This window comes from Watersipora subatra, chromosome 5 (assembly GCF_963576615.1).
Source record: "Watersipora subatra chromosome 5, tzWatSuba1.1, whole genome shotgun sequence".
In the NCBI taxonomy this organism is placed as follows: Eukaryota; Metazoa; Bryozoa; class Gymnolaemata; order Cheilostomatida; family Watersiporidae; genus Watersipora; species Watersipora subatra.
Window position 1 is genome coordinate 3,749,517 of NC_088712.1, and position 72,089 is coordinate 3,821,605.

The following is a 72,089-nucleotide window of genomic DNA, read 5'->3' on the forward strand; positions in this document are numbered from 1 at the left end:
CTACTTGTTGTTGTATAACAACAAATTATTTCATTAAACACAGTAAAAAAATCGCCATAAAAATACTAAACTATGAAGAAACACTCATTTCAAAGTAAAAATGATGTCGTCACACCATAACACTCCAGTTACCATGTGAGTCAGCGTTATCTTAATTTCTACCCTTGAACTTTGCTAAATAGCTCTACTGTAACGTTATTGGAACATGCATTCAAAAGTGGAACAGATATCCAACCATACTGTTTCAATTACATTGCAAGCCAATGTTATATAGATGTTCATTCCAGGTACATTGCAAGCGGCTGGCTTACAAATAACTACAATCAAAAACTCTAACATAACATTCCTGTAACATTGCTGCAATGGTTATTTGAAGCTAAAATAATGTTACAGTTACATTGCTTGCTGATGTTATATAAATGTTTACATACAAACATTGCAGAGTAAAATTTCTAGCACATTGCTGAAACATTCATGTGAATCTCAAATTGATGTAACCCCATAATGTTTCAGTTGCATTGCAAGCCAATGGTATACGGATACTTACACTGAAACATTCAAAAGTAATACTTCTGTAACATTGATGGATAATTTATTTGAAGTTAAAATTGATGTCACACCATAACATTGCAGTTACATTGAATTGCGACGTTATATAGATGTATACGCTCAAGCATTCCAAAGTAACATTATCAGTACATTGCTGGGACGTTTGCCAACAAAGTTTTCAACCAAAGTTATGATAATGTTAGCAAAGTTTATTTGTATAACATTCTACAGAGTTTAGCACAAAATTCTCAAATATATTCTAACGACAATGTCTGAACATATGGAACAAACTAATACAATGATAATCATCAAATAAGTATTGTACAACATTTTAAAAGCATTGGTTTGAAACTGTATTTCAGGCATAACTGACAAATCATCCTAGAAATTTTCTGTTTTTAGTTAGGTGACAGAACAATATTCACTCGTCCTAACATGTCACTTTTCACATTTATTGCCTTCCTACTTTGTTGATTGGATATCTCTGGCAGGAAAGCTATCCCACTGAATTGTAGGTCGCAAGTTTACCTAGCGCTTGGAATATATGAAGGGCCTTTTATATTCATATGAAATTTTTGAGATTGGGCGTTACAACATTAACCACTCAACAACAAACATGAAAAGAAGTACAATTCTCTCCAAAAAGGAAATTCGACAATTTAGGATTCGTAGACCATGCTGGATCCAAAAGCACTATCCTGACGGTCTTTAATACGAAGGGGTGTTCACAATGATCCGCAACTGTTACAAGTACAGACAATGCTACTAATAAGCAAAAACCAGCTGCCGTTGAACTATACAATATGTAACCTTAGGAAGCTGAAGCCAAAAATCCAGCTGTCCAGTCATCGACAGCCTAATTTATGGCACTAGAATAACAGTTTTTGAAGATGGCCACTAGTTAGGTTAAACCAGTAATCTCACTCACAGTTGGGTTAAGGGGAAATTACCCAAAGACATGCCATTCACCTACATTGGCATATAAAGCCAGTGTCGCCAAATTCCTGGCTAAACAGCCGAGTCAGTATTGAAACTAATTTGGGGTAATAAAAAAGGCTGCCTGCTGGACCTCTACTACCAAAGGCCATATGAGTAAAGTTACCTTGAACAAATTCTCAACCAGTTAAGCAACCCTTTTTAAGAACAAAAAGATTTATAAACAATATAGTTCTGATGACCCACCTAAAATAGAGTTTCTACATACTTGAAGCGTTGATGAGAGTCCCGGGTGACCTCTTTCGCTTAAAAATAGGCAATTGACAAAGTTCACATCATGTACTCTAGCACTTTGCAACGTTTGCCTGATTTTTTGCGTGGCATCACACAATTCCAAGGAACAAAGTTGTGCAACACAGATAAACACAAAAGACCAATGTGGAACCTTGGCACACAAAACATTCTGGCCCAACGGAATATGTCATATGTCATATGTATTTATGCAAATTAAATCTACCCGGCAAGGCTCAGAAAAAACTATTTGAAATAAAATAGACTCGTATTTAACATATTGTAATGTTTGCCATTCTAACTTTCAAACTACATATCATGTGAAATTATTTTTGTGTAATTGAAATAAATTGGGAAGAAAAAATCAAAAAACAGCTGCAAATGTTTCAAACTTTGTCAAACAACAGTAACTTTTAAACGTCATGCTGTGACGAAAATTTGTTGTGCCAGTCCAATAAATTAGCAATGAAATATAGGAAAACATAAAAACACAACTATAAATTATGAGGTTTAGATGTAAATGTGAAACAATTAGTAAGCAATAGCTGAATTAAAGTTGTTTTACTATAATTTCAATAAAATATGATTTGGCAATAATACAACTAATACAAACAGAAAAAAAATAGAAACTGGTATGTTAAGAACAAAGAACATGTTGAACTACAAGTTTTGCAAAGAACTGTAAACATAAAAACCTACGGCTCCACCCATAGCTGTCCAGCAGAACTTTGAATACAAGGATACTGGCACAAATTTAAATAGTGAAATACCGTACTGTCTTTGTCTAATCAAACAAAGAAACTATGTTGAGGCTCTGGTTGAGGAGATAATACTAGTGACCATGTAAAAAAATAGGCCTTGACCGTGAATATAGCAATTAAACCTTACGAAAAAACGAAAACAGAAGTTAAAGAAAACACGAAAAAAACATGGTGTTTCATAGAGTAAAGAGAATAATTTAAATTTTAATTAACACCTCATTTGGCGTGAGCATACATTAGACAGTATATTATAGTGCTTTTGAACCATATGCGTTGTATGGCTCAGAGGAATAGCCTGTGGATTTACAACTTGCAGTTGCAATCTCTCTGAATTCAATTCCAGCTAAAAACAGAATTTTAAGTTGCAAGATTTCAATAGCTACATCGACTGACAGACCAATGACGAACTTTGTTAAATGTATAAATATGTATGTATATAAATATATATATACATATATGTATATATATATATATATATATATATATATGTGTGCGTGTCTGTGCGTGCTTGCGTGTGTAAAGTATGTAACATATTGTGTGTGCATGTGCCTGCATGCGCATGCGTACAGGTACAATGAATATATATATTTATAAATATATGTATATATACATATATATATATACATATATATATATAAAATTTATTCATGTAAAACCTTAGATAAAAAACAACTTCATTACTATTAGTTTCATGTCTGTTACGCAGACAATCATCAGATAAAATTGTTTTGGTCCAACTGAGTTATATATGTAAGAGAGGTGTAATTACTATAACGACTGATAGCTATGTAATTGCATTCGTAGTGTGTATTTAGCAGAATGTCGGTATGTGGAAGCTAGCTCGTTACGCTAGCTGCTGCATTAAAGTTTGGTCCCAAACGCAAGTTATTTGAAATAAAACGTGTTTTAGAGAAGGAACAATGTATTCCGCCACCTCCTGCTGAGATCAAGTCTCGTGAAATAAATTTCAACAGTGCAGAAGTTCCAAAGAGGAAAAGAGTGAAAAAGCAATCAGAAAGGAAGAGCACTACAGGACCAGCATTGTCAAATTTTGTTCTAACTGACAAGCGAGAACCTGTTGTTTGCAAGGTGCAACCAACATCTTGTGTCCCGATGCAACCAAAATCTGAGATGAAATCTTCAACTTTAAATGCACCAAAATTTCATATAACAGATGAACGACTATTAAAAGTCAAACTTGGTATGCCTGTTCATTAAATAAAACAATTAGGTGGCAAGTAAATAGTTTTCATTCGCATGTTCCTACTTACAAGAATATTGTGTTAAAGTTAGGCAGTTAAGACTATCAATACACAGTTGGCATATGGCAGCAAGTATTCACAAAGCTTGGTTACTACCATCTGTCTTTGATTAGATTGTAATAACCTGTTGCTACATAACACCTGGAATCGTTTCTATAGTTCTTGAATGCACACAAGTTTTGGAACAATTTTTTGTGTTAATGGAATGCATTCACATTCTTGAACAGATGAATATGTTATAGAAGGAGCAGAAACATGTCGAATCATGCTAGCATTTCAACCTTTGTGTCTAGTCATTCTTTTTTTGAATGACCTGTATGTTTGACTGCAGGCTTTGGTGCTCCAGCTTTTGCTCTCCAATACCTTAGCTCGTGAGCACTCACATTGGGAAATCGATTTCCAACTTATTATTATTTTTGAGATACATGTACATGATATCAAATTACTACACTTCATAGTTTTATGTTTGGAGCATTTGTTGTTTTGGGTATTTGTTGACTTTTAAATAGGTTTGCTTATTCTCAACTTCTAAATGCTGCCATGGTACTTCACAAGTATAGCCAAAAATTTAAGCAGGTTGATGTCGATTCTGTCAACGAGTTCACCTAACTTTTTCTGTTTCAACAAAAGTTGATGGCCTAGTCGGTCGCCATCACAAGTTATGCATGAGTACTGTAGTAATGTTAGACCACTTATAAGCGTAAACTTGTTAATAATGTGTAAAAAAAATTTGACATGCATGTAAACCTTTTAATACTATTCCGGATAAAAAAAACTAAATTATAGATACAGCTACCGTTTATCTGGTTATTTACCTTGGTAACTTTAACTTGAAAACTGACAAATTGTCAAAAGTTTTCAACATTCTTTTCTATTGCTATTACTTTTGATCTTTTTCCGCGTGCCAAAGTCAGTTTTCAGTAGCAAATCAGGCTCCTGACTAACTTACTCAAAAAATAAAGGTTTTGTGATGGTTGATCAAACCGAGTATTACTTAACGTAGGCCTGTTTTTGCATATTAAATATGCCGAAGTGAGTTGGTTTTTTGTAATTCTTACATCATGAGAGAATTTCCCAATTCTGCTGAATATTGTAGCTAAAGTAGTAAACATCCTAAACTTTGAGAATTTAGGGAGAAAGGACATGGTACAATGTTGGTTTATCAAACAATAAGTCAACAGCTTCAGATTAGGATGAAGTGGTCTAGCATCGAAATTGTTGCATGTTTTTGTTCGTAAAGCACTAGTTTAAAAATCGCGAGATGTGAGTTCTATAATATAGTAACCAGACATCAGCGTTTGAGCGTTGGTAAATATGGTTAGTCCAATTTGATTTTTTTACTCTGCGCCATTTTCACAATTTGCCAAATTCTTTCATTACAAATGGAGAGATTATTTACATACTGAAATTAAACACTGAAAGCCAGCAATGCAGCATCATGTATGCTTGGAAATACTCAAAGTTTGATTGCACAAAACTCACATGCATATTTTCTTACTACTAACTTTTTTGACGGATAATGAAATATGAATAACAACACAGCAAATTTTTGGCCTGCTTTTGTTGTATTATAAGAACAAAACATTTTCAAAAGGTTTTTTTAAGACCACTTTCTATTATAAAAATTTTTTAAATAAGCTCTGAAAACTTACCTAAGAACATTACAAATTTTACACAATTTACAGAGCAATATTTTATGCAATACCTTATATCTCTTCAAAACACCAACCTATGCTGCGCAAATTTTTAAAGAAAGGTAGACAACTGTTTATAAGAATAATTGGTCTATGCATAACCGACAAAACTGTTTTAATAAAGACTTAGGTAATATTTAAATTTTTCTAAGAAGCCAACTGTGGCTAAACATTCCTATTGCTCATTTTTATTTAAATTTCTGTAGTCTATCTAGCAAGCTTATTATTCTATTTTTTTTAAACTTTTAAGGTTTGACCACAAATAATTCTGATATTTTTTCCTTTAATTCTAAGCCTGATCAACCTTGACTTTATAGTTTGTTGCCTAGTTATTGTTCATTGTTTGAGTTTTGGTATTTTTTGTTCACTAAAATTAGTTTTCTGTGTGCGGTATGAGTTTGCAGTACATTTCTGGCTTTTAAAACTTAATGAAGTCTTATGTCTTAAGATATTGCTAAAGTACCTGAAATGCTTCTAGCTGATCTTAAAATTAAAACTAACTGACGATAGAACATTAGTTTTTTTTGCGCTTTAATACTTTCACTTTATGCTAAGTCACAAACTGAGTTTTTTTGCCGAGCGTTTTTAGTACCGCTCCAAAGTGTCAAGCTCATTGAACAACTAGTTTATGCTTAATGCTAAGATAGTGAGGGTTTGAAACCAAACGAGAAAAAAAGAAAGGCTATTGATAACCTGTTAGTTTTTAATGACCAGATAAAACTCTTAGCAATGGAAATCAAAAGGAAACAAAACCATGAAATCTATTCTTCTTACAATCAAATCCTCTGTACTGAAACCATTGTTATTTTCATTCCTAAAGATTATGCACACTATATTGTGTTCGAAACATGTTTAAAGTGATGTCTCTTTTGAATACTGCAAAAACATACCAAGTTTAAAAGCGCGTGAAAAAAACCTATTTACTATTCAACGAGCTTGAAGATAAAAAAAATCATATCAAAAGAAACTTTGCTTTTCTAGACATTTCTTCAAAACATGATAAAAATAATGAATTTTTTAAATACTTCAAAACATAAGACATTTGAAAGCGCAGAAAAAAGCTATTTACTTTATTTGATTTCTGTTTTCACATAAACTTCTACAAGGTTGAAGCTTCAAACTGAAAATTATAATAAAAGTAATTTCGCTTTGCAAAGATAACACCTAAAAATGATTATTGACTTTTTTTGATAAACGTTGTACATGAACCAACAAGCTGTTCTTCACCATACTGAGATCAGCTTATTTTTTTTGAACAGACACATCTGGTTTCCATTTGTACTGTGATTATGAATATGAGAATAATTTTTTTCATAGCTAAGTTTTGGGTAGTTGTTACTAAAGCTTAGAGAAAGCAAAAATTCACTACCTAGAAAATTTACACACCAACTAAAGTTTGTTAATGTAAAAACGTATGAGTATAGACAGTGAAGTTAGAGGTGACTCAAGAGATTATATTTTTTGAAAAACATGAAATGTAAAAAAACATTTTTTACAGTAAACAATAACTATAGATCTAAATTATCGATTTAAAAATATACCAAAACAATTTCATTTGCATAATATTTGAAGACTTATGTAAGTTTCTTTCTTTCCCCTTTGTCATTTTTTACAAACTGTTATAGTTTTTGGTCATCAAGTTGCACCCACTGTGTGTCTTTTGCACTATTCAGTCTCTCTGGTTCCTGATTGGCCTGCATGATCTATCTCAAATTAGGGTTCTTCAGTTGTCTCTGTTTGAGGTTTGACCTTATTGATGCTCATAATGTGCAGACTGGTTTTTTTTCTTGTTGGGTAGAATAAATCTGCAAGTTTACTAGCAAAATTATCATCCATAACATAGATAACTCATTCGCACCCAGGCGCGAGTTAACTCGCGTTGGCAATTTATCACCTCCTTGCATCGTATTTTTCAAACTATGAAAGAATATTTTGAATAAGCCAGAAAGAAAATTTCTGCTTAATCAGACATACTTTAAAATATGCCTCCATGACGTGTCTGGCAAATCTTGTAACCAAATTAGTACACCCATCTCAATATCTTCCAAAACCGGATACCATCTTGCCGACTTGAAAATGTATCATTCATAATAATTTTTTTTCAACTCCAGAAGTAAATATGCAGATTCAGAAGTGTTAAGACATTGAAAGACTGCATAAATCAAGTTAAACATTATTTTTAATGTTTCAAAGTTTTTATTAACTCTTAATTTTGCCAACTTGAAACATTATGCTCGAATAAAAGTGCACTCTTCAAGCTGCCAGCCGTAGTCAGACTAACGTTATATTTCACTTTTGATAGAATCATGTTGATTCTTAGAGCTTTTTATGAAGTCTGAAAAGTCAAGAACAGAATTATTGAACATACTTTTTATTATTTGAAACATGTTTATGACAGTTCATTTGAGTTATAAAGGCATGTAGATTAGCTATGTTTTTGTTTGAATGATGATACTCATGAGGAAAAGTTCGAAGTTAGAGTTTCATGAATTTTATGTTCATGACTAGCTGCATATGTATAAATAATATTCATAACTATGTATTGTCTGTAATAAATGAGTAATTTCAGTAAAAATTTGTATATTTTGCAATTTTTATGGCACAAATCTAATTTTGTTTCAGCGAATAACAATATTTTCAAAACTGGAAATTTCCTGAAACTACCTTCTTTGAGGCACCAATCTACATAAAACGATTCTGAGAGGTTGATATGAATGTAATATAATTTGAAATAGGAGATTTTGTTGGTTCTTGTAAATTTTGAATGAGTAAATTATCTCTAATCTGTTTCCTGTAGTAGTAATTTGAAATACTGCAACTTTCTGAAAAAAGTACCGGTAACTGGGGTTAATCGCCTAGAAATTAGTCAGGTGCGAATGAACTAAGAAGTTCTATGTCTTTTTATCTTTTTATTATTTTTTTGCAGCTGCTCATTTCAATGATGATAGTTTAGTGATGGTGTTTATGGTTGAATGTGGACTTGCAACAAAATTCACATTATTGTTTTTTGCTATCATAAGATTCATCATTTCTTACTCTGCTGTGTTGTAAGGGCAAAATAGGTGGAACTGTAATTAAGTGTCTTGAAAGCTCAAGAACGAACAGTTAATCACTGTCATCATGAAAGCGCTGTAATTTGGAATCAGTTTGTTTCTTTGGCATATTCAAGCAATTTGGTTATTGTTTTGACATGCAAGGTTATCACATGAATTGAAAGGCCAATAAAAGGCTCAATATAAAACTTATTGTAGCATTAGTGTATGACAAACACTTCGGGCTTTACCAAAAAGCCTGTATCAAATGTAAATGCTCGCTAATTTGCAGCTTTCTTTCAGTTTGGTCTAATCATCTAGTCGTAATCTGATCATTTGACCCATAATTCCTGCCAAATAGCGCGAATAATTTCTGCAGCATTTCGCGACTATCAAAGGTTACCAACAGGCTCATCATGTTTATTAAATGATGACCTGCACTCCATCAAGTTGAGGTTAAAAATTAAACGAGTTTTCACACTGGGATATCAGTGCTCAAAATGACAGCATTACAATGATGATGAAATAAACGCGCAAGTACAATAGATATGGTTTTATTAAATGTGAGGAGTATATTTGTGAAAGTATTTCAACAAATAGGGTTGCATGAAAGTGTAAACAGAAGCCATCTTGTTCATCTACATCCCATTTTGAGCTGTTTTGAAAAGGGATTCTAATTTATGGTGTTTTGCAATCAACTGTTCATTTTTGGGTTGTTAAAAGCTTGTAAGCACATTTCTACGTATTTCACTTCTACAACACAGCAGAGTATGACATGGCAAATCAATTAATACCAAATGACTGCTATGGGAACTTTGCTGTAAGTCAACCTGTATAGTTATATTATTGAGGTTGTCAAGGAAGTTTTAAATGTGAATTTTAAAGCAAGTGGTTTTTAATGTTGATGGGCCTTGAGATTTATTTTTGTGTTAAATATTGTGTACAAACATTTTTAATTAAGGTTTTATTATAACTGTTTTTGTTGAATTTAAAAAAACAGTCTCCAAAACTTTGCAACTTACAAAAAAAAGGAAAAAACAGCTTACTGGTTTTTTTTAACATCTGCACTGTAATGATTAATATTTCAGTTTCATCCAAATTAAACATAAAATTTAAAATATTTTAAAATGTGTAAGTTTTTTATAAGCTTCTATGGGCTATTTAAACTTCTAACAAAATACTGTCAAACCGATCCAGTTAAAAAGGTAAATCCAGTTTTTCACATTTAAGAATGTCAGATCATTTCTGAAATCGACGCAAATGACGAAGCTCCATCACATTTCTAACTTTGCTGGTCGAGCCATTTCCAACTTGGTGTAGGGTATTGTGTAAATATTCGAGGCTTCCAAGTGATAAGCCTGTAACAGGGAATGAATTTCATAGAAAGCCAGGGCTTTGGAAAGCCAGAGCTTTGAAAAGCGTTTCAAAGCTTGCCTTTTTTGTGGGGCTAGCTTTAAAAAGCTAGCTTTTCACAGTGAAGCCAAGAGACCAACAGGTCTCGCCATATAAGCAGGTATTAAACAGATTATTGGAAGAAGCCTCAGTGGGAGAGCAAGTGAGCTGATCATCTGTATTGCCATGTTACTACTACCAAGCTATCTTCGCTGTGGTGATGGAACTTAAGAGTCCGTCGAGTAGCAGCTAGGCTGCCAATTTGGTTTGCCTACGAGTTGTCAGTAAAATACTAATGTGGGTCCGATGACAGCAATATGCTGTGAGCGAGTATCGCCGTGCTGGTGAAGGCTGGTGGCAAAAGGGATGTTGCTGTGTCATCGTAGCAGCTTGGTGCTGCACAGCAACATCCTTGTTGTATTACTGACACATAGAAACATAAATGTAAAAATTTAACCCGCATAGGGTTTATATGCTCCAAGATATTAGAAATTACCCATAAATCTTTGTATTTTATTAAATTCATGGTGCACATGATTGGTTGGTCAGAAAAAAATTTGTGTGAATTAATGCAGGTTTTGTGTTAATTTCAATAATTAATTTTTGCCGTTATTATAGTTTAGCTTCTAAATGTCCACAAACATATGTTTGTGTCCACAAGCATCCACAGTTCAATCAATCTATATTGAATATTTTAAATTTGATTAAAAAAGTTGGTAAACTATTTTAATAAAAGTATTTTAGTTTATACGATTTTGTAGTATAGACACAGGAATAAATTTAACGCTTCATTATGTTTTTAGGTCAACCTTCAAAAGCATCTACTATTGATGAAACCTACTGTAAGTATAATTTTTTAAATAAACACCATAAAACATGAAAATGGTACCAATTATGAATTGATGAAAAACTAGTTACTCAACTTAGAAGCTCCTTGGGTGCAAGACCATACAACTTGTACGCCTGAATATTTGAACGAAACAAAATTAAGCTGCCAGATTAGAAGAAATTTGAAGAAGCCATTTTAGTCAAAGATATAATTATATATATATTATATATTATATTATATATATTTTATATATATATTATATATATATATATTTATATATATATATATTATATATCTTAGACTAAAAACGGCTCAACACTTAGTTGAGCAACACTTAGTTTAAGATATATATATATATATATATATTTATAAATACGAGGGCGATTCGATAAGTAAAGATAATCTTACAATAAATCAAGTTGTAGTTGAGTTAGATACATTTTTTTTCAACATAATTGCCAGACAAGTCAACACATTTCTGCCATCTTGGTACCAGCTTATTGATACCATCTGCATAAAATTATGCAGATTGCCTTTGTAACCATTGGCTCACAGTAGCTTTGACCTCATCGTGAGTCTCCATATGAATCCCTCTGGTATAGGACTTTAGAGCACCAAAGAGCTGATAGTCAGAATGTGCAAGATCAGGGCTGTAAGGTGGGTGGCCCAACAGTTCCCAACATAGTTGGTTTATGGTCTCAATGGTTCGAGTGGCAGTGTAGAGCCTTGCATTGTCTTGGTGGAGAATGACGCCACGAGATTGCATGCCTCTTCTCTTGTTCTTAATGTTCTTCTTGACATGCTGTAGCAGTTGGCAGTAATTTCCACTGTTTACTGTGGTTCCCTGCTCAAGAAAGCCTACTGCAATGGAGCCTCTCACATCCCAAAACACTGTCAACATGACTTTCTTGACACTTATCTACGCTCTGAACTTTTTTGTGACAGGAGATGATGTGTGTTTCCACCTCAATGACTGCTGCTTTGACTCTGGCACATAGTGTGCCACCCAGGTCTCATCACAAGTCACACATCTGTTTAAAATGGAATCACCTTCTTTTTTAACCCTGTCCAGATTAATGCTAGACATTTCCAATCGCTTCGCTTTGTTGGCATCGCTGAGAACTTTTGGTACCCATTTGCAGCACACCTTTGTGTACCCAAGATCTTCATGAAGAATGGAATGCACTGTTCCAATGGAGTTGCTCAATGATTCAGCAATTTCCTCTACCTTTATCCTCCTGTCTGCTATGACAAACTTGTTCACAGCTTCCAAATTGGATGGTGTGGCTCCCTCTTTTGGCCTGCCTGACTTTGGTTCATCCTCAATAGAGGTCCTTTCTTCCTTAAAACTGCTAGCCCATTTGAAAACTCTGTTTTGGTTTAAACAACTGTCACCATATTGAGCTTGTGTTCTCCTATAAATGTCACTTGGTCTGACTCTTTCACTTAACAAGATCTTATTACAGCTCTCTGTTTAACATGTGTGCAAAATTCAAGAGGGGCAGCCATTCTGAAATGGTCTCCAAAATATTTATAGCCTTGAAATTATTGAAAGCGATTACAGTGTGAAGACAACACCTAAAAGAACATAACTCCAAAAAATTATGCATGTATCAAAATAATATTCTAACTTAAAAGGATATTATCTTTGCTTATCGAATCGCCCTCGTATATATATTATGTATTATACATTTATATATTATATAATATGTAATATATTAAACCAAGTGTCGCTGACGCTGATAATGCAGTAAGTTGAACTTAAAGCACGCTTTTTGAGAAGATCCTAATTTTAAAAGTTAATTTAAGGTTTTTGTGCAACCAGTTTTTGAATATTAACAAATTTATTTTTACTAGGTAAACAACAGGAATTTTATGTTACATTGGTAAAATTCAACATAATCTGTTCCAAAATTTATTTGTTAGCTTTTTATTTGGTTATTTTCAAGCAATTGTCAAAATAAAATTCAGCTTAACTCTGCATTTTCAGGTGGAAAACAATGCGTTGCTTTCCTAAAAACCTCATTCTCACTAGTGCTTTGAATTATTTTAACTTTTTTGTATAGAAAAATGTAACTTCACCAATGTAACTTCAATAAACAGCATTTGGCTAAGACAGGTTTACGGTAGAAAAATGTTTTGAAGAATTTTATGTTACAGCTAGACATCATTTATGTGCCAATAACTACTCGGAAGACTAAACCATCTATTGAAGGATAAAAACCATTAGGATTTTAACATTTTGGTTTATATAAGAATTTCATTTGCTATGCATGAGTTTTTTATAACTTTTTTAAAAGTAAATTTTGGCTGGCTTGATCAAATAAAAAATACTGTTGTGTGTTTTGTGAATTTAAATGTGTGCAAACATATTTGCAATATGTCATCATGAATGAATCAACAAGCGTCACAGTTTGGGCAATTTCCTGCAGAAACGCGTCTAAACACTGGTTTTGAAAAATTAATTTACGAAATAAACTGATATTATTCAAAATTTGGTAATCGAATGCATGAAACCTAAAGTAAAGAAATTTATGGAAAAAAAATTGACATGAAAAGTTTAAACTAAAATGACTAAAAAACAACAAAAAATATTTATGTTTTGTATTAATTAAAGTGAATATGCAAATTATCAACTTTTTTCATTTTGGAAGTCCATCTGCATTTAAAAACACTTAAGAGTTTTTGTTACAAATAATATTGTGCCTGTATAAGTCGAGCAAAAGTCTAGAATGATACCAACTTTTCTTTCTGTAAGACTGTGTGTAAAACAGTGCTATTACACAGACACTGAGTCCGTGGCTAAATGCTGGTGAAATGCTCAGCTGATGATAGATGCACAACAATTTCATGATAAAGGCTCCATTTTCGCCATCAGTTATGTGTACTGAAAAATAGAAATCAACTTGTTGTTAAAAAAACAATATCTCTCAGCCATCAGATCAAAACTAGAACTAAACTTCACAGGTAAATTTGCAGTTTAAAAACCATTTAAAAGTTTTGAGTGAATGGATCAGTAGCTAATCTAAATACAAATTGTTAAATTTTTAAATAATTTTGTTTGCAGCTAAAATCGAAAAGTTGTACCGCTATTTTTGAAGACACCCTAAAGGACCGAACATAGCAAAAAATTTAAAATTCTCCATATTACATTTTTGCAGATGCTAATCTTGAAACCTGTCTTGCATACTGTAACAATGATAAAATCAAAAGAGACACATGATAACAACATTTCCAAACGGAGCTCCACTCACTTATAAAGACACCTCTTTCTTTGAAGTTGAGAGAACCAACACAGATAACATAACAGTATATTTTGATGCTTGCCTATCCTTTCAGGAATTAACTTTTCTTTACTTCCAAAAGCACATAACAAATACATTTTGAAAAAAAGGTACTTTTGCATTGTTTTATGCAAAGTGCGTAAAAACACTAAGCCGCCATGATAATGTCAATCTAGCAACCACAAGCTTTTAGCTGGCCAGTTTAATATTCATGACGATGGAAGTGAGAACCATAGCAATAAATTGCAAGAAGATGCAATGGAATACCTAATTAATATAATTGCAGAGTATGATTAGATATATGTTTTAGCAGTAGTTAGAGCGTTGCCAAATGGGACTATGTTCTATAACTAGAAAAATCGAGAAAATTAAATCATCCAAAGAAAGTTTGATATTTTGTCATTCAGATGCCAGCTCAGTCTGATTCAATTTTACTTGTAACTAGGCTTGCACACATTGATGCAAACACAAACAGCATTATTGACACTGGTTAATGCTGATTGGCTAATAGAAACTGCCTGTAAAATTCAATGGCGTCAACTTTTTAAGATAATAATACAACAATTTACATGTTTATTTTGCCTTATCAATATAATGTAGAAATCGCATGCCACATGTTCCGGTTTTGTCTTAATCTAAAGATTTTTGATATTTCGGCACAATGAAGAGCGGTAACTATGCTTAAATCACAAGTACGATGATGATCGTAACAATTGGACTGTCTGGTAATTTCGTAACAATATATTTCATTTATGGAAATGTACTCTTGGTCCCTATAATCTCAGACCATACATATTATACATTTATTAAAAAGGAACTATTCTGGAAATCCTGTCTACCAACGAAAGTGCTCTTTAGTAAAAGTATATGTTTAATGGGCATCCATTATGTCGTATCGTTTCAGTCTAGGCTTTTATGGCATATCAAATACTAGGATGCTAAAAATACTCTAAAGGAACCTGAAAAAACACCACCAACTAACTTTTATACAGCCATATTCTAAAATTATTTCAAGGTAATTTGCGTTTCCCACCAACTTTAAAAAAAGTTGTTTTGGACTTTTGCATTTCTTCATGCCGAAAATGGCATGTTGTCAAAAAAGTTAAACTAAAAAAGTTAATATCAAGTTACTAAGTTTGTTATAATACCTTGAGCCAGTACATGCTGACCTTTGGATTAGTGTACTGATTGTCATAATTCTTATAATATCAATGAAACAATATATGAATTACCTACAAAAAACGTGTTTATTTTAAGTGGTTCCATAATGGCGATGACCGTTGTATGTTTAAAAAAAAGCTAATAAGAAAGTTTTACAAGATTTCACCAGAAATCTTTTGGGAATTGTTTAGTACATTATTAAATTTTTATTAAAATCTAGCATTAAACCAAAAGCACAAATAAGTTATAACTTACAAAACAATTTGTCTAAGAATGGGTTTGTCACAAAATTATTCAACATAACAATTTGCATTAGATGGCGCGATTAAAAGCCACAAATGTGTAAAAGATTGCTCAGACCATTCCTTGTCTATTTCTGCTGCCAGTGTGATCATGTTTGAGTTAGTTTAGTTATTCATATTAGTTTACAGCATTATTAATACTACTCAGAATAAAATAATTGCCCTCGTAGCACTCTCGTTCAATAAAAAACTCTCAAAATATATTGATCTACAATTTGCTAAACTTTCTTAGCTGTGATGCTTCATGGAAGACTCAGGACTGTCAAGGCTAAATTTCTGACCTTAGCAACTATAAGTCTTACATTTATAATTGTTGAACAACGAACTATAGAGAGCAATCTACTATTTTACCCCTAACCCATTCGGGTACAATTGCTTAATCCGATTTTGCGTTCAGGCACAATTAAATCATGATGCTTTACAGATTATGACATGGGTCAACAAAATCTCATTTTAACAATAGGAGCACTCACAGTTTCATGTAGAACGGCTATACTTTTGGGAAAGCAGAGAAAATTCTGTACCTGATCATATTATCTTCATTGCAAAAAATTAAAAATAATAAATATTGAAAGAAGCATGAAAAATCATTTTTATTAAAATTCATGTTCCACGAACAAATTTGACTAATAAGGGTCGCATATAAATGTATAAAAGTATATATAATAACAAGCAATTAAAACATTATACTGTATATGAAAATCAATCTACAGTCCTTTCCATAGCTGTTAACTTATCTTCCTCATCACTCTACTGGAAGTCTGCTATTTATAGCGCTCCTTCAAAGCCTGTAAGCATTCATTAGTAGCTACTACGGTTGTTACTAACTGATTGCGATTTGAACTTTGAAGGCAAATTATTCCAAATTCTTTTATTTGACCATAGCTGTTTGACCAATCCAAAGTCTGCAAACATGTCTGAAGGTCATGCTTAGCTTTGTAGATAGAGTGTAACTGTAAGCAGGCTCTAAATATAGATGGATAAGTAACGCAACTACGCAAAACCTAAAATCGGTTGATGAACTTGAAAGGAATATGCTCGAAGCCACTATAGCGGCGCATGCACCCAAAGTTACAAACCCTAGGATTTAGAAACAAAAAGATCTATGTTTTTCATGACAAACTACTTTTAGATTAGCCGCAAATGTAATTTCATTGACTCAACGCTTGAAATTTATTGTTTTTTGTTGAAATACTGATAATATTGACTAATTAACTATAGATTCATCAGAAATTACTTTTTAGAAAGTCAAAAGTTGCTGCCCAGCCCGACTCTTGGTCTTAGGCAAACCCTGTGCAGACCTGCACTGCATGGATTGTGGTATGCAAGCAGTAAAAATACTCTAACTAGTCGTCAACCAAATTCGTCAGAATTGAAGACATTTTGCTTGCCATTTATGGGAGACACTCGTAAGCACTTCAGAGCAGTTTGAGATGCTTTAGAAAACAATACAAAACGCTTATTGATTAAAAATAAATTTGAAAAGACAAAAATGTCAAGTTTGGGTTAGGAAACTATAACAAAATTGGTTATACATTTTGGTCTAGTTATCCTAACTTATTTACCGAAAAATTTTCTTTTTAGAACCTCTGCTAATGATTATCAAAGCAAATAGAAGTTAGTTTTTCATTCAAAGAAAAGATAAGATTTGAAATATCTTAAAACATATTATATCATTGTTACCTTATAAATATTAGTACACAGACTGTCTAGTTTGGTGTGAGAGATTATCATGTGTGCGGATAAAGCGCAAAAGCACAGAGTTTGTTCACAACTATTCTAAAACATGAAAAACGAAAATAATTGTTGCCCGTTTAATTTCTGCCTAAACATATGTGACTCTAAACTCTGGGCTTGGTTTTAAACAAATGAATGTGGCTTCTATTATACTAAACATTGACTTGAAAATTTAGCTCTCTTTCATGATATGACAAAAGAAAAATATTTTTTATTTTACTGTATTTGCACCAACTTACAAGTATATTTAACCATGATTCCTATTTTATTAAACTGGAGTTAATATTATTTTCATCAGGTATAATGTTTGTTCTCTATATCCGAAAGATGCTGGGCTAACCTTTCAAAATAATTGCTAATCTATTTGACCAGATAAAGCTTACATATCCAAGCTTTGGCCTTTTAGATACAATTTCTCATATGAACTTTCCACAATTGGTTTTCATAAAAATAAACAGCTAAAATACGATGGGTAAAATAAATAGGTAAAATAGGTAAAATAGATACAATAAGATAACTCATGAATTGTAGCTTTTTAATTCAAAATAATTTCAGTTTATTACGTTTTTATTGAATGCTGGCAAATAAATAAAAAAAGATGTTTTAAAACATTTTGCTGTTTCTCTTTTAAAGTTGCAGTAAGGCAAGTAACAGTTTTTTAACGCCTATAATTTTAAATCTCCCTGTTTACCGAACAAAACAAAACTTTTGGAAAAACCTCATATTGATTGTTTAACCTTTAACATTGTTCATGTACTTTGACTGCTTTTTACCACCAGCCTCTCTGGTAGGTTAGTTAAACTCCAGACAAGACCAGTAACATAGAGCAGTAAAGTGAATGAAATAGTTCCGTATGGCTTCATAAATCAGGTGTTATCTAAAAAAACATTGCACGGGAAACTCTCGAGAAATGGAAACTTGAAAGATTAAAGTTTTACCAGATTAACTTCTTAAAGAATTAGATCCGGATTAGAGCCTTTAAACCCAAGTTTTATAAGGTTTGTGAACATTATTTAAAAATAAAAGAAACATTATATTATGATATTAAATCAGTCGTAGAGCAGAGTGGGCAATTCAAAGTTGAAACTCTGGTTTACTAACAATGTTCTGAAAAAATTATCAAATTTGAAGAATGATGCTGTAATTACATAGTATTGTTGTTGAAAGACCCCTATTTGGAACTTGATGAAATTGAAGACATGAGACGAGTTTTATATAAAAAACATGTGAAAAGTAAATGCTTGAAGTAGCTTTGGAGATTTCCATAAACTGAAGCTTCGCTTGCCACCTGGAAATATTTCGGCAAGATATATATTGATAAGAAAACCACACGTAACCAATCGGATGGTTAAAAAAAGATTCATCAAAAGAAAACAAATATAATGATTTGGACATGAAGTTGAATAAAAATACACTTTCCAGAGCTGGTTGACAAAAATCGTTTAGGGAGGTGTGGCTGTCACTTTTCGATTGCTAGTTTTTGAAAAAAATAGGTCGCAGTAAGGAAAAAAATTGCTATTCTCTTGCAATGGAACAAAACCATTTTCTGAAAAAAATGTTTGGAGGGAGAAAAAAAATCGTGCGTGACCATATAGTTGAAAACCCTAAAAATGTGTTTTGCTTGAACATTGTTGTGATTGTTTTGAATAGCATCGGTAAAAAAGACTTTAGTAACTGAAGCAAAAGTTTTATAGAATAGTTAGTTCAAACAGAAGCTGGCTTCAAATATTTTTGAATTATTGAAAAACATATGTTATAAAAAGTCGTCCTCTCGTTTTTTTAAAAATTTTAATTTGAAATATAATACAACATCTACTTTTCGTGCTTGGAAGCAGCCTTTCGTACATTATATTTCAAGTTGGCAATAAATTATCATAGCTACAAAATAAGAGTGTGGAAATGAGAGCTAAAAAAACTTGGTTGTTTTACTGCGCAATTCTTTACGAGTACACTTTTATGAATTTTGGTTGTTTATATTGGCCGAATAGCAGGTGAAACATTGGGACACTGGTTTAAAATTACAACATCCTGTATTATCATATTTCGCTTTGACTACATTTTTCACATGTATGATGCCAATATCACAACTTTGTTTTGACAGCAATTTAAATTTTTGTTCTAACCACTTTAATATAGAGTTCATCATCATAAAAAAGACTATCATTCCTGCAACTTCTTAAAGACTAATTGTACCGCAATTAATAAATTGTGTTACTCTTTTGAGATTTGGGAATAAAATGTATTATGCATTTTGGCTAAGTCAGTGTAACAAATAAGTGTACAAAATGTTAACTAAAAAGTGACTGTGACTCGAACGGGAATCTACTGTAACAATTTGGGTTTTTACCATTGCAGCACAAGTCGATAAAAAGTTGATAAAGTTCTATTTTGAATCATTGGAAAAGTAAAAGTTATAAAGCTTGCCTAAATTGTAAAAATGATTTATAAAATGGACAACCCATAAATACTAATTTTGACGAGCATACCCAATAAAACTGTAGGAAATAGCAATTTAAAGATGAAGCTGTGCAAATGCTGGCAAAATCATCATATTCTATCATTTAAAGTAGTCTTTGATGTTTAAAGTGATCGGACTGCCAATACATTTCAAGATTAAAATCTACCAAACTCGATTGCACTTAAAACACCCAGAGCAAGCAAAGGTGTGATTATGGTGTCTATACTGGCAAAGAGATCAGCAGAATAGTAACACGTGATGCTGCAAGCTAAAGGCTTTAGGTTAAATAAACTATAGGAATGATAGCATTGGGTGATGGCACATGGTGTTTTTCTTAGCCATTTAACTGCAACAAGTTCTGACGATTCTCACTTTAAAACATCCTAGCTGGTATATTACATCAAACGTCAACCACAATCATGACTGATATAGAAAAATGGTGATACGCTTTAAATAAAATTTACAAAAACATTGTTCAAGCTCATGTTTGAGCTGCATCCAAACAAGCCCCTATCTGAACGACCTCAAGAGAACCCTGCCTACTCTCAAATCAATCATTTAATATAAAAAGTGATGACCATCCTGCTTTGAAGGCTTCTTGGTTTTGACATGAAAATAAACAATGAAAGAATGTTGGATTGCAGAAATAACAAACACAAAAGCAGTTAATTATTTTTTTATTACAATAGGCAGCCGGGGTTGCTTACCTCTAGCCTTTCAAAATTACAATGAGAATGACTCCATCGCATTCCTTTGATCAGCTGTTTTTTTTTGTTTCACCTTTAACCCTTTCGCGAGAGAATTTTCAAAACTAAATCAGAATGGGCGAAGTAATTTTCTAAAATAGTAAATTTTTTTTAAAAGGTTCATACATTTTTCTGTGTGTTACTATGTGCATATATCTATGTTTAAAGGTGCATATGTATACATGTACATGTATATGTCCATAGGCATATATATATTATAAACAAATAAAAATGTATAACATAAAATATATGCTTTTCATAATAATTGTCTATTTACGAATGATATTTTCGAAAGCATTATCCTTTACAAAGGCCCACATTACAGTCATTGCACCATGTACTTATTTGTGTAACAAAAAGCTCCCACAAAAATGTACTTCCTGGATTGATAGGCTCAAAAAACTTTTCAAAATACTCTACTGGTTGAGCATCTACTGGAGTAAATACTGGGCTTGTCACTGCTATAAACTGCTGAATTGTAGAAGATTTATCTCTGTTTATGCTGGTTATATTCTTCCAGGCACTTGCATCACTCCTATTCACATCCTCATCATTACTGCTACCAGCCTTTTCATCACTGTCACTTCCAGATGTAAAGTCATTCCAATCACAATTCAAACCTGATTCACTGTCATCTCTTGTTACTAAATCTAAAAAGTCACTGTCAGCTCTGAATCTCTTAGTAATTTCGGTACTAGTACTTGCTTTATTAGAATAATCTCGGGAGGTTCTTTTAGAAGTTGCCATGACGGTAAAATAAAGTCAAACTCTCAAAAAATTTGGTAAATAAAAGCTACAACTGAAGCAAGAAAAATAAAAGTTGATAAATTATTTAGAACAATTTTCTAATTTTTTTCGAAAGTTTATTTATTCATCACTGCTAAAAACGATCAGTTTTTTTTAACCTTCAAGTCTATTTTTGAGGCTAACCGAAACTACTATGTCATAGCTTGCTGTTGGTAAAAAAGTAAACGAAAAACGGCATTTAGCTAACCAGAAACTGCAATAATAAAATACCTTACCGAAACGACAAAAACGTCGCACTGCCCATTAGCAGCCGTATCGCAAAGCGACAAAAACGTCGCTCTGCCCGCGAAAGGGTAAAGGTTGTTAAATCACTCAAGAGCTACTTGTCTACAATAGCCAGTTACACTGATTGGTAATCGATATATTTTTAGCAATCTCAGGCACAAAAGCTATTTATTTTCTTTTAGTTGTACAAGTGGTTAGCTTTACATAAGTTTAGCAGAAATAAATGAACGAGTTTCACAACACCCAACCCAAGTTTACTTTTAGAGTTGTCAAATCTTGTATGAATGTTTGTTCACTACAAAAATAATTTCTTGAACTTAGTGAGTAGCCATACCTGTTTAGTAGGGGACAGTTTTTCAAGCCATTATGTATTATATGAGATGGTACTAATCCTTATATCTGCTGGTCCTACAATCTTTACGTAAAATGACGGAAGGATTGCTTAACACCCGGATTATTTAAAAGCAAAAAAATTCAAAAACTCTTTTTGATTGAAATAACTCATAGACTTATTACAAATGCTAACTAAAATGTGTAGTGTAGTATTGATTCGCTTAGAAAGTTTTGACAAAATCTACCAATGTTTGTGACAATGCAAGATAACTCAATGAGTGCACAACTCCCAATACACCTAATGGCTCTCATCAAAACATGGTGATTAACCCTAACTAAGCGAATTAAGCATAATATACAGTGTATTGACAGTTAGGTTAGCAGTGTGGTTTTCATGCCCAATAAACTATTTCTTGCATAGGCTAGTAATTACTCCAACTATTAAATACATGTAAAAGATAGGAATATATTGCATCTATGCACAGGGTGAAACTCTCTATTTGGTTTAAGATCAGTTGGTTTAGGCATCATTTTATTGTGATGCAATCAATTTGAGCTAATTCGTTTTATGTTTTTGGAAAAAAATGCAAAAAATAACATCAGTTCATAGTGTGTAATTCTTACGAAGGATTAGTAAACTGTCAACAAGCTCCTCTGGTTGAGAACTAGGGGCACTTTAGTGGTCCTCTTCTATTAAAAAGATGACCAAAAGGGTAGAGTAATACGTTCGGTTTAAGATTACATGTTTTACATTTTGTGTCTGACCACCATAAAACATAGTAGCAGTCAGAGCATCAAACACAATCATGAATGGTAAAAAAGTATGAATACATTTTGATAAAGATATAAAAATATAAGCAAACACAATTTTAGCAGTTTTTTCTATTTGTATATTCTAAGACACTCAACATGAGACACAATAGAAGTACCAGAAGAATTCAACTTGATACATACGATGCAACTGCCTAAACGCGCCGGAGATAGCAACTGCTCTTACAAAGGGATCGTTTGCTGCTAAAAAATAGTTATTATTAAAAATGAAACAATTTGTAGTCATTATATCCGAACGATAAACAAATCAACAATAGCGCAATCTACGCAGCAGGGTCATATGTACTACGTCGAGTTGCGGTGGTATTTTTATTGTCTGTCGTTACACGTATCTTTGGCTATATAAACTGTAAAAGCTGCTAGAATCGTGCTCACTAATTATGGTAAATGGCGATAGAACCGCACAAATAGTTTGCCAATTAAATCAATTAAAGGCATTTCATCGAGATTTTCGGTGTGCATGCACAGCTCAGATAATTCTAGAAATTTCGGCATAATTATTCGTTCATTTTGTGATCTCGGTCAGAATTAACGGAAAATTTGTTAAGTGTGGCAGTACCTTTATTCTATTCTATGCAATTTACACTGCGATAAAAAAGTTTATTGACTCGAGCGTTTTTGCAAGCTCTATCGTTCTTATCGTTGCAAAGCATGACAAGAAAATGTCACTAACTAATGCCCTGTAGAAAAAACTATTTCTTCCTTTAAAAAAACACTGACATTACTTTTTATCCTGTCCAGTGAAATACGTTTAAAAAGTACTTCAAAATTTGTGCAACTCAAAAGTAGCATCATGCTCGTCATGGAAACAGTGATTATCTCTTAATTAGGTGAGTTAAGAATTATACATAACATGTTGCCAGTTTGGTTAGCAGTTAGGTTTGCACACTTAGAAACAATATCTTACACATACTCGTAATCACTCGTAGTATAAAAAAAATAAAAACTGTCTAGAAATTTATGGATGGAGGTAAATTCAAAATCATTTTGACTTAAGATCACAGGATTCAGGCATTATTTTATTGTCATAAAACCAATCTGAGATAAATTAACCTACATACGCTCAGCATACGAAATACCAAAACAAGAATCTGTTAAAAATGTGTCATTCCAAATAAGGATTTGTGAACCATTACCAAGCTACCTTTTTTCAAAATAATGCAGTCTTTGATTGTGAAAAATTTTTTACAAGGGCGAGCAACTGGATACAGTGGTAAATAAGGTTGAAAACAGTATGTTTCACTGCTAAAATTGTTTATGAGTCTGATCTGTGTTGCTACATCCAAAAATACCAACATAGAAAGGATAAATTATTAATATTCTAAAGGGGAGCAAAATACTGACTTTACTATTATATCGATGAATATGCAGGTTATATAAGCTTTTCTGTTTTTTGCAAATGTTTGTGTTTTACTGAAAAAGGGGGTTTATATTTTACAAAATTAGAGAATAATGTGATCTAAGCCTAAAATTTAATGAAAAGTGTTGAGTTAAAAAAAAATCTAGAATAGTATGATGACATAGATATTGCTATGTTCTATGCCACAGTTTGTGTTTAAAATACAAAATATTTGGGGGAGGAAAACACCAAAAATCCCTAACTGGTTTTGCATTGTGCTTGAAAAGGTTGCAAATACAACACAAAGCAAATATTGCAGTTTGGTGTACACCTATGCTTCCATTATATGTTATTTAATGTTACCTTATGTTTGATTCAAATGCCAAGGAATTTTAAACCATACTAGTTTTCAACAAAAAGGCTCTAAAAGGGAAAAACTCCATGGTGCTGTGAGAGTTGTACATCAGATGCTGTTGAATAGAAACCTATTTATCTCAGCGATGTATCTCTAAAATTCAGTCTACCCATCGTTTCTGTCAATACTTTCGGCCCAATCAACCAAAAATAACTTGGGTACAATCAAATAATTTAAGTATTTAGAATAATTTCAAGTCAATTTATTGTTCCGCTGTTCACTTTTACCTGAAAGCTATCTGGTTTTTTAAATGTTGTAAACACTGCTAGACTTTCTTTAATTGGCTGTTTTTAATTGCAAGTTTTATATTGAGACTACTGAAGATAATTCTAACTTGCAAATCTTTCAAAGTCACACAGTGAAAAATCAACACAGTTTTGCTTAATGTGAGATAAAAAAATCCAATTTGTAATGTGAGAAAATTATGTGATCATAGTACATGAGGCAGCATAAATATTAGCAAACTTGAATATTGTTAAGACTAATGCTAAGATCATACTAATTGTATAAATACTCAGTGAACACATGCATAAAGAAACAAATGATAAAACACTAGAACATCGGAATAGATCTTGTATAAACATATAGGACAAGGTTGATCCACTTCTCAATGCTTGAGATGTTTCTTTTCATTTCAACCTGCTGATAAGTGACCAAGTACTTTAATAAACCTTCAGTTCAAAATTGCAGAAAGGTTTCATTTTACCTTTTTCTTTGCTAACTCTATACAGCTTCATATGCATTTATTCAATTATTTATTGAGCAGCTAATTTTTAAACGATGCAATAGCAGTGCTATCTTGTAATAAAATCACACTTTTTTAGAACTCATGCTTTGGCGTTCAGCCTAATAAACATCCTGTAACAAGCTGCGGGCAACGTTAAAATCCTTATATACCGTTCATAAAAGGCTGATATTATTTTAAAGGCTCCATTTAGATGCTAATGAGTTTAAAAACACCCATCTCTATCATTCTGGATCGAACTAAACATCCCCAAATTCCGCTTCTAAAAATTTAGGCTATGTCACATATTTGTGGGCAGAGTTTTTTATTTTGATTGTGTCGTTTGTGAGACCAACACTGAAACACAGCAAAAAACTTTCATCACTTCAAAGTTATTAGACCAATCTTTATTTTAATTAAAAACAAATTTGAAGTCAGCAGGTCTGATTTATTAAAAAAAAAGGCCAAAAGCTGTTCATGGCAGTTATGGTTTAAGACTAGTAATTTGCAGAAGCACTCGCACCAAACACTTTGGCTTAGTTTTACATGAATATTCAAAAGCAATAATGGGTTAAAAATAGCTTTCATTTATAAAAGGAAATATAAACTTTTACAAAAATGATAAAATGTGTCAGTTTAGAAATATGCAAGCACAAAATATGACTATTAACTAATAACTAATATGACTAATGACTAATATGACCAATGTCGGTCTGGGTTTCTTTCAGCACTCTTTGACTACTGATTAGCCTCTATCTACGAAAACTAAATCCAATCAAGGTACTACTCAACATAGTGTTTAGCCTTTACCTACCAGAAAACTCCATTGCACTTTTTCTGTCTCAACTGTTTCCCACTTCATCCAAAAACTTGCAAAGGTCTGTGTATAGGTTTTCCTTAGGTTATTGACTGTGTAGGAGTAACTCTACAACAAAACTTACCACGGTTTCACTGATATTTAAATAATGCCGTCGCATTTTCTGTAAGAACGATTTGTTGACTCGAGTTTATTGTTTTAATTACAAAATTAATTGAATTGTAAAAAAAGACTTTTCATAAATTAATGAGTTTATTAGCAAAAATAACTTCCAATTTTTTCACTTTGTCTAGCAAAAACCTAGATTCAGTTTAATTAAAAAATGTTAAACTCAGACTAAAAACTGAATGGGCTGTTCAGAAACAAATCTTGAGAGCAGTTCAAATAAAAATGATAGTATTTATTTAGTGACAGACAAAGCAATAGCTCTATGAAATATCTTATATTGTTGATCAGTCAGTTTTTCAATAACCCTTACAAGTTATTAGTTCAAAATTAATAAAAACATGTGAATTTTACTTATAAGCTGTTTATGAGTTCGTTTTACAGTTTTATTTAACTATGAAGAATATCGGACTCTAAACGCTCATAGACTCAGGCATTCTGAAACAACGATCATCATAATACTATTGCTCATCAATTTGAAACGGTTGAAAATACACTGACCATAACAATGCGAGTCGAAGAAATCCCTTCCTTAGAAACTAATGATAGTGAAGATAGTAGCGAGGGTAGAAGTGTTTGGTTTTCAGGCTGTAAAAGGGATAATAGCCATGCTGAAGAGTTGCGCAAAGTTCAAAACTCAATGGAGGAAATTTAAAGTTTGCATTTGATATTAGGGCTGAGGCATCAATAGTAACTGAAACAAACAAACATTATAATGAAGTTGTAGTTAAGCAGAGTCACAAAATTTTTTTAAAGCATTAACAATACTAAATTGAGACTAGTTAAAATGCTAGTAGTTCCACTATAAAGTTAGTACTTGACTATGTATACGTAAATAAGTACATCACTGAGAATGTGGACAAATGATTAACAGCCAACTTTTTAGGCATTACACAGTTAAAGGCGATGAAATTATTGGTGGTCACAAACACATCACACTAAAGGCGATGAAATTATTGGTCGTCACAAACACATCACACTAAAGGCGATGAAATTATTGGTCGTCACAAACACATCACACTGTACCTTGCTTGAGATCATTTTAAGAATTTTTTTTTCAGCTAGTTTCCATGTTTAATCAACATCTGGGACGAATGATGTGACTTTTCATGTTCAGACCCTTTGGTTTCAAAGTCACACAAGTATACTTGATACCAGCAAAAAATGAAACATGTAAAGCAACAGTAATCAGGAAATGAATGACGATCTTGTTCATCAAGGCGATAAAGAGACCTATCGGGTGTGATAGTCAAAACAGCGGGGTGGTTCATGGTTTACCATAGACTTGATAATGCATTGAGAGGCAGCAGTATTTCTGCTAGCGGAGGGACTACAAAGTGTTCTTTAGACCAGAATACATAAGTTGGCAATAGTCCCTACAGAAACAAAAAAAGGAACAAGGCTGTCATGAAAGTTGAAAATAAAGGGTTACAATCCATGCCACAAAAGAGGCTCAACTCAACTATTACAGGAATTCCTGCTGATCGGTGTTGAGAAAACATAAAAATAGCTAGATCAGTACTCATAATAAGGAATGCATTTTCTTTTTATCAGAAGGGTCTAGCAATGGAAAGTCGGAAGAAATAATTTTAACAGAAATATATCCGAGATTGAGAAAGAGGAAAAAATAGTAAAATGTGAGAGGAGGACAATGCAAATCTTAAAAAGCCAAGGGTAAGACAATCGTCGCTGAGTTTTAGAATGGCAAGGCGTTTGTTATGACTGGAGATTAGTTGGCTGAAGTCTAGAGAAATATCACTGGTAGAAGAGATGTATCCTGTAGAGGTGTAGCTGTAGTTGAGGAGTCATTATTTACCAAACCGTAGAACCCTGTGTAAGCAGTATTAATGGTTGCATTAGTAAGCTGAACGTTCACTGTGGAAGAAGCTCACGGTGAAGAAAAAGGTGGTCATGATTGAGGCTGGAAAGAATTAATATTGGTGGCAACAACAAAGTTAAAGCTGAATTGGTAGGGTTTCACAGGTTCCAAAAACTCAGATGAACTGTTCATAGAGATCATCCATATGAAATCAAGTGTTGTTGCACCATTGACATATAACCTCGAGTAAGGCAATTCATTAAATACAGTCATGTAGTACTGTGCACTAAACCAGGCCCCTTGGTAATTTTGATGACGCTGAATTAAAAAAAGAATTTTTCATTTAAAAAATTTTCGAAAAGCAGATACGGTATGATTACCGCTGTTAGGCTAGCTACATTAACGTCTGAAATCACAACAGTTGTTAGTGGTCACAGGTAGTAACATAACTTTGTCAAGCTAAGAAATTATGTAATAAAGCAGTCGATAAAATAAGAGAAAAAAGTTACCGGGAATTTTTAAGAATATTCAATACTAGTAACTTATTTTTAACATCACCCTCTGCAATTTAAAAAAGAGGGCTAATTTTGATAGCTAAAACAAATAAAAAAAAATTTTTTTTAAACTTTAATCACTTTCTGACAATTGAGAGCCATACATTTATTTTTTACATAAAAAAGCTTAAAGTGACCTAGAATTTTGGAGACGCGCAGAGTGAGCATTAAACAGTTGGCCAACTCGATCCTTACCACCTGCTTTTTTTCTACTTGTCAAATGCCAGAAATGTTCACCTCAACTCTTTTTCTGCATGGTACCAAAACGCGGAGCATCGATATTCCTTACACCATATTCTACAATCATGTTTGCAAGTTTTAAATATTTTTCATTTTTAAGAACATCAAGACAAATAACTCAAATACGCTGACTCATGATTTTTTATGACCTTTGGACATGTTCACTATCATTTTTAAACACTTTAATCAATGTTTAGAAAAATTATGTCTACTAGAGAATAACCTCGCTTTATAAAATATTCATTATCATCTTGGAAAAGTAAATCCGACACTAATTAATGACCTTTCACCATCACTGCAAAGTAAAACCTTTTGTAATACTTTGCAACAACGTATAACAGGCAAGGAATGAAAAACACTCCAATTTGTGAAACCACTATAGGTCCAGCAGTTGGGGAGATTTTAAAGATTATCAAATCATGGCATGCAATCAGTGTTAAAATTTATCTGAGCAATGGTGTGAGTCGAGATTTTTTCAGCATAAATTTGCTACCTAAATTCTTTATTAAAAGCTTTTCTACAAATTTGATGCCTATTGCTCTTTTGCAATTTGAACACTTCCAAGCGTTGGAACAATTTAACTAACCCAAATTTTAAACAGCCCTATACCAAAACTAATTCACTGCACAAAAATAACAGAACAACGTTTTTGCAAAAAAGGGAACTTCTCATAGAAATATTGCTCAGGCTAAAAAAATACATTCATAGAAGAAAAACTGTGATCGTTTGCATTTTTTGTTTTCCTTCCTGCTTTGTTTTAGGATGTTTTCTTCAGTTTTGAAAGGTTTGCAAGTAAAAAAAAATGAATGGTGTGATTAACGTTGTAGTTTATTACTAACCACAACATATCGTGTTGGCAACAAATTAGTAGATTAAATTATACGAAACTTTACAAACCTAAAAAGAATAGTGTCAACTCACAAAACTGACCAATCCTTTCAAAGTTTGCTTGTTCAAGAATTCGCCAGACTTCATCCATTGTGTGTTTCTGAAAGTAAATATTTTTACAAGTTACTAAAGTGAACACTGAAACCTTCCTTGAGAAACTTAACAAAAAATACAAAACGTCCGATGAACGTGTGCAACGCATCCAAAACGCCTGAGAAGGTTTTTTGCTCACATGATAGTTTTTATATTTGTGGTGAAATTCAAAAAAGCTCACAAATAAAAGCTCAAAAAATCTAGACTATTTACAATTGTACATCAAATTTGTCCATTTTTCTTCATGTAAACACTATTTGTTTACTTCAACCTATGATAAAGCCATGCGATTAAAATCCCCCAATTGCCGCACACAATAGATTCCTCCACAAATCGCAATGCTCACTAACCTCCCAATTAACCAGTTGATATAGCTAGTGACAATGTAGTCAGGATCATACATTGTTTCCATAATAGGTTAGAATGTGGTTTATTAGGTATTCGTTATTGTGAAAAAACAGCATGAAATAATGTTTTGATAACAATGGATATTGGCTAATACAAAAAAGCAGTTAACACGCTTAGAAAATCTAGGAAGGAACAGTTGAAGTTCTTGTTTTACCAAATGAATAGAAGCCTTTCAATACATTTTCTGTGTAGGTATGCACAATTTGTCTTATTTAGTTTTACTGGTTTGAAAAAATAGCTAAAAAAACAAAGGTAAATTTTAATTTGTGGCTTGGTCGATATTTTTACTGCTTGGTCATTTTCATTTTTTATGAGCATAATAAATAGAAAAAAAATGCAGAGAAAAAAAAGGTTTTTTCCAATTCTAAAAAAAAAGTTTGTTTAGAAAAATAAACTTCAGTTTTACTAAAATGGTTATTTGAAATTCACTGTCAATCTTTTGAGTTAGCCATTTCTGTGTGGGTGTGCTTGCGCTTGTTGATTGATAAATACCAGTTTTTCTTTCAACTGACAACTGCTTTCTATATTCTCTGACCCTTTCATCATCCTACCCACCGGATTGTCACGTGAAACTTTAGCTGGCACAAACAACTTTTAACGTATTTGCTAAGTAAATCAGACACACTGATTCCGATTTCGTGCCCAAAATATATACTGCTCCACTAACTTTCAGAGTAATGAAAGCATTTTTTAAAGCGGTTCAATATCAGTCTCAAAAACGACACGATCGGCACAACAAGCTTCGCCCATAAAAATGTGATGTCATGTAGCTTTTTAGGAACTGAAGCTAGTGATGTTTAGTCCGATTTAGAATAATAGGGATGGGTGTTTCAAAACCCATTATTATCTAAAACCAGGCTGTAAAATAATCTGTTTTTATGAAAGATAAATAAACTATTTAAAATTGCTGTAGTTTGTTACATGATGTTTAATAGGATGAATAACAAAAAATTTGAGCTCAAAAAATACGATTTCATCGCAAGCTAGCAGTTTTATCATAGTTTCTTGAGCTCATTTTTAAATATGCAATGATAAATAGCCTATTTACCTTAAAAAAAAAGAGATTATTTTGAATGCTGAATTTAGATAATAATAGGTTTTGAGACCCTCATCTCTATCATTCTAAATTGGATTAAACATCCCTAACTTCCGTTCCTAAAAAGCTACATGACATCACATATTTATGGGCGGTGTTTGTTGTGCCGATCGTGTTGTTTTCAAGACTGATATTGAACCGCTTTAAAATATGCTTTTATTACTCTGAAAGTTAGTGGAGCAATATATATTTTGAGCATGAAATCGGAATCAGTGTGTCTGATTTACCTAGCAAATACAATAAAAGTTGTATGTGACAGTTATGGTTTGAGTGAGTTGAGTCAGGCCATGTTTAATATAAACCAATTTGCAGTGGTTGTTTTTATTCAGTATTTTTTAAATAATATTTGTTCTAGATGTATTATTTTTACATGTTATGCAGTAAATAATCCCTTTATTTGCTGCAGCTTTACTGATACAGATTATTTATGCATACATTTTGCTATGTTACCCAGGTTCTGTGGGTCAGAAACCAGTAAAATGAGTTCTGAAAAAACGAATTAATGTGATAGATAAAGGTTCTACTTTACCTTTAGTAATTCTGCTTTTGTGCCAAATAAAATGCAATCATTACCATGATCATATTTCCAGTTCTGCCGCTGTTCTTCAGTATTCCTTATTGTAGTTGACTGAATAATTTTCTCAAATGTTCTTTTCATGGATCCTAACATACAAAAAACAAAAAATGAGCATGTATTGAGATGCAGCTTAAATTTACTTTGCTGCACAGCAAATTTACCAAAAGGTATTTTAAAATTGAATAGAGGTATTTTAAAATGGTTCAAAGAACCTATACTATAATTGTTCTTTGCCGCATTTTCATAAATAGCTGAAGTATGCATTTTTTTGAAAAATATGCCAACAAATCAGCTTGAAAAACTGGAAAGATATAGCAAAAAGTGTTGGAGTCTGCAACATTAAAAAAGTGGAACATCCTCAAAAGTCCATTAATTTTAGATTAGGCTGAATGTGCTTTGGTGAAAAGTGATTGGTCGGTTGTGATGAATCAGTTGTGATTGGTCCGTAGTGATTTTCTCACAAAACACTTCATAGTTACTGGGCAAACTTCTAATAAAGTGGTAAACCTTATCATAAGTAACTAAAAAGATTATTCATGCAGGAAAGTATGATGATGATCATTATTATTTGTTCTCCTTGATAATTTATCACTCTCACAAAAGTGCACATGAATGACCACCTTATTTTGTGCTGACTTTATAAGAAGTTTGTTCAAGATTTACCAATTGTAATCAATACAATCAATAAGCGATAAGACCAAGTTTAATATTATTTAAAATTTGAGTAAGAGTAAATTAGCAAAGTTTATTAGACAAAAACTAAGCACAAACTTTAATGCTGCCGAAAAGATTTTTGCACATCTGTCATTGTAACAAAAACTTGTCTGTCTTTACTAATTTGAGACTATAAATAGAGACTAATAATTTTTCTTGAAGTTAACTTTAGTTTGATGACAAGAGGATAACAAAAATATGTTTTCAGTCATTTTCTTATTCTTAACTTGTAGATTTCAAAAAATCGCACCATACTGGATCTGAACTTACAACTTTTAGCAACAGACCAGCCCTCTAACAATCACACCAAGTGACTACTCACTCGCACCCGTGGAACAGTTAATCAGCATAATTATTAATTACAGTTGATTATCTCTAACAAAACTGTCACGGTAATAGTAATTAGGTATATAATTGCACCCTAAATTAGATCTCAGATAATATGTCAGTAATATAGAAAAATGTTAAGTTTGTTGGGCCAATTTCACCACCTAATCTTTAGGCTGCAGGAATTAAAAAACAAACAGAATGCTTAAAAAGTGGGGTTAGATGCATCCAACCTGTCTGTATTACCCATACTGAGTAGATTTTCTACCATTAGATTTTTCTACCAGATATTTTTTTTAATGTTTCTCGGCCAACTAAGACACTAAGTTTAACGTTGGCGTATTGAAAATACATCCAATATTATTGCATATCTGTTCAGAACTTGCTTACCTCTGGTAAATTATTCTCTCTATTTTGAATAAATGGTGGCATAACGAAGCTGTTTCATGCCCGATTTTCAAATGTTTAATCTGCAGCTCTATCGCATACTGTGCTTGCACTACCTTGGCAGTGAAGTAGTAGCAGCTTACGAGCTCCAATGCTAAGCAGCTACTTCAGAATTCTACCTGCACTCCACTAGCAGCGTAACGCTTCAATGAACTTTACCCTGATTGATAGGAACAGTATATCAATGCTGTGCTAAGAAAATGGTTTAAATTGGTAAAGCTATTAAGACAAAGCCTCACGCACAACACAAAGCCTTGATGGCTTTGTTTGTAATTATTAGTCTCTAAAATAAACACTCATGCCATTTAGCTGATCCTATTTCTGTTTGTTCAAATAAACAACAGTAAAAACAAAAATGATCTAATTTGATTATCTCTGCTACGGAAACACTGCTCTATATAACGTGTCTGAAAAATGGCTTACCTTGAGTTTAAAAAGAAGTTAGGTTTAATTTAACCGCATTTCGTTTCATTTAAAAAACCTGATTGACAGCCTATTAAAAGGAGAGAAGAAGTATAACACCAAATTATTTACAAATATGCAAGCATATTGAGCAGCAGTGCTTCAGAATGAGCTACATTATTTGACTTGAGTTATTTTTTGTTATGCTTCAGTCACTAATTTACGAGATGTCCCAGTAAATTGCTGCTCCAACTTTACCATGTCTACATTTATGTTTTGTTTGAGTGATAATTGAGAGTTTTCTTACAATGTTATTATCATTAATAATTATTAATATTGTTATTAATAATTATTGACAGCTATTACTATTACTATTATTACTATTACTATTATTATAACAGTCATTACTATACTTTTATCACAGTTATTTGTTTTATCACTGTTCAAGTTGGTGTTTCTTTTTGTCACCAACCTACATGTATTTTTACAACATTTAGATATACAGAACCTTGCTAAGATTACTATAGCTGATTTTAACATGGCTGTCTGTTGCAGCAACATGTGTTTCTTCACATCAGCACTCATTAGAACCAACCAATCAATTACCCGATGCTTAGCACCACAATCTCTTACTCAGATTGGAATGACCTGTGATGCTGTTATTCACATCCGAGTTATGTGAATGGCCAACTTTTGACAATTTTCAGTCTTTTTTTGACTCAATCTCTATCATTCAGAAATCACAGCAAAAAGCAACATCTACAACTAGTATTTCTAACCTTAGCCTTTCCACTACTCCAGTATCAGCTTTTCTAAGCTCTATGCTCCTGTCAGTTGGTATATTGAAATCGTATAAGATCTTTACATACTTATTTTCCAACACTGACTCAGCCAAGTGGTCAAACAGATTCTTGCTTCTTAGAAGTCTACGGGTAGGGCCTACAACACAATTCCTAGTAATTAAGGAAACCCACATGATGATGTTTATTCTTATATTTATTTTCCTTGTGCTAACTTCTAACATTCACTGAGCAAATACATCATCGATTCATTCCAATAACCACACATGCTGGACTTATTATTGTTATTATTATTCCGCAAATTAATTTCACATTGAAGTCATTCGCAGTAAGTAAGTCTATGCCTTAACTTAATGCCAAAGAGTCATTGATTTAATATTTCCTTCTAGTAGAGAATCTTCTTAGAATATCACCCGTTTCTCGGGGCGCATGATTACTGAAGTTTTTCAAAAGACCAATCGGTGCTCACTTTAACAAAATGTAAGATAAGCTGCCTGGATATTGTCCCAGGCACTCCACTCACTAAAGGTATTATTTTTGGTGGGCTTTAAAGTCTCCATAGTTAAAATCTCAGTTCTTTTCGCTTCTCCTTTTCACTCCTATCTTTTTGCCCTTTATTTATTAAAGTTGTTACTACATGTGTTACCATCATCTTTTTGATAGCTACTAGCAGACTGTATATAGTTATGAAAACAGTTTATACCTGGCGGTCAAATACGTAACACTTTTAAATGAACCAGACAAAAAATAGTCATAGAAGTTCATCAAACCCTTTTCTCCTCCTTCAGTGTTAGTAAAGCTCACCCAATATGGCTATTGCTCCACAAATGATGTAACAAATATCAGTATTCTTTCTTAAAAAGTAGAGGGTATGCAAGTGATATCTAAATCCTACACATTTACTCAAAACTGTGTAACATATGCAATATATTTTAACAAAAGAGATACTTCTTTCATATACGTCCTTTAGGGTAAGCGGGTCGATATCCCAAAACATGCAGAAGGTTTTTGAAGGTAAATTCATAATATAATATGAGCTTTGGGCTATTCCAATCTTTCCTACAAAAATGTATAATATGTAACACGCACTGATCATGGGATAAAGAAGGAAACTTGGTGGAATGTTATTTTTAATATCAGAAATTCTACTGATGTTCAGGACATGACAGTAACTTACGGACTTATTATTTTTTAACATTTTGCAAATGATTAGTTTTAAATATACTACATAAAAGAGTATGCACATTCTCATCATACATTTGCAATAGTTAATCTTTGGTTGAAATGTTTTGAGTCCAATTTTTCTGATCCACAACAATTTTAGGCACTTTCTAAAAAGCTCACATAGTTTTCAAGCTTATTATGTAGTTAAAAACGTACAGTTTGTCAAACTCATGGTTTGAAAACTGCAAGTTTTCAAACCATGAGTTTTCTAAAACCATAAAAGTTTCTAACTTTAAACTTGTATAAAAAAATATTTACAAAAATATCTAGTTCAATAGTCAACATACAGTTGGGCATGCTAAATGAAAGCCAGATTGCATCAACTTAGCATATTGAAGCTTACTTATACTAACTTATTCAGGTTTGTGATATATTACAATTGCACTGCATTTTTGCAGTGCATTATGCAGTAATGTTGTAGTGCACAATAATTCTCCACCCTGAAAGAGACATTTATTGCTACTGCAACTGCATTTCTGCTGAAAAATTGCACGCAATACTACTTACATGTACTTCGTTTGAAATTTTGTTTAATGGTAATGCAGGCAGCTAACATAGCCCAGAAAATTAGGCTCAGTGAAAAAATTTCCTTCAGTACACATATTGGTTCAAGGACATATCCTCAGCAACAGTGGCTATCTCAATACTTCAGCCAAGTCACTCTATTCTATTTTTCTTCAGTAAACTCTAGCCTAACACAAAAACGACTACCTTAGCTGCGGACTCTGGTAAATGTTTAGTAAATATCCCACTGTCAATAATTGGTAAAAGTTTGGCCTACTACATGTTCACAATGACAGGTTTCTCAGCTGCGGTATAGATCTATTCATTATGATTTGAAGCTGTGGTATGGGTGTATTTGCATTTTTGATCCATACCTACTTGGATTTCACAATTGAAATTATCATATGGTATCTATAGTAAAATTGGCAAATCACTCGTTCGGTCATATGCCTATTCACGCATCTGTTTTTAAAATACAGCTAATAAACTTGTTACAAAGCTATTGATTAGTTGATGTAGCCCACAAACTCAACCAGCTAGGAAAATCTCAGGCTAGAAACTTCAACAGTGCATGCTAAGTCTGACCCCAACTACCGGTGCTACCGAGTTGAGTGGTTGCCTACCTTGTTAGCCTAGTAGAAAATGAAACCACACTTTTTTTAAACATGGATATTGAAGTTCCATTTTAGCAGGTCAATTTATTTTTATTCAGCAGTAAATCTGCAAGCCTACACAAACCCTCTGAAACTAAACTACACAACTTGCAGTGTTACAATAGCAATTATTTGAATGTGACGGCTTCAAGGTAATAACAGTTGCTAGATTTTCTCTTGATTTTGCTGAATTTTTAAATTTATAAAGCTTGCAATAAAAATTAAAATTAAGGATCATTTACTAGGTTACAATTAAATAATTATTTTTAAAAGCTGAACAAGTAAAAAGTTCTGAAATACATTCAATTGTTAAATGATGCAAGCCGCTCCTTTGTAATTTTTGACTGATATCCACCATAAAAATTTTGAATAAAGAAATTATATATTTTTTAGACTTTTAAAACAACAAAGTTTTTCGTCAGAGCTATTTTTATAACGTTACATAATAACTGCAGTGTTATTTTACAATTGTATATGAATCACTTAAAGCTTTTGTTTAATTTGTACATCCTTGACCTTGTGACCCTTGACCATTTATTGCCATTTTATGGAACCCTTTTTGAAAACAGGCTGCTAACAAACCCTAAGCAAGCTGTAAAATAGTGTTGCGTAAATCGGTTTAATTGACGACAAAATAAATTTTGTTATCATTAAGTACATAATTGCTAAATACTTCATGAAGTGTTGATGAAAGTTTAATGTAAACATTAGCTTTGCTAATCGAGACGCGGAGTCCAGTTGACAGGGTGTAGAAATGTTGGGTTGTCACATTAATGAAACATTATTGCAATTTAAAGCTTCAATATTTGCTGAAATAATTTTTACAGCATTGACAAGACGCTTTATATCTTTTGTAGTGTCCAGCTACCAAAACCAAACTACCCCAATTTTGTGACAAAAAATAAAAACCGGCACTGGTTGCACAAAAATTAAACCACAAAACAATATCATTAATGAAATATTTTTCACATGCAATGTGCGAAACAGCCTCAGAGCAAAATGTCTGTTGTGGTCCTTTTTCAAATAAGCAAGGAATCTTAAAACGTTTTAAAAAATACTCTTTTTTATGAAATCCTATAGACCGAGCCAGTTTGGAGCATTTCAGCGGAAAAGCAGGGTTATTTAGCTATCTTCTAAGGACTTCATGGATAGTCACTACCTATATGGCTTCTTACTTAACCTACTGTACTTTTAATTTGAAAAAAAAACAGGGTCACCTGCAAGAAACTGTGCAACTTTTTTGTTTGACAAAGTCGTCTTCGTTTAGCCTCAAGTAATAATTGTCCAAAAGCGCTGATCAGCAACACCATCTTCTATTCAAAGCTCTTTGCTTCAAACTTAGACTATGTCTATACCCTTCCTAGTTAAAGCGAGCCCGTCAATACTAAATTACATCTTATTCAGACTTTGGAATTCATACTGGCATAGTTTATAACAGGAAAGAGCTTATCTGAACTTTTTTTCTATTATTATGGTGTAAGTAATCAAAAGATACAATAAAATATTTATTGTAAACTGTTTCATTTGTTAAATGATTTTGATAAGATCAACGGTTTGATTTTACTCTTTATGAACAGAATAGACGCTGAATCTATAAATTAAAACTTTTCACAGTCAAAAAAGCTTTTCAAAAGTTTTTGAAGCAGAAGTTCAAGAATAGAGAATTAAGGCTTTCAAGCCATAAAAATCAACTCTTGCAAAGTTTTAGTAGATGTTGTCAGAATTTTTAGGTAATTTTCTATCATTTGCTATTCTTTTTAACCCTTGAGATGAACTGACTGCCAAAATACCTTAACATCAAATTTGACAAAACTTCATGACAGTTAAAATGCTATGATGATGTAGGAATGACACTCTTATTATTGAAGCTCTCATCTTAACGCAAATCACAATAAAATATCTGAAACTTTGTTTACAATTGCATGCATAAAGATACATGTGAATACTATTATTGGATAACTAGAAGTGCTGTATTTTACAAAAATATATCATCTTGCGGTATCGATGGCAAAGTAATAAAACAGGTCCAATGGGTTTTGAAGTAATGGTAAAGCAAAAGCAAACAAGTGAAACTGCTGAACACTCAAAATGGACTGATGTCAAAATATAATATCAATTCTTACAACCTGCATTAGTGTTTTCTCAATGTTACTTGGCTGGCACTGCTAGTACTTGTATGAAGTTTTTCTGCTGGTTGAAGAAAAAATATATGCTGTTTTCCAACAAATACATGTAGATGACGAGTATTAAAAGTGATCCATGATATTTATACATATAATGATGAAGAAGACAACCAGAGCATTTTTTCATTGGTAAGAGAACATGAAAAAAATCAGCGATGTTAGGAAGTGTTCAAAAAAGCACGATGTAGCACAGATAAAATGTGAAAGTTTGACTGTAATAAAATCCGCAGCAAAACTATTTTAGCTTAAAATTTTAATCTTACTATATTTCACCAATCTATTCTTAAAATTTGATTTTAAAATTAAATAGATTTCATTTTCCATATCTACACATTCACTAAACAAAAGGAATCAGTATTGCACTAAACTTTTAATTGTACTTGTTTATCAAATACGGCTGTTTGGATGTCCAATGATTCGGAGATGAAATTTTTTTTTTAAAGTAAATTTCAGGTATTAATAAAACATTAGTTATATTTATGTGAAATGCAGAAAAAAACTTGACTTTATAGTTTATGTACGCTACTTTTCATTAGGGGTCTAACAGGGTAGACTTTTAACAAAAATCTTCATTTGTGAGAAACGTGGACGCTTTGTTAAGAAACTGTAACGGTTTTGTGCAAGAGGTCGTAATGACATATTTTTAAATACTCGAATGAAAAAAGAATGACTGAAGTAAAAAAATTATTTAAATGGATTGGCTTGAATTAAACTATCTTGCGCATTTGCGAAATTTGGTTGGCATTGATTGTTTTGGTCATTCTTATACAATCTGCAAGCAGACAAGCAAACTATGTGTTACCCAGTTTTGCAATATTTTTAGATTCAGCAAAGTATATATTACATTTTTTTAAATTATAAATACAAAAAAAGGTACAATCACTAAATTCATGAATTGTTGTAAATCACTTTTGCTTTTAGCACACCAGGTTAACTGATGGAAAATCTGGTTCCAAAATTAATTGCTTGATTATTTCATGTAAATTAAAGCCATATGACTTCTCAAATATTTCATTTTTCAAATTGCTTAAGTACAAGATCTGTTTTCACAATTTCTAGTTTTGAGAAAAATTTAACAATAACGCCTTTAAAGTTAAAAAATGCGACGTGCAACAATTACAGAAAACACCATCTACTTATTGTTGTAATTCTAGCACCACATGTATGAAACCCAAGTTTATAAATTGAGTCATTTAGTTAACAAGTACTACAATAGCTTCAATGAGCATGTTATAGCTTCAATAAACTTTCAAAACTGACCAATCACCTTTGACTTCCTTCAAAAAGTTTTATATGCTATTTAGCAATTGATATGGTATCATTTTCTATACGCAGTGACTAAAGGAAGAACGGGTTTGTTTGAAATGGCATTTTCAAAGAAGTTTGTCGTGTTCCTTGCAATGATCCTTTTTGTGGGACCTGTATCTGGTATGTGTGTTTTATTGCAGCCTTAATCCACCTTGTTTAAATTGTTGTGCTGTGCTATACATATTCAAGTACAAAATAACTTACAACCATAACCATAGAATTTTAAAGCATTGTTTTTTGCTAAACTTCAACAATTTTACAAGTTTTTATGACAGTTGTGGCCAAAAGTGAAATAAGGTGACTAACATTTAGACATGGAGAAATCAAGATCTTTTTAAGGTAACTTTTAGTTGTATTTTTACTTGTGTTTGTGATGCGTACATCGGTGTTGGTTTTATGTATAGTTCAGTAAAAAATTGTGATACAAACAAAATCGGGAAATTTAAATCAAATAACGTTTTAATAATTAAAAATAATTATGAATTATGTAAAAAATTGTAGTAAAACGTAAAAATCGTAACTAGTAGAGAGGTAATTGTTTACAAAAAAATAGTGATATGAAAATGTCAACAAAATTTGATAAATTATTATCATAATCTTTTTCTAAAACTAATTTAAATGATTGCAAAAGGGCACACGTGTAAAGGAATTTGTCGGTCTTTACTTGGCACGATCTAGACTATTTTATAAAGAAATAAAGTGTGTGTGATTTTGTTCCAGTTTTTTATTATAGAAGGAAGTTCTACTAGTCGAAGAGCGTACGGCTATCTGCTCTGCTCAACTAAGTGAGCACGCTCCTTCATATATAATAATATCACACATTTCGGCTAACGGCTAATGGTAAGAAAACCGGCTAGCAAAGTGAATAAATAGGATCGCTAGTGCGTTGGTATGACAAATATTTAAATGATGATAAGTGATAGCATAAAAAGTCGGACCAATATATAATAAAAAGGATAACACATACAATAAAGTAAGAAATGCAACATCATAGTCCGGCGTCGACCACACATGTCATTTTACGAAAACAAGAAAATTTTAATTTTCTTTTGTGAAAGCATACATTATGTATTTTTTAACTGACAAATAAAATAGGAAATGTCACAGAATTTGAATATGCTATTGCATGTGCTAAACCTTATTCATTCTTTCTCATTTTCGTATGTTTAATATTGTTAATACCTAGATGTACACTACGGTGTCCATATGTTCGCTGTGCGTACTCCATTAGTATATTATGTTTGATGTTGTCATTAACCACATTGCGGCATTGGTATGGTTGTTCTATGTGCCTTAATTGTCTGTGTGATATTATCAATAACTACCTTGAAACATCAGTATGGTTGTTGTGTTAAGTTCATCAGCATACGTTTAAAATCTTCCTTAAAGGTGGACTTGCAACAAAATTTACATTACAGTTAATTGGTATCAAAAGATTCACCATGTCTTACTCTACTGTGTTGTAGGTGCCAAATATGTGGAAAAGTGATTACAAGCTCTTAAAAGCTCAAAAATGAAAAGCTTCCGTAGATTGGAATCATATTATTTATCTGACGTAGTCATAAAAGTTTGGTTATTGTCTTGTCACGTGATGTTCTTACGTGAATTGAAAGCCCAATAAACAGCTCAATATAAAACTTATCGTAGCAATAGTATATGACAAACACTTCAGGTTTTATCGAAGACCCGTATCAAATATAGATGCTCGCTACTTTACAGTTTGGTTCCGGCCTGATCTAATCGTCAAATCGTAATCTGATCATGTGACACAATTCTTCGCCAATAATTTTTGCAGCACTTTTTGATTATCACAGGTGACCAACAGGCTCGTCTTGATTATCCGTTAATGATATGTACTCCTTCGAAGGTTTAAAAATTAAATTAATTTTTACGGTAAGATATAAGATATCAGTGCTAAAAGTGGCAGCATAACAATGACGATAAAACAGATGCGTAAGAACAATTGACATGGTTTGATTGAATGCGTGAAGTATATTTGTGAAAATATTTCGAGGAATAAGGTTGCATGAAAGTGTAAACAGAAACCATCTCCCACAACTACGTCACAATTGAGCTGTTTTGGAAAGAAAATCCAAACTACGGCGGTCTCGGGTGGCTGCGATTAATTGTTCGTTTTTTTAGCTTTTAAGAGCTTGTAATCACATTCCCACATATTTTGCACCTACAACACAATGGAGTAATACATGGTGAATCTTTTGATATCCAACAGCTGTAATGTGAACTTTGTTGCAATTCAACCTTTAACCAAGTTTTGTTATCTGTATGGTTGTTTTGTATGTCTCTTTAAAACAAGTTTAATATAGTCTTTAGCCGCATTGGAATAATTGATGTTTGTCCCTTGGTAAAATATGTTAAATATTGTCATTAATCACATGACGGTTTTTAATATAGTTTTGAAGTTGCTTTATTTAATAAAAATTCTAATTTATCAAATGCTTGAACTATCACAAAGTATCATATGATTGGTTACATATTTCTGTCTAGCAGCTTATAAGGATGTCCAAGTGCAAAATATGTGTGACCTTCCTCGATTGATTCTTTGGTTAGCTAAATAAAGATCAGATTCAAACAACATTGCTATGAATAAACTTCATAAAAGAACTCAAAAAACAATAGATTGAATAAGAAAACAACTGTATTGCTTCCTTTTAGCAAGTATAGATTGACATTTATAATGGTTGCTTTAGAATACAGAAGACGGCTACGTTAGTTCACATCGCTCCTGTTTACAGCCTCGACCAATTCCACTTCAATGAGCATTTTTACCCATGTTATGCTAAACAAAAAAATGACCACCCATAAAACTTAGCACGTGCCTCAAAAAAGTTCAAGGCTTTGTCAAGTTTGAGTGCAAATTTAATAAATGCTTTCATAAAAATAACTATTAAACAAGGAAACAGAAAATCACAATGATTAGGATAATAAACAGCCATGTTTACTTTTTGCGAGCATTGTTTGACTTTTCTATTGATTGATACAACTGAGTGAAGGCTGCTTTGTTTGTGTAAAAAGTTCTCACGCTGTCACTCTGGGGCTTCACTAGACTGGCTTCTTTCACGTATGCCAGACTGAATTATTAGGCCACGCAGGTTCAATGAACATGAAACAATTCTATTTCCTTGATTAATATATAGCGCACCAGTGACGATGTGAAGAACTTCCGCCCTTACATTGCTATATACCCCGAGAAAAAAGGCATATAAATATATACAAATGGACATGCATATATTTGTATATATATATATATATATATGCAATAATATATATGTGCAATATATAACATTGTTAAATACTGTATATTAAAAACACTAAGCATATAATTTTAATTCAACACAACTAAAATTTTCAGCTTAGCTTTTGATGTTTCCTTGCAATGATAATGTTTAATAGCTTTCTGATGAATCTGAGAAAAACCAAATTGAAGTTTATCAAACTTAACCAGACCTGGTGAAAATATGATTGGGCAGTTGAACAATCATTAGAGTTACCCAGATTTTGGTATTGGAATCAGTATCGGCGCGGATATTGATGTTAAGTATCTGAATCGGTATCGGCCAATCTTTTCCGGAAAAATCTGAAACTTCAGATACTTTTTAAAGAACAACTATTTTGCAGAAAACCGTAAGCTCCTTACTTTTACCTAATGAGTTTCTGGCCTGCCACACAATTTATTTTACATGTTTATCTATTATAGCCTGATCACCACAGCGGAGAAACCTCTTGCTTTAGTCAGGACATAATCACAAAGTGTTGTATTTTCCAATTACATTGATAGGATATATTGCAGCCAATCATGAACAAGATAACAAAGATGGAAGACTAGAACGCAGTGTAATATTTCTATTTACTAGCATTATGAAAGTAAATTAAACAGTTGATGCATAAAGTTGTCTATCAATTTCTTGATCCTGACGATAGAATGTATCGTTGGTTTCGTCCAAAAAACGGTAACCCCAGAGGCTTAGCGGTATTTAACCTGTCCTCCATCATCTGTGGCAAGTAAATCCGCCCTTCAGTACGACTGGCTACATTGATAGTGATATAGGAAAAATATTTTTCACTGAGAGAATTGAATCACTAACGGTAATTAAAAGAAAAATTGATTTGCACCAAACTAATTTCCAGCAATAGAAGGGAGACTTCGTTATCAAAAAGAGAACTGTACCACTAACAGTAATTACCTTTTTTTACAAATTACAAGAAACATGGACTGCTTTGTTACTACATGCATGGTATGTCAGTATGTGAATATGTATACATGTACATTTTCCCTAAATACAAATAAATACATTATTATTTATATTTTCTTTGCATTGTTTATGTTTGCATAATAAAATGAAAAATATCTATGCAACACAAAAGATCTGAATCGGTAGCTGAATCGGATTCTTTTTCAATAAGAATCAGTATATCGGATCGATATTTGAATTGGTTGGTGAATTTAGAATCGGGGCATCTCTAACAATCATTGATTGGTTTCGCTCTTAAATAATTTTCCTTAAAAATGAAGTGTCATAACTTTGCTATTATTCATGTTGCTCATATTTGGAACTCTTATAATTCAAGTTTATTTGTCTCTGGACATATTACTTACAAATAAAACATTTTCATTTTTGTGCAGAATCTGTGAGAATCACTCAAACAGATAAGAAAATGCCTAATAATAGGCTGTATGCCTTTGCCTAGTTAGCTGCCATTTTTTCAAAAAATATAAAATATGTTTATACATTTTATTGCCCAGCATAGTTACTAAATAAATAAAACAGCGCAGTGTTGTATTTTTTCTGACAGTAGTATTACTGAAGGGAGATAGGAATCTCACTTTTAACTTGTAAAAGTCTCTATAGCCGTAAAGAATTTTAAGTTCATCAAATAAAATTAAAAAAAGAAATTTGCGTAGACCACTTAGGGTTCTACTATGCAGCTTAGGAAAATTTACACAGTTCATGAAATAGAACTAGAACATACCAAATCAGCTACCAGGTTCTTCCAACAAATATACAAGTGATAACAAAAATATTAGTAAAAAACCTTTTCTTTAAAAAGGAATAACAATGAATTTGTAGCTTGTCTATAGGACTTAATGATATAGATTTTTTTTTAAATGAGATCATGTTTTATCTAGACAAGAAAGCAAATATATTGTTTGTTTATATAATATTTAGTGGAATTATCTACAATACAGCTATATAACCAAACTATAATATTTAGAGTGAATTTGCTAATTTAGTTTCTTGAGTTACATTGAGCTATCGTACCGAAATCACAGTAATAAATAGTGATTGACCTTATGTTTACTTTGAAAGTCTTACAAGCGCCTCTACAGATTAATTAGAACTGTTTGAAACTTCATAATTTTTGCGGATACAAAATATGTTGTGCCAACGAAATCCAGATACGTATTTGCAAGGTTTTGATGAGATCTCATCAAATTAATAACCTGTTATGCAGCTAGGTTTTTTAAAAATAATGGAGTTTCTTTCTCATCTAAATATAACATGCTTGCAATATTTTTCAAATTCATAGCATTAATTAGTTTGGTCAAGCTACAAATTCACTGTCCTTCCTTTTAAAGAAAAGTTATGAATTTTATGAGATCTCCTCAAAACCTTGCAAATAGTTGGCCTTCACTGGCACAACATATTTTGAATTCACAAAAAGTAATGAAGTCTCAAACAGTTTCAATTAACCAGAGCAAGCGCTTGTAAAACTCTTAAAGTGAACATAAACTCATTCACTATAATCTACTTCGGTGTTTGTGGAATGACAGCCTAATGTAACTCAAGCAACTAAATTCACTTTACATTTTATATTATGGCTGGTATATATATAAGGCCACTACTTATTTGTGTAACTAAAATCGGTATCATTGAAAATCTATAACATATGTAGCATTCTAGTGTGAACATGAAGTTAAAAGCTACCTATACAAAGAAGCAAATGTTTTAAGCTTTAAACAAAAAACTTTATCGGTGTTTATAGTTTTACAATATCAGACCCTTTTTGTATCTAATATATTTTCTTGAGATATTGACTTTAATACAAACCTATAGCAAAACACTCAGTAAAACCCAAGTCATCTTTAAAATAATAATTGATGCACCATAGCATTTAATATTTTTGTCTATCACGGCAAATAGACGAGTTATCACCAAATATCATTTTTCATTAGTCTTTTTTATGTTTCAGGTGCCAAAAAGAAAACGAGGGTCAAGATTTCTTACAACTTTTCTAGCGCTGAGCTAGGAGGTAAAGCTGTAATTGGTTTTAATAGGTTGGCTGAACACTGAATGTGGAGAAAATCCACATTCAGTGTTCAGTGTTCAGTGTTCACATTACTATCCACTGATTGTTTCTTACATTCTCGCAAAACTCTGTTACACAGTTGCTAGTATGAAAATAATAATTCACAACACAAAATTCTGATGACTCTTGGCTTGATTTTATTATCCAACTACACAGAGATGTCCAGTAAATGTTGATAAATTGGTCAAACAATTAGTTGAAACAGATTCATATTTCAGCTGCATCAGAGTTTATGTAGTTTTGAAAACCAAAAACAATATTAACAGCTCCAAATTTTTAGATGTTTGATTAAAAAAAATTTTGGCTCACTAACTGATCATTTAAAATCGCTATACTATTGTACTGTTTTGAAAAGGTTTCAGAAGTAATATTGATTTTCCTGGTTAATTTGATTTCACAGCGCCCAGCAACTACCAGCTTAAAGCCAAAGTAGCTTTGAAAAAATGATCATATTTATAAAACTTTTTTGTTCATCCTGATTGCAAACTGAGTAATTAAGAATGAAACACATTGACACAGTAGCAAAGTTTTTAAAACTGAGAATAGCTTTTCATCAGAAATATTGATGACTTTATCTAGGCTTCATTAGTTAAGCGTATAACTCAAATCTATTTCAATTAGGTCTGCAAACTTCTTAGCATGAAAATATGTTTGTAATAGCTACAAAATGTCATAAACACATTGCAAGCGTGTTTAGCAGGCATTATAAAAATTATACCAATTGATTCAAACTGTTTTCTTTGCAACTAAAAGCTTGCATTCTTCTTTTATGTGCGCTACACTTTTATAGGCTTCTTGCTAGCTTCTTCTTCGTCTAACAATGATTGCACACTCAGAGCTTTGTCAATCGGTTCAGCAAAACTTGTAGAATCCAGATGCTTTGGTCAAAGTGTGTTCTATTATTGCCAAGTTGTTACTACATGCTATAGCTAGACTACCAACTAAAAGTTAAATAAAATCAACAATGGACCACGAAAACTTTAATCTAAATGCTTTGAGGAATTTTTTTGCTTCAACGGAGCCAACTGGCACTCAAAATGGAGTTTTTAGTTGCACCATACTATTCAATCAATACAATAACATGTAGGCTACAAAAAACTTTCTTACGTATGTCGATTTTGTAGATTGCAATGAAAGTCAATCCACTGCCAAGCTGATTGTTGTAACACTGTGATTGCACAATCAATTGCTTCAAACACATTCTCTTTAGATAGTCAGAGCTTCCTTACTCTTTTTTGTTGTCTCTACAATAAATATTTTATTTGCAGGAACAATTGCAGGAGGGGTAGTTTTAGCTCTTTTCATCATTGGCATTTCCATTTACTGCTGCTACAAAAAGAAAGTGCTTTGTTTCAGGTATGGCTGACTGGTTTCCGGAAACTTGGAATTCGAATTTGATATTTCAGTTTTTGTAGGTTTTCGCAGTAGCATATAATTCTTTAATGAAAAATCAAGCTTAAAATCAAATTATTTAGTTTTTGAAGTGTTGTTGAGAGGAAGGAAATTTTGTTACTATATTAACATAGAGTTTATCACTTTTTGGACAGACAGAAAAAAACTTTTTGCTTGAAAATGGATCAACGTGTGACTAAAGACAAATATTATTAATTTGCGACCATTTAATGCAAAATACGACCTTTCAATTTTAATCATTAATTAAAAAACTAGTCATATCCAATTTTAACCCTTTTTCTGCCAGCGAGACGCATTTATGCGTTTTCTGAGTTCGACTGCCACAGACACATAATTGCGACTTTCCCAGCAATTACGTAGTAACTTCATTTTATTATCCGTTGACAACATAACCCACAGTCTTTAGGAATTTCAAGATATTGAGAACGTTGTCTGAAGATATCTTTATAAAATTAGCCTAAAATAATGAAGCAATTTTACACTTTTGTTTGAGAACAACGAACCTAAAGCGAACAATTTTTGTGCGAGTTCCTTAACTACCGCGTGTGAATCAGAAAACAGGTAACTACTTATGTTGATGACGTTATAGCCAATTCAGATTTAGATTTTCATGATTATACAAATAATTTAAGTAGCTGCAGTTACTCTGATAGTAGTGAAAGTAATAGTTTTGTAAGAGTAAGGAACATTGTGGAGGATCGTCTTAGCTTTGTAGCTATCGCTTCACATAGCTTTATCATCGCGCAAAGTGTAGATACATTGAATTTTTTTGCATAGCAGTGTTAGTTAAAACGTTGGCAAAATAAAATATGTTACAAAAATGTTCTAAATAGAGTTTGAAATTGAAAAAATATTTTATACATATCATGAGGCAATATCGGCAATTTTTGGTAAAATACCTGACAATAGGCCGATAGCAAAGTTTGTACATGGTTGGCAGCGAAAGAGTTAACAAAACATCAAAGCATATAAGAAAATCACTACTAAACAAATTTGATGTTTTCAAAAGCATTAATAACTAAGCTAATGCTCATTTAAATTATTTTTAAAGCTTAAAATAGTTCTTCGCATTAATTAATAAACCTGTGATCACGATGATGAAACATGAGCGATATGTTGCTGAACAAATGCAATGAATAGCCACATTTATCAGCCATTAATTTATATTCACATCAAGTCACACATTCTGTTGAGTTTTGCGTTAGTTTTTTAGTATATTGTACTATAAACTAATACCAAAACATATTTTGCTATTTTATGTAATATACATTATTTTTCTATAGGCACCACGGTTTCCTGTAAAAGTGCCATCAGAGATTATGATGCCACTTCACGTTTTAAAAGAAATACAATGTTAGCAAGCATCTAGTGCCTTAATTCAGCTTAAAACCACCACAGGTCATTTAACTTTAAAATAAGCATTATCTATACAAAGTATGTCAATGCGGAGTAAGTTTTCAATACGCAGCATTTGGCAAAAAATATTCTTAGTAGGAAGACATAGGCAACTGCCCATAACAAAAATTAAAAAAATGGCTTGGTGATTTTCTGAATGCATTCTCAAGCAATTAATTTTGCGATGCAACACAATTTGACCAATTTTGTAGTAATTTGCGCGCCTAAAATTGGGTGCATGGAAAGTTGCTAGATTGTCATGAATATTTAGTAGGCCTTATATAAATACTTGCAATATACAGATTCGAAATGTATTTGATGCTGTAATGATATGATTATAACATCAAATATAATCTGATGGGACCAATGCTGAAAAGCAGATGACCCAACTCAAATTTTGAAAATATCAGAGAAGTCAATGCTAGTAAAGGACTGAAATACTTGATAGAAAATATTTGCACCTCTTGAATGAGCTGGAAAATTGTGTTAGCGTTTCCTCAAATATTTTTTACTGGTAGTAAAAGCTGAAGCATTTTAACTTGAATATTTAGTATTCCTGTTGGCCAAGTTTATATTTAACTTTTACATTTCACCCTATTTAAATTGTGCTTAACATAGGTGCTGCATTAAAAACTCTTCAACATAATTATGATTCATTGAGCGGACAGCTAAATTGGAAACAAGGAATATAGTTTTGCCTTTATTAATCATTAGTTACTAGCATTGCGTGAAGGTCAAAATGATCACTGCACATTACCAACTAATATCTTTCCTTCACTCTCCCTTTCCATCCCCCAGACATTCTCTTAATTTGTTCATGTTTCCTTATCCTCTCTTTCCCTCTCTTTCCCTCCTTCTCTTTTTCCCTTTTTGTAGTTCAACAAGGAATGCCAGGATTTAGGCTTCATCACTAAATTTAATGTGGCTATGTTTTTTACTTTCTCTCACCATCTGTTTGAGTCAGATTTTCTCTTTGTCATGTTACCTTAGCCACTTTTTTCATCCCAGTGTAAGTTTGCCCTGATTCCTTTCTTATTTCATAGAGTTTTGAATATACCAGTGGTCTTGGTTATGGCTTATGACCTGTTATGTGCACATGGTTCAGCCATCTTAGCGTTTACAACAAATGAATGACTGACAGCTGCGCAGATATAGTAATTTTCTCAGTTGCTTATTTGCTCATGTACTTGGTCTTCGCTAAGTGGTTGCTGTCCCTCAATAGATCAATTGCATTTTAAATGAGTTTAACCTGCTGCTCAGCTAAACTTTCAAAATATGTTTTTTGTTTAAAATAGATGCACATCGAGTATACATTTTGAACTCAATATTTTCACTTGATACGCCTGATTATTGATTGCTGTGCATGCAGCCTAAAAGTTTGAACCGCATTTAAACTGAAAATTTAGGTATTTTAGCTACTTTCTATAAATTTTTATGAAGTTAAGATGGTAAAACTACCTATAATTCAAAATATCTTATAGATTTATAATAAATACTTTTTAGGAAAAATCCCGCAAACAGTCCGGATAATGAGACTACTTCACCCCAGGTAGATCCCGACAATATAGATCTGGAAGAATGCTCTGGCACTATTTCTAGCAGGGAAAACATCAACGACATAGTAAATGAAGGAACACAAACCACCAGGAGACCAAACACGTCAGAACCAAATACTTCTGACTCCGAATCATCGGGATTCAACAGCCGGGACATATGGAGAGGTTTAAAATGCATCACAGAATTCTGCAACATGTGCACGGATGAAGAGGAATCTGAGGATGATTCGTAGGTGATTGATGAAGTCGATCAGCTACTTTTGTTCAAAATGACTTTGCACAAAACTTTCTCAGATTTCATCAGAAAGGATTGTAATTCTACTATCATTTGCTATTTTTTATATTGTTTGAGGTAATAAATTATCCTGTCGTTTTCAGAATAAAATAGAAAAAACTTGATAACAGTAAAAAAGCTCAGATCAAGCAAAATTGCAAAATTTTGTTTATATTTTCAAAAAGACTGATGAAATAGAGATGTGTAATGCTGCAATTTGAACGAAATGGCTGATATCTACTATAGCAACGAAAAATAGCAACATACATCAATTTGCACATAGTTTTCTTTGAGCATTTTAATCGCGATCAAGTTTTTCAAAATTTATTCTTGAAATATCTTGACAGTTCGATCAACTCAAGCAATGCAAACGATGTCAAATAATATAAAAATACCAAATATTTTCAAAAAATCTACAACATATATATTTCCAAGTTCATCTTTGAAAGCTCTGAACTGCTATCATTAGTTAGCTCCAGATAAAGATTATTTGTTGGTATTGACTACAACTTATACATGTATATCATAGCCAGTAGACATTTTTTGATGAACCAATTTTGACAGAGCCCAAACCACTTGATATAGTTTCAAGTCTGATATTGAGTATCATATTAAAATATGTGCACTTCATTATTGAATACTGTATTTGTTTCACATGAAATTGAAAAAGGAAATAATTTAGTGGTTAACCTTATTTGTACAACTATTGTTTATAACATTTTTGTGCAGTGTTACATAACATTTGTTTCATAAAACAATGAATTTGTTTGTTGGATTACTGGAAGTTAGAACAATTCTTTTGACATTTCGGCCAATCACTTTGAACCAAATATATTTCACATTGCTAAAATGTTACATTGCACACAGTATGTTATAACAGCGATTTTTGTCTTACTAAGAACAATGGCAGAGATATATATTTGATATTTTTATTAAAAATTTTTGCAGTGTTATATAATATTGCACGACAAATTGTTTTTATATAGATTTTATGGAATGTTTAAACATAAATAAAACACACTCATTTGATATATTTGTAGCTTTTTGTTTTTGAGACACTGAGATATTGAACGTCTCCTCAACTTAGAAGATCCTATAAAACTACAATTGACTTTAGATAAATAAGTTTAAAAGAATCCTTCTATTCAAAAAGTCCTATGCAACTTTCAAACACCTAGAGTGCTAGGTATACCATTAAATTGGTTTGAGTGCAATACTAGCCTTAGCAGTTTAGCACGTTGTAATAGATTTTCAGGGGTATTTTTCATGTACAAAGTCATTCAAACATTCAGCTGAAAAGTTACGAGACTTCCGAGTGATTGTAATGCTTTATTTTGACAGACACAGATTTGAATCCCATATGGTGTCATCCTTCATATTTAACTCTTACTGACGGTTCAGATCTTACCGAAACATGGACGAATTGACACAGATTTCATCAAAAAAAGGATGGTAGATTTTGAAATCGTGACATCGTAAAACATATTCTCCGACAAAAGTGATAACACGGATAAAATATTTTATACACGCTTACCATAGAGGTTCAAGACTGTTTTTTTTTATTGGTTGCTGAGTGTTTGTTTTTTTACCAAAAATCTTCGTGAAAACTAAAAAAGCGGTTTCTTCTTTGTGACCAAAGTTTGAAGAATGCATGAATGGTTTAAAAAACAAGAATAAAAATGTTAATATTTTGCTAAAAGCTAACCTTAGTTTATTGGAATGCTAATCTTGTCTGAATTGAGACTGAGTTTTGCTAGTAAATGACTGATCAGGATTTGAGAGCTTTGGCTTGGAGCAACCCGCAAAGCACCAACACAATGCTGACAATATTTAAGCAGTCAATTGAGACTATATGTAGTATGATCTTGAATCTTATAATCAACCGCCAATTACAGACTTTTTATAAGAGTGAACAGACTCTTAGATGTAACAGATTGTAGTGCTAAAATTAAACTCGACCAAATAACTTTTGTTCACCAGTTTGAACTCCATGATGAACTTTAAAAAAAAATTTTTCAAGTCCTCTCATAGATTCAACTTATTAAGCTGTAAATTGAATAAAACATGTTTCAATAAATTACGATTACTGATTTGCTATTATAAAAACCAGAAAACTTGCGATAGTAAGTGGCTATGTTGTCATCCCTTTGATTTCTTTCATTCAACAGTACCACAACCATCCTGAATGCAGTATTTAAGATTTTTACTAACTAACCATCAATAATACAAACGACAAATAAATATATTGAAGCCATTTACTACTTTTGTGAGTCACTGTGTTGCTATGACGCAAATTATTTGCAAAATTAGGTCATTCCGCAGGTTAACCGCATCATAGTAACGAAATAAATCTGCAAGGTAAGCGAGTTTTGCAATTAGCAAAACTTCATCAAATCCCTAATGCTTGCAGATAACGGAAACAACACTTGTGAATCATGCGCATTAGAATACCACGCCAGCTATTCAATTTCAAACACTTTCAATACCTCTATTCGTTCTTTGTTGATTGAGTTTTTTGTGTTTGCATTGCTAACACGCAGCGTCGCTAACTTTGTCGGTAGTTATTAAATTATAGCATACATATCTTTACCTTTTTTAAACAAGGCACCGAAGTCTATCCGCTTCATGCAAATGTCTACATAAACACACCTAATTCGCATGGTAATGCTAGTTGCGCACATCTCCAAATCTGCAACTCATCATGCCTTCATGAAAACATGGTGACTGAGAAGAGTGTTATTTAACCAAACACGCAAAATATGAACTTTAACCAGGAAGCATTAGCAGACATGTTACAATAGAATCGGCAAACTGAATGTATTTCGTACATGTGTTCATATAGTCTAAGTTAAAAAAGGAGATAGCTGTGTACATATTAGCTAACGACAACTCACAAACCTCATTAGTTTGTTTGCTATGCCTTACATAATTATAGCCTACCACCAAAAATAACTATTTCTAAACATTTTTTGAACTAGCAATAAAGTGCAGCTGCGGCAAAAAGTTCAAACGACAAAAATGTTGTATTCAAGGTAAGATTGAAGCCTACAGTCTCTCGCTAGTACACATTCATTAGTGTATATTACGATATGCATATTCATTTGTTTATCATATGCCGCTGCACACATTATAGATTTATTAAATTCTTGAGTAAACAGGTTATGTGCATGTCCGAAAGTATATTTTGGCACACCTGTATATGTAATTATTTTATATAAATATTTCGAGACAACTCCATATATAGAAGTTTTATTATTCAAAATCATATTAAAGATTTGATCATGTGATGTCACAATAACTAACGAGACCAGTTTTCATCCCAAATTTTAACAGTACAAATCTAAAAAAAAAAATTATTACCTAATAAGATTATAATAATGTGCGCTAGAAGTTATTGCAGCTGAAGAAAAATTCATGAGTCAATAATGTTTAAATATTTTGCATCCAAATTATTGAGAAAGGATGCAGCATTTTTATTCGATATTTAGCAAGAATATTTGGGTAGTTCTAGCAACTACACTCATTTTACTAATGAAATGAATTTTTGAGACGAAGCTTTCTCAAGAAAGATTATGCAACCAGGTCACCAATATGTATGGCTGCTGCACCTCATACGCAAGGGATAAAATTTAATTCAAATACTCAAGAAGGACCAATCACAATGGCTGTTTTGAAATCTTCAATTTTAATCCAGCTGCAATGTTTACTCACAGCAACGCATTATGCACTTGAAACTGTCGGATAATAGAGAGCAGACTATAACTAATTTATAGGTGACAAAAAGCATAAGAGACTCACGGTGTATAATATTCGAATATGTAACTAACTGTAATTTTGCTATGTTTGAAGATTCTAAATGAAGAACATTTGACTCTGGAGCAAACTTCAAACTTTGCATACAGAAGACCTTTTAAACTCTTGCGACGTTTCCTGCAAGTGCTTAGACTGTTATTTACTACAAACGTCTCTGGGGGGTTGATAAAATACCAGAAAAAGCGAGTAACATACAGCAGTAAAGCTAAGGAAGAAAATAGTTATTTAAGTCTAACGCTTTTGTCGCTAATAAAATAAATAACTTTCTTTACTTTACAACAATGGTTTTTAAAAGTCTAATTGCCTTAAAAAGTGTAAATAAAGTTGATATATTTTTGTCTAAACACCATATTAAGCAAACAGGCGCATTGCTGGTTCTGACAACACTGGTGCATAACTGCTATGACTTATTCATGATGAGAAAAATTATGTGCACAGCTAATTTCTTAGTCAACCCATAAACAAAAAAGTATCGAACAAAAAATAATAATTAAGATAAACTTCCAGTTAGGCAAAAAATGTTCTTTTGGGCAGTTTTCGGTTAAATGATTTAGTGGAATGAAGCTACAGCATATGTTTAATATAGTTGCCGCTTATTGAAAAAAAATCAATAAGTTCAGATGGATTAGTGTGGAGTGATATTGATGCACCAATAAGATAATTTTGATATGGAACAAGTTTACGAAAAGATAAAAGGCAAGTAAGTTGGCGGAAGAAAACTTAGCAAACAGCTAGCCAAAACATAAATGATTTTGCCTCATTACTTAAGATGAATCATGTCAAAGTATCACTAATCAAAGAAGCTACAGTATATGTTGTTAGGTGCCAAAATTTCCTTCAACAGGTGCTTGAAACTAGCAAAGGATCTGATTGACAGTGTCTCATCAGTTATGCATAGAACTTCTAAAATTTGGAAAAAGTGACGAGATTCCTAAATGAATGAAACACCTGATTCTAGCGTAATATGAACAGCATATTTAACTGTGACAGTGTCCAAAAGTAATTAAGTGTTAGCAGAGTTTCTAGCATTTTGTCAAACTCAAATGTAGCAGCACTATGCCGGAATGACAAATAGTAATGGCTGTGCAAAGCTACATAGCTACACTATAAAACCTTTATAAATATGGTAAGTAAGTAAAATATCATAGGTAAAATTGCAGGTTGTTAACCACAAAATTTTGAAGATAGACTTTCACATGCATCATTAAAAACTATAGATAGTAAAAATAGAAGGTAAACAGTGGTTTGCTCTTCCTGTACAGACATGTGTATTCAGGTGTTCGACAGGTGTCAGACATATGTCACCTCGGCAAAAGCAGTTATTGCCCACCCTAAACCCACACACATCTGGCACACTGTCCTGATACTTTTTGGAATAGTGTCCCAAACAGGTAGTGGTACATATGGATGAAGGTCATCCTGCATCTCAATATCACTAAATGAGTGGTTTAGATGGCACCACTAATACCACTTACTAGCAGGTATTATTAGTACTACTCATGATGTGGTTTTATTAGCATCACTCACACAGAAATATTTAATAAGACATATCATTTTTTTTCCGATAGTCCATAAAATTCAAACTGTGTTATAGCTCCACTGACCAGAAGGGCTTTTTTAGCAATATAACCAAGTGCTAGAAAGTTTCTTCATTTTATCTTAATAATAAGTCCAACATATTTTCATTCTCCCAGCATAGGCTGCCGAAAGCTATGTTTAAATGATATGCGGGTTGGTTCAAGTTCTTGCATTTATATTGATAGCTCTCAAATAGCAAGTGCACAGGAGTAATTTTATTGTTACGGTAATTGTAGTTGTACAAATACCTTTTACGATAAAACTACCGCTAACATTTTCTAAAACTAAACATTTTATCAGTAGGTTTATGTTATCAAAGTTTCAGGCTCAGATCAGAAATATATGTAAAATTTCTTTGGTGAACAGTAGCAATTACAGCAAATGCTAGGGTTTAGCCAACACCGAAATAACGATAATAAAGCCTTGCCGTGCTGAAGCTTGGATGCAATGGTCAATACCCACTGTAAAATCTATAGAAACTAGTCAGTTCGTTTTGCTCCTTTTATGTTTTGTATTTTATTTTTAATTTTTAGATTTGTAATCATTATCAAGCATTTCCACTTGTAGTATCAAAACATCTTGACATTCAGATAAACTCAAACACCAAAAACAATACCTATTAAATTATGAAGAAGAACTGATATACTTAGATGAAATGTATCATGTTATTGCGCAACTTCAATTTTGAATTGAGATGTGCTGGTTTAAATATGCCCAATAAATAGACAGCTCAAACCTTTTTACGTAAAGCGAAGTTTGCAAACAATGAGTAATTTAATATAATTAAAATATACTAAAAGTTCCTAGCTTGACCGCCTATATGTTGGCTTGTTTGCCTTCCGACAGGCAAAATCATTAAAAAATGAAAAGCAAGGCAGGGTGAAACGTTGGGTGCGAAATGGCAGCTGTCCTTTTTTAAGATTTTAAAGATTCTGGTTGATGCTGCCAAACTACCTCTTGGTGCAGAAAAGAATACTTGGTGCTATTTGAAGAATAGCAAATGGATAGTGCTATTGAACTGCTCAAGAGTACACAAACATTTTGTAAGTTTTATTTCGTCTGCAATTTTTTATGTACTACAGCAAAGAGGGCTTTGCTTTTTTACTATAACATATAGAAGACTGTGCTTTATACATATGACATACCACAGATTGATGCTAAAAATATCCAAAGAAACATTGTCGTTCAAACAAATATAAAGCTGTATAACATGACAGCTACTAAAATTTAATAAGCAGACTCTTCAGGTTTTAATGCTAACTGTAAAGCCAAATGTGATCATCGTGTAACAACAGCTCTAAAAGTGAATGAAAAATTCAATTAGCTCTGAGTGAAACGTACATTGGCATTAGTGAATAAATGGACAGCCATACAAACAGCGCATCCCAGAATATCAACCTACCTGGTTGATATTTTTCTGTCTAAATCTAAATATTCAGAATAAGTCTTATTAAATATTCAACAACTGATCAAAAGCGCTCATTAGCGCTTTAAATTTTAATGTTTGTACCCTCTGCACAACGAACTAAGTAATAATTGTAAGGTGCACATAGACTCGAACTAGGTGGAACAATTTTAAATGTAATGCTACTTTATCATAGATCAAATAGCATTACACTTTGGTTAAAATAGAAAGCCCTTTGGTTTTTATATGATAGAAAAACCAAAGAGCTTTTACAGTCCAAGTTTTTGATTACACTTTTAAATAATAATTATAGGAAAATATGTTTTACTAGCAATTGTTCCAAACCACAAAGAGTAGAGTACAAAATATATGTATATGATTATGATAAATGGTAACGCATCCAAACTTTGCTATAATTGGGCAGGCTTAATACTACATTTAGCATTGTAATTAATTTATGTAATCCTGTGAACAACTCGATCATAGTTGAACTAGTTGGCAAACGCTTTGAAATAATGTGTAAATTGAAAAACTTACAGAGCGGTGCTGTACTTGAATGGATCTTGTAAAGATGTGAGAGGCCAAGGTTGGTCAAAAGCTCTGTGCTTTATATACTTCACTCCAGAAAATACCTGTTGAAAAGTGAAATTGTACTTGACTAACTTTCTACCGCAAAATTTTATGAGAAGTTGGAATTTTTTGCTGTTTTTGGCTTTTTTGCTTGATGAGGCAATTTAAACACTAAAATAAGCACAAGACTATGATGATCCCCAAGGTACAAATCACTTTTACAAATATTAAATAAAATAAGATGAAATAAAATAAAATTCCTGGCGCATTGACAATTTATTTGAAACCTTCATTTGACTTTTGCAACTCTACTTAAGTTTAATTCTCAATTATCAACAAACTGACAAATTTTAAAATGCAATGAACCTCTTCAAAACTATTTTGAAGTTTCAATTGCATCTGTTGCAGCTCGTAGCCATAGGTACAGTAGATAATGAATGTAAGAATGCGCAAAATTACACAGTAATTGTATAATAAACTGATCAACCGACGATTAATTGATTGATCAGCTGACAACCGATATAACATCTACAAATCAGGGTTTGAAAAGACACACTAAGATTTTAGCAAGCTATTGAAGCTACGAAAAAGTTCTCATAATCCCAGGAAAAGGGTATATTGTGTTCAATTCAATTTCACCCAACTGTTTGACATAATATGGCAGTAACCAACTTGCTTAAATTTTAAAGCCAAAAAATAGTTGAAAAAATGATTTTTTTTTTTGCTTTTTAACCAAACTGACAAACACACACAAAATACTGGCAATATTTACAAAAATGGGAAAGCATCAAAATATCCAAGGCACAACCTTCAGTTTCACCGCTCAGCATGATAGCATCTGTGATAATCATGCAGTAAGTTATCACCCCTTAAAATCACTCACTGCACACCAGACTGTCAGATTAATAAAATTAATAATCATGAATATCAAATTAGCTTTTATTTATATTTTTTGGAAAAATTCAGCAAATAATAATCATTGTAAAAGAACTCCACTTTAGTAAACACAGTGTCAAAACACAGTACCACATGGCAAAACCTCTTATGTTGCTCAGGCGACCCTTTGCTACCCGGCCAAGTGACATACACATTTTTATATCCTAACCAAAAATCATGTGAGCCAGACCTGACTTAATGGCTAGAATATGTCAAAAACTTATGTTTTAGTACTTGTTGATTACATAAACGTATTGTTATTGCACACATATACGCTGCAAGAGAATGACCAATCTGCAGTAAATAATCAGACTAGTTTGAAATAGAAAACACTCAAATCCTCACCCATTGAAAGTTGCATTAGCTAATGGCGAAGCATTGAAAAAAAACAGCAAAAAAGTGAATTCAATACCATTCTGCTAAATCAAAGAAACTAGTCAAAATAAAATTTGAAAAAAGATCTATTAAGTTTGCGCTGTTTGAAGCTGCAACAGGAAAACGGGCATAAAGTACTAAAGCAAACATTTCAAACTTATGCAGAAAGAACTTTTCTTTTCGCTAACTTATTATTTTTTCAACAGAGTTATTGCATGTGTCATTTAGTTTTTTTCCTAACTTTCTAAGTTTATTATTCTTTAAAAACTGTAAACACGGTGACCATATAAGTGTATGCTTGTGTAGGTCAAAATAATAAATGCTTAATTACCAAAGTTGAGACTCAACTAGTGAAACCAATTATCAAATTTTATTTGAAATTTCTATTATCTAATTCTAAATCTCTTATTGCAATGCTAGTTTTGAGACCATTATTGCTTGAGGTGACCTTTATTTTCAATAAAATAGTTTCCAGCTAATGTTTGGTTTTTAAATTAAACAGGCCACACAGCTTTAAAGAAGCCATGTGTGAATACATAAACTGAGGACAATTTTCTGTAATGAATGAAAAGGAGCGTTTCTGAGTTTTCAATCCCGTCGGTTGAGACGCGTCCATTGCATAACAAGTTTTCAGATTGCATTGATTGAGAGTTATTTTTGCGTGCTAAATATAACAAAAGTAACGCAAAAAACTCTGTCATCCTGTACTGGCAGTACTTCCGTGAAATAATATAATTTTGATGTCACGTATCTCTGCTTTTATCATGGTAAATATTATATCACACAAAAACGAAAGTAGTCATTCAATTAATAACGTGGTCTCATCTTACTTAAAAGAAGAAGATCGGTAGAAAACAGAACTTCTTTTTTTCTGGATCTGCAAACAAGTGAGTTTTTAAAAAGATAGTTGTGAAAAAATTGCTTAAAGTTTTTTGGTGAAATCATTTAACAAATCTACAGAAGTTCGTGAGAATAAACGTGTGAAGTATAAAAAATATACATCAAAAATTTGAGGAGGCCAAACGACTACCCAGACATTCGGACACCTGCACAAACATATTCGTGAATAGACGTCTCTATGCACTCGCATATAAGAAACACATGCATGTCGACACCTTTGTGCACAGACATTCTCAAACAGATGCAAGCACACTTGCATACGCGCTCACATGCACACAAGTGCATTCACACGCACACACAAAAATAAACATACACGCCACACACACACACACACATGCATGCATGCACACATGCAGTCACACATGCAGGCACACCACACACATGCACATACCCTCTGGGTAAGTCAGTATTAATGGGTGTACCAGTGGGGTGGTCACTGTGGCAGTAATGGGGAGAATGGTAGTCTTGACGGTAGTCAAGGAACTGTTGATAATGGTGGCAGCAGCAAAGATAAAACAGATTTTGTAAGTCAGCTTCGAAAAGGTCAAAATAACGGTTCATTGAGATAACTCATATGAAATCATGTATTACTGTGTGTATGGTGATTTACCTAGAGTAAGGCAAGTCATTAAATGCAGTTATATAGCTATGTTGCACTCAATCAAGCCCTTTGGTAGTTTTGATGACTCGAAAACAAAAACAGATTTTTAACTTTGAAAAAATAAAAAAATTTAAAAGCAGATAGGCTTTTGTATGACTATAGTTGTTGAGTCGGCTACATTGATATCGGAAATCACAGCAGTTGGTAAAAGTCATGACAAATAAAATAACTTAGTTATGCCGGAAAATGATGTAATGAACCAGTAGGTATTTGAGTAGAAAAAGCTACTAACTTTTGTTTAAGATTATCCAATATGAATAACTTCCTTTTTTATTACAGCCTAAGCAATTAAAAATAGTCTTAAAACATTTTAAATTTTCACGAGAATGAATTCAAAGTGAACTAAACTTTTAGAGATACACGGGATGAGCGTAAACCAGTTGCCTGACTCAATCTTCAAAACCTGCCTTCTCTGTCTATGTTTTTGTCAAGCTTCATCAGGCCAAACATACATGTAATTCATCAAATGCCGGCAAAGTTCACTCGTAACTTTTTTTGCTTAGCAACAAGTAGTGGTGCATTGGAATTCTTTAAACCATATTTTAAAAATCATATTAGCAGATTTTCAATACTTTTAATATTGAGAACCTCAAGACAAATCATATACAAATATGGTAACTTCTGATCTTTTCTGACCTTTTAGATACATTCACTTATCTTTGTTAAACTCTCTAAAAAACCTGTAAAAAAGTTATTTTTGCTGCTGAATCACTTCAATTTATGAAGTGTTTATTATTAGCTTGGAAAAGTAAAGCTGACACAAATTAGTGACCTGGAGCATTACTGCGTAGTAAACGTTTTTGTCATCCTTTGCAAATGCTAATAATGCCCTTTGCAAGAGCGAAGAATGGAACAAGAATGAAAAACACTACGAACTGCGTTGCCGCGATAGTTCTAGCAGTTGGGCAGATTTTTAAAAATAATTGAAATGCAACATGTGATCAGCATTAAAAACTGTCTGAGAAATGGTGTGACTTTGCTAGTTAAACTTTTCATTAAAAGCAATTTTAGAAATCTGAAACTAATTAAGTATTTGCAACTGGATTGTTTCCAAGCTTTTGAACAATTTAACTAACTTAAATTTTAGGATAAAAAGGAATAAAAGGATAAGAAGGATAAGAAGGATAAAAAATCCTTTTGATAGAACAAACATTTCTTATATAAATATTGCTTTGGCTAAAAAAAATGTATTCAGATGCAAAACTGTGAATAGATCTTTTGTATTCGTTTTTAGTTTGTTTACTGCTTGGTTTTAGCATCTTTGCTTCTGTTTCCTGAACTATGAAAGCTCCCTGTAAAAATCAGTGGTTGGCCTGATTAACACTGGAGCTCATAAATAACCACAACAGATTATTCTGGCAACAAATTAGTAGATTAAGCTATACAAAACTAAAAAATTTCGTTTTATATTACAAATATCACCGGTCCTCTTAAAGTTAGTTTGTCCAAGAATTCACCATACTTCATCCACTGTGTGAAACTGAGATCAATGGTTTTTAAAATTTGCTAAAAAAAACCAAAGATAATTTTCTGTCAAAACACAACAAAGAATACACCACATTTAAAAAAGGTATCTTAATTGCATGATAGTTTTGATAATGGTAGTGTACCTAAAAAAACTGATATGTAGAAGCTCACAAAATTTAGATTGTTTACAATTTTACATCAAGTATGTTCAATTCAGTTTTCTTTACGCCGCTTTTTATTCACTTCAACCGATGATAAAGTCATGCAATTAAAATTTCAGACTTGACACATACAATAGAGTCATCATCCAATCTCTATGCTTGCTGGCCTCTAAATTAACCAATTTGCCTACGGATGAAAATTCTATCCGTTGTTGACATTGCAAGTGACGGTGTAGTAAGGATCATACGCTTGCTTCGTAATAGGATAGGATGTGGTTTGCTAAGTATTTGTTAATGTAAAAAACAACATCACAAACAACTATTTTAATAATGATGAATATTGGCCAATACAAAAATAGCAGTGAACTTGCTAAGTAAATCTAGCAAGGAACAGTCAAAGTCTATGATTGACGTAATGAATAAAAGTCTTCCGATACACTTTTTATTTGGTTATGCACAACTTGTCTTATTCAGTTCATTGGCTTGCAAAAGTTGCTAAATGGCAAAGGTGAATTTTGATTTGTGCTTTGATATTTATTTTTAATATTTTGTTAACTTCATTCTCTGTGAAACAAAAAAAGAAAAAAGCACAGAGAAAAAAAAAGTTGTTGCTAAGTGCAACAAAACAAAATAATATTTACAACAAATAAATTTCAGTTTTACTCAACTGTTTATTGGTAATTTAGTGTGCATTTTTTGAATTGGCTATCTTTGTGCGGTTAGGTGTATTTTAAATACTAAATTTATTTCAGCTACCTGCTTTTTGTCAGCTTTTCTGACCATCATTCTCCTACTCCCTTTGATCACTACTAAAGTGAGTCTAGCCAGTCAACATTTAAGATAATCAAACTTACAGCTGTTATTTTTATTCAGTATTACTAATCTGTTTTTTTTTAATATTTACTTTTCTACCCGTTATGCAGTAAATAAAAAACTCATTCGTTGCAGGTTTACTGATATCAATTATTTATGCACAAATTTTGCTATTTTTCCCATGCTCTGTGGGCCCATAACCAGGCAAATAAGTGCCGAATTTTGAAGTTTTTGAATTATGAAACACCTTTCAAAATGCATGAATGTTATAATTAAATGTTCCACTTCACGTCTAATTATTTTGTTTTGGTGACTGAAAAATTAAATCATTAATCTAGGTATAGTTTCAGTTCAGTGGCTGTAACAGCCAATTACAGTTGTGGCTTGTTACTGCATCTTATTATTTGTACATTTGTTTTTGATTGAGTGATTTTTTAACTATTTTCTTATGCATAATGATGAGCAAAAAATAAAAAAATGAGCATGATGTGATATATACTTTTTGTTTTGCTGATGGTGCACAGCAAAGTCACACATTGAGGTATTTTTTGAATTGTTTAAAAAACATATACTATGGTTATTTGTCGCAATTTTATAAATAGTGGAAGTATATATTTTTCTAAAAATATGCAAAATTTCAGCTTGACAAACTAAGAAAAATTAGTAAAAATATTTTGCATATTAAAAAGGTGAAACATCCCCAAATTCTATGTATTTCAAAACAGGCTAAATTTGCTATGGTCAGTAGTGATTTTCTTCATTGAGCACATTATAGTTACTTGACAAAACTTTCAACAGAGTTGTAAAGTAAATAATTAGTAATTAAAAAGGTAATTCATGATGGGATGATGGTGATTTTTTTCAAGATACTTTATCACACAGAAAACAGTAACTGTTCACATGAATGACAGCCTAATTTTTTGTTGACGGAGAAATTTGTTCAAGATTGGTAAAAAACAATCAAGAAGTGATAACACCAAATTTTATCTTCTCTGAAATGTGAAATGGTGTCTATTAGCAAAGTTGGCTAGAAAAAGAACAAGAACTTAAGAACTTAAGAACTACAAAAAACGGTTGCGCATCTGTAATTGTAACAATCAATTTGAGCCTATAATTAGACACAATTTGTTATATTGTAAGCTAAATTAAATAGGAAAACAACAAGATAACCAAAATAACTTTTCATTTTTTGGTTATCATCTCTAACTTTTACATTAAAAACATTGCATTTTACATGATTTGAACTTCCAACTTTTAGCAACAGACTAGCTTTCCAACAATCACACCAACTGACCACTCACTTATATCTCAGAATAGTTACACACACTCAGCCATTACAGCTGAGGAGTTCTAAAGAAACTGCCATGGTGATCATAATTACGTATATAATTGGCCTCTGAATAAGGTCCAAGATAATATATCAGTTATATAGAAAAATGTTTAGTTTGTTGGACCAACTTCACTACTCAAACTTCAAGCTGAAAAAATCAAAGAAGAAAAAAAATGCTTGAAAAAGTGCAGTTAAATGCATAAAAGGTTCCTGTATTACTCAAGACTAAATAGATTTGCTTTTTTAGTTAAGCAGAAGATTTTGTAAAAGCTTTTTGGTTAAATCAGGCACTAAGTATTAAAAGCGTCTCTACTACCTTTCCAAATCAGTTCCGAACTTCCTTATCTATGTTAATTTCCTCTGTTTAGCTGTTTCATGCACGATTTTCAAATGTTTAATCTGCAGCTCTACCTCATACTCTGCTTGTACTAAATTGACAGTAAAGTAGTAGCAGCCTACTAGCTCTAATGATAAGCACCTACTTTGGAGAAGTCTACCTGCACTCATCTAAGAGCGTAACGCTTCAATGCTCTTCACAATGATTGATAGCTGCGAGTATGTCAATGCTGTGCTAAGAAAAAGGGTTTAAATCTGTAAAATTGTCAAAACAAGGCCTCAAGCACAAGCAAAGCCATCAACTAAAATAAACACTCTTGCCATTTAATGGATCATATTTCTGTTTGTTCAAATAAAAAACAATTATGAATAGACAGCAATTTGAGTATCTCTGCTACTTGAAAGCTGCTTTACATAAAAAGTATAAAACACAGCCATGGAAGTTTGTCAGAACTTTTTGTCCTTTTTGAGTGTCAATAGATCCAACCTATCTTAGTTATTGTTCTACAATTAAATAGAAGTAATCTATAGAAAAAATAGAACTAGTATTTTATAAAATAAGTGTAGGGTATGGTATATAAGTGATATCTGATTCCTACACATTTACTAAAAATAGTGATAACCAGTAGCCACGGCAATATATTTGTAGCAAAAGAGAGAGATTTCTTTCATAATGGGCCTTTAGTGTGAGTGTGTGTATATCTTCAAAACATGCAGAAGTTTCTAGAAGGTACATTTGTACTATAATATGATTTTTTGTGCTATTCCACATTTTCACATAAAAGCCAATAAAATCTATTAACAACTGATCATGGGATATGGAAGAAAACTTTGTTGAAGGTTATTTTTAGTATCGGATTATTTACTGAAGTCCAGGACATGCCCTGCAGCTGATAGAATTCTTAATTCTTTAACACTGCACACATATTTTTATAAATAAAGTACATCATATAGTATACACATTCCAATACAAATTTCCAATAGTTTATTTTATACTAAAATGTTTTTGAGTCAAAGTTTGCTGGTCTACAACAGTCTTAGGTGTTTCCTAAATCTCTCTCTAAGTTTCCAAGCTTATTATATAGCTAAAACCTTACAGCTTTTCGAACTTACAGTTCGAAAAACTGCAAGCTCAAAGCAAATAATTGCATAACAATCTCAGAATTTAAATTTGAAAACACAAATATTTTTTTAAAATATCTGCTTCAATAGTCAACAGTTTGGGCATACCAAACGAACAACTGATTGCATGAACTTTGCATATTGAAGCTTAATTGTACTATTTTGTTCAGGGTTGTGATACATTAGAACTGCACTGCATCTTTACAGTACATTATGTAGTGATTTTGCAATGTATTACAAGTCTCTATCTTGCAGTAAACATTTTTACCACTGCAACTGCAATTCTGCTAAAAAATTGAACACAGCAGACTATTTACTTTGTTTCAAATTTGTTTAATAGCTATACAATCTGCTAGCGTTTCCCAATAATAATCCACGTGAAAACATCACTTTCAGTACCCATAACGGTTCAAGGGCATATCCTCAGCCTTTACAGCTATCTCAATGCTTCAGCCAAGTCACTCTATTCATTGTTTCTTCAGTAAACTTTAGCCTGATACAAACACGACCACTTCAGTGGCAGACTTTTGTGAATGTTTAGTGACCGCAATATGCCATTTTCAATGATCTGTACAATAATAAGCTTACTTGTAACAATTTACTGAGCTGTCCACAATGACAGATTTCTTCACAGCGGTATAGATTCATTATTAGTTGAAGCAGTGAACAGGTTTATTTGCATTTTTGATGCATGCATACAGGTATTTTGTAATTGAGACTATCACATGGTCTCCATTGTAAAACTGGCAAACCATTCAAGTCATATGCCTATTCACACAACTTTTTTTATCAAACAGCTAATAAACTTGTTACAGAACAATTGATTGGTTAATGTAGCCCACCAACTCAACTAGCTAGGAAAATCTCAGGCTAGAAGCTTCAACAGTGCGTGCTAAACATGAGCCCATTCACTCGTAACTGGTACTATCGAGCTGAGTGTTTGTCTACCTTGATTAGCCTAATAGAGAACATAACCATACTGATTTTTATACGTGGATATTGAAGTTGCATTTCAGCGTGTCTATTCATCCAAATTGAGTTGTAGATCTGAAAGCCTACATATACTCTTTGAAACTAAATTAAACTATTTGCAGTGTTACAATAGCAACCATTCAGATGTGAATGCTTTAGAGTAATAAAGGTTGTAAGATTTTCTTTTGATTTCACCTAATTTTGAGATTTACCAATAAACCAATTTACCAACTTACTTGCAATAAAATAAAGAAAAGGATTATCTACTGAGCTACATTTAGATAAGAATTTTTAAAAGCGGAACAACTAAAAATTGGGGAAATAAATTCAATTGTTAAACGGTACAAGCCGGTTCTTTCTAGTTTCTTTCTATATATCCAAGAAAACACTTTAGAATTAAGGAAATAAATGTTTTTTTGAAACTCTTAAAATAATAGTTCATTTGATCAAAATTATTTAAATTATACTATAATAGCTGCAGTGTTTCATTAAGATTGTATATATCGCTTACAATTTTTGTTTAGCTTGTGAATCCTCGGTTCTGTGTATTACAATTGTTGCCATTTCATTGGACCGTTTCACAAACTGGCCGCTACCAAACTCTAGGCAAGCTGAAAAATAGTGTTGCATAAATCTGTTTAACTGAAGACGAAATATTGAATTTTTTTGTCATTAAGTGCATGATTGCTAAATACTTCAAGAAATAGTATTGATGAAAGTTCAATGTAAACAATAGCTTTGCTAATCAAGACGCAAAGTCTAGTTAGCAGACTTTGGAAATGTTGGGTTGTCACATTAAGGAAAAACTACTGTTGTTTAAAAGATCAAATTTTGTTGAATTGATGTTTACAGCAATGACAAGACGCTTCATATGTTTTGTAGCTTGTGACTACTAAAAAACAAATCTACCCTGTGTTGTGACAAGAATTACAAACTGAAATGGGTTGCACAAAAGGTAAACTACAAAACCTTAGCATTAATGACATTTTTCAAATGCTCAAATTGTCCTCACGGTAAAATGCCTGTCGTTTTCCTTTTTTTTCAAAAAGATCTGAGATCTTAGAACCTTTTAAAATAATATTCCACTTTATCTGGACCTGTATCTGGGATGTGTTTTGATTGCAACCTTAATTAAAGTGGTGCTCCATTTTATACATATTCGAGTAAAAAAAGACTTTTGAGCATAATCATAAAATTCTAAACCATTTTTCTTTACTAATCTTGAACAATTTCACAGTAGCTTTTGTAAGAACTGGGGCAAAAATGAAATAAACTGACTAACTTGTGGACATGGGGTAAAGGAGAATCTTGTTATGCTAACTTATGCTTACAGCGATGTTTGTTTTAGAAATGTTTCATGGAAAGAAAATAAGATCGGCATACAAACATAACCATGGCATTTAATTCACATATCACTTTACCTCTTGAAAAAATCATGATCATTTGGAAAAATTGTTGTAAAACTTAGAAAATGATAATTAATAAGTAGAGAAGATATTGTTTACATTACAATACTGCTGCATTATAGGATATTCAGCAGATTTTGGTATAATTTTATCATTATTTTTAATTACATGTAATTTAAACGTTTGCCAGAGAAAACATATAATTTTAGGAATACAAGAAAAATTTTGATTTTTCTACATTAAAGCATATATTATGTGTTTTGTTGCCGACAACCAAAATTGGCTTTTTGCAGAATTCAATCACGCTCTTGCAAAAGCCCGAACTATATTTTATTCCTCATTAGCGTCTGCTAAATATTCTCATTAATCAAATAATGATTTATGTTTATTTGTTTTATCTGTTTTCTTAGAAAAAGTCTGATAACGTAAGTAATTAGATGTACATCATGGTGTCAATATGTTTTTATGCGTACTTCATCAGTATATTATGTTTAGCGTTGTCATTGACCAATTTGTGGCATCCATAGGGTTGTTGCGCGTGCCCTACTAGTCTGGGTGATATTATCAATAACTACTTTATGACATCCTAATTGTTGTTGTGTTTTCTTTATTAGCATACGCTAAATATCATCATTAATCAAATTTTGATATCCATATGATTGTTTGGTAAGTTTCTTTATAACAAGTTTACTACAGCATTAGCTACATTCTGGAACTTGCTTGATTGATGGGTCAGCCTTAATACAATATTTAAAATAGTCATTAATCACACAACAGGCTCTTTATAAAATATTTCCAGGGTGCTTTTTTTAACAAAAATGTTAATTTAGCCATAAGCTTAAAAATTCAAACAATATCATATGCTCTGTTACATACAGTATTTCTGTCTGGAAGTTAATGGGGATATCCAAGTGCAAAATATGTGTGACCTTCCTTGTTTGAATTTCTGATTAGCAAAATCCATATCATTCAAACAACATTACTATGAATAAACTTCACAAATGAACTCACAAAAACATTCTATAGAAAAACTAACATTATTGATTTCTTTCAGCATTTGTCATTTATTATGGTTGCTCAAGGATACAGAATGCTGCTATGTTAGTCTAAAGCTATTCTGTATACCGGTTTAACCAGTTCCACTTCAATGAGCATTCTTACTCATTTTATACTAAATAAAAAATGACCACCCAGAAAACTTAGCTCATACCTCACAACAGTTTAAGGTTTCCCAAGTTTGAGTGCAAATTTAATAAATGCTTTCATACAAATAAATTTTAAACAAGGAAACAGAAAATCACAATGATTAGGATAATAAACATCCATGTTTACTTTTTGCGAGCATTGTTTGACTTTTATAACGATTGTTACGACTAAGTGAAGGCTGCTTTGTTTGTGTAAAAAGTTCTCACGCTATCATGCTGGAGGCTTAAATAGACTTATTTTATGTATGCCAGACTGAACTATTAGGCCACCCAGGTTTAGTAAACACGAAACATTTTTATTTCCTTAATAATTATTATATAGCGCACTGGTGGTAATATGAAAAACTTCCGCCCTACATCTCTATATTCCCCAAGAACAAAAAGGCATATAAATATATACAAATGTATCTATATATGTATATATATATATATGAATGTATATATTCATATGTACATATATACATACAAATATTTGTACATATGTACATTAATATATGTATAATACATACTATTAGTATACGCTGTATATTAAACGTACTAAACATAACATTTTTTACTGGAACAATACACCAAAAGCTGACTTGTTTACAAACAACTTGCTTTCTAATTCAAAACGTCTAAAACTTTTTGTTTAGTTTTTTATATTTCTTTGGAATGATATTGTTTACCAACTTTTTGATGAAGCTGAGAAAAAACTGGCTGGCATTCATCCAATTCAAACAGACCTGCTGAGAATATGAATGGGCAGTTAAACAAACATTGATTAGTTCTTTGTAATTAAATGTGTGTACTGGTCTCCAAAAGATAAATAAAAATGTTTGTATATATGCTCAAACAAAACTGATTCTGACTGAAAAATACCTAAGATGATGAAACTATATAAGGTGTCATCAATTGCTAATATTGATGTTGTTCATGTTTGAAACTATTATGATTCGAGTTTATTAGTCTCTAGACATATTACTTACAAGTAGAACATATTCCTTTTTGTGTAGAATCTGGGAAAATCACTCAAAGCAGATAATGAACTGTCTAATGTTAGGCTGTACGCCTTTGTCAGTTAGCAGCCATTTTTTCCAAAAGAATTATTAAATATGTGCACATATCTTTTTGCACGGTATAGTTACCAAATAAATAAAACGGCTCAGTGTTGTATTTTGTCTGAAAATAATGTTACTGAAAGGCGATAGGCATCTAGCCTTCAACTTATGAGAGTCTCTGTAGCCGTGATGATTTTGAACCTCATTAGGCCAAATTGTAAAAATAAAAATTTTGCGTAGACCGCTTAGGATTTTCCTATGCAGCCTCTGGAATTTTACATACTTCATGAAACAGAACTAGAATGTGAAAATTAATCAGCTACCAAGTTCTTTTAACAAAACAACAAGTGATAACAAAAATATTAGTAAAACATCTTTACTTTTTAAGGAATAACAATGAATTTGTAGCTTGTCTGTAGGACTTAATTTTATAGATTCAAAAAAAATTGAGATCATGTTTTATCTAGACAAGAAAGCAAATATATTATTTAAAAGACACCTAGCTGCATAACAAGTTATGAATTTGATGAGATCTCATCAAAACCTTGCAAATACATGTACGTATCTGGATTTCGTTGGCACAACATATTTTGTATCCGCAAAAAATTATGAAGTTTCAAACGGTTATAATTAATCTGTAGAGGCGCTTGTAAGACTTTCAAAGTAAACATAAGGTCAATCACTATTTATTACTGCGATTTCGGTAC

At 32.3% G+C, this 72,089-nt stretch overlaps 2 protein-coding genes across 2 annotated transcripts; one reads left to right on the forward strand and one right to left on the reverse strand.

Moving 5' to 3' along the window:
* Positions 1–11,665: 11,665 nt before the first annotated feature.
* Positions 11,666–30,087, reverse strand: LOC137397055 (histone-lysine N-methyltransferase SETMAR-like). The gene is made up of 2 exons (XM_068083338.1): positions 30,035–30,087; positions 11,666–12,161 (listed from the first exon to the last, which is right to left on the reverse strand). The coding sequence occupies exons 1-2, from the start codon at positions 30,085–30,087 to the stop codon at positions 11,666–11,668; spliced, it is 549 nt and encodes a 182-aa protein (XP_067939439.1).
* A 10,281-nt stretch (positions 30,088–40,368) lies between these two features.
* On the forward strand, positions 40,369–51,770 carry LOC137396958 (uncharacterized). Its single transcript, XM_068083244.1, has 4 exons — positions 40,369–40,447; positions 46,538–46,597; positions 47,923–48,010; positions 50,966–51,770. The coding sequence occupies exons 1-4, from the start codon at positions 40,384–40,386 to the stop codon at positions 51,249–51,251; spliced, it is 498 nt and encodes a 165-aa protein (XP_067939345.1). The 5' UTR covers positions 40,369–40,383; the 3' UTR covers positions 51,252–51,770.
* Positions 51,771–72,089: the final 20,319 nt, after the last annotated feature.

Bases quoted from the DNA above. Each gene is read 5' to 3' on its own strand.
- LOC137397055 (XM_068083338.1), bottom strand. From the start codon at position 30,087: ATGTATGATCCTGACTACATTGTCACTAGCTATATCAACTGGTTAATT. The intron at 12,162-30,034 runs GTTAGTGAGCAT...TGACATTTATAG, and splicing joins ATCAACTGGTTAATTGGGAG to GAGAACACAAGCTCAATATG.
- LOC137396958 (XM_068083244.1), top strand. From the start codon at position 40,384: ATGGCATTTTCAAAGAAGTTTGTCGTGTTCCTTGCAATGATCCTTTTT. The intron at 46,598-47,922 runs GTAAAGCTGTAA...TTTTATTTGCAG, and splicing joins TTCTAGCGCTGAGCTAGGAG to GAACAATTGCAGGAGGGGTA. The intron at 48,011-50,965 runs GTATGGCTGACT...AATACTTTTTAG, and splicing joins AAGAAAGTGCTTTGTTTCAG to GAAAAATCCCGCAAACAGTC.